We start from the raw sequence: 67,750 nt of genomic DNA on the forward strand, positions 1-67,750 counted from the left end.
TTTTTTTTAATGTTAGTCACTTAGATTTATTCAGCATACATTTATTAAGCACATTTTTGCATCATCTGTAATGACAAGCCCTGGGGAGAAAATGATGAATAATAACCCAGGGCCTTCAAGGTGCTCTCAGAGTGGAGGGGAGACTTCCTCTAAAAAGGGGACTGATTATGTGAGACAGGAGGACAAAGGAGAGAGAAAGGAGTTCCTTTTGTGATGTTGGGGAGGCTTTACAGAAGAGACGATGTATGAGCTGAAGCTTGAATAATGGGTATGACTTTGTCATGTGACAGAGTATAGTTGGGGGGAGTGGGGCATCATTCGAGGCAAAGGTCTGAGTTTATAAAAATAAACCCAATTGTTGAATTCCTATCCTCAGAGTAAGCAGCCACAACTCGAGACCTATTTATCATTTTTCTCCTTTCTCACTCAGTAGTCCAGTCTTGCCATTTCCCCTCTTGTCCTGTACCTGATTTTCTTTCAGAATCTTCTGAATCAAGCACTTCACTCAGTTTAAAAAATATGATACCCAGTCTAACAAAGAGGAACTCTATTCTGTGCTGTTTATTAGGCTGCCTTCCTTACCTATCTTGGTTCGGAATTGTTGTTGTTAGAGGGAAAAATAACACTTTTTTCTCCCGAGCTACTACAGCCTCTATACAATCACCCTGGAAAAGGAACAAACCCTATATTCCCATAGAATAGACAAATAGTTTGGGCAAACCATAGTTCTAGCCAGAGCTTATGTGAGGCTATGTATTACCTCAAGAAACTCACATGAAGTCAAGGCTAGTTTGAAATTGTTCTCCATCTGCTTTTTAATTTTATTTCATGTTTTTGAATTGTGAGGCATTGGGGCTTAAGTGCCCTTTAAATAGTTGAAGATGGACAGACTGATAAAACGAAACCAAACAAACAAGCAAAAAACACAAACCAAAAAGCAAAAAAGCACCTTGTCAGATACTGCAACAAACTCAGACCTATTGTGTATAGGAATGGATGCCAAAAGTGCTCTGTTTGTAAACAGAAAGTGAAGATTTATTGGAGTAAGGTAATGAAAGCGTCAACTAGGGGCTACGGCAAATATTCTTCTGAAAACATCAAAGACATTCTGCTCCATTTCATACTAGGTGGGACTGTAAATTTACCAGGGTCAGAAAATGGCTTCCCTTTGGGCTCATGTGAAATGTTTGAAGATGTCAGTTTGCACTAATCTTGTTACAATGTTTCAAAGCAAACAAGGCTAAATTGTGATTTAATTCATGGAAGTGTGTTCTTGATTTCTCTCTTGATTTATGTAGAGCAAAGCAATTGGTTTATGACTCCTGAAATTATCTGTTTTTTGTACTAACACCTGTTTGGTCCTTTGCTTTGCATAAATGAGAGTCTCCTTTTGTCTAGGCAGTGATTTTATATGGTATGAGAAGAGAATTCTCTCTATGCTTTTATTTATTTTTATTTTTATTTTTTTAACATCTTTATTGGGGTATAACTGTTTTACAATAGTGTGTTAGTTTCTCCTTTACAACAATGTGAATCAGTTATACATATACATATGTTCCCATATCTCTTCCCTCTTGTGTCTCCCTCCCTCCCACCCTCCCTCTCCCACCCCTCTCATGGTCACAAAGCACAGAGGTGGTCTCCCTGTGCTATGCGGCAGCTTCCCACTAGCTATCTAATTTACATTTGGTAGTGCATATATGTCCCTGCCACTCTCTCACTTCGTCAGAGCTTACCCTTCCCCCTCCCCATGTCTTCAAGTCCATGCTCTAGTAGGTCTGGGCTATACTGCACACAGTAGAAACAGATGATTAGTGTTAAAAGATTTTCACAACCTTTCTCAGAAGTGATTCATACTTCCCTATTTATTTATTCAACTATTCATTGAGTTGCTAAATTCCCTGGGGTTTTAAAACATGCTCAGAAACTCTTTGACGTTCTTCTGAGAAGATGGATTCCAGTTTGCCCTCTCCGTGTATATGGGCTGGTTCTAGTGACTCGATTCTAACAAGTGGAATGTGGTGGAAGTGATGCTGTGTGCTTTCAAGGCCAAGTTATAAAAGTGACACAGTGTCCCCCCAACCCGAGGCAGTACACAAGCTTTGGGAACCCTAAGTTGACATGTAAGAAGTCCAGCCCACCTGAAGCTACCATGCTGGAGACAACATGAGGGCAGAGCACATAGAAAAAAAGAGGTGCCTGGGAACACCCAATTGTTCAGTCTCACGTCTTAGTCTTCCAGCCCAGGCACCTGGCATGCAAACCAGATGGCCTTTAGATAATGCCACCCCAGCCTTTGAACAGCCCCGGCTGGCGCTAAGTGGAGCACAGACAAGCTGTCCCCATCAAGCTCTGCCCAAATTGCAGATTTGTGAGTAAAATAAATATTGATGTTTTTAAAGCTACTGAGTTTGGAGGTGGTTTGTTATGCAGACTTAGATAACTGGAACAAACCCTCACCTGCCAGGCAGGTTACAAATGTAGGAACAAATGTACAAAGGTATGATCAATCTTTCTCTCATGAACGACTTTAGAAGTACACAAAATGAAAACCTGTTGCCAGGATTATATTTGGGTGGTGGAATTATGCAGAATTTTTGGCTATTTCCTTGTACTTTTCTGTGATATACCGATTATCTGAAATTAGTAATATAGTTATTACTTCTATCATTAGAGACAGTCAACAAATGAATAGATGAATACATAAATAGGGAAAGATGAATCACTTCTGAAAAGGCAGTGATAACCTTTTAACACTAATCACCTGTTTATAGGGTGACACACTATAGCCCATCTTATCCTTGAAATGGGCTTATTAAAATGCACATCTTCAGTCACAGTCACAGTCTGAACTCTCTGGCTTCATAGAGCTGAATCTCAGCTTAGGAACCACGACCTGGGAGGAGAGAAACACAACACCAGGTGGCCTCCTAATAACTTGTACCCGCAGGAACTGCCATTAAACCTATTTTCATCAATATTTGTGTGCACTGAAAAAAAATAGCTGTTCTGACTCAGGGGGTTCTGGGTATTTATGATCATGTTATTTATCCTTCATATAATGACTCATGGAACAGAGAAGTCCACAACGCTCAGATGGGTGTCTTATTTACACCAGCTTAAGCTGGTCATTGGTCTAAAGTGCATTCCCTAATGTACCAATTCCAGGAGAAGATTGTGGGAAGAGAATAATTAGTCTTCTCTACACACAGTTCAGATGCTCCTCACACAGAGGAGAAAATATGAAAATAGTGTAGCTTCTTGGCTATTTGGGCTGTGATTGTGTAGAGTGTTTGGTTGGTGATGACATTTGCTTTCTATTTCCACAACAAATAAGGCAGTCAAACGTGTTGGGGAAGCTGCTTTTAGTAAAAAGTAATTAACATTTTCATCCCCAGGGAAAGATGTCATGGTCACAAGAGGTCTAGAAGAATGGGGCAGTGCTTGTAGTAACCTGTGAAAGTGTGTTGCATATTATTACTATGTGAGGATGAGGACAAAAAGTAGACAAGTGTATGAAATTTATCTTTGCTTTCAGAACTCTGGAACACATCCATTTTAATAATTCTTGAGGCAAGGGTGAGCTGGTTTCCCAGCACAGCTATAAATAGCTTGATCTTTAGTCCAAGTTTAAGCTGCAGAGATCTTCTTTGGGCATTCTCTGACCAGCTGTGCCCATCTTCTCAACATTACAGCAATTTCCTCCCCTTTCATTTCCTTATATTGTGAAAATATTGGCTGTAGTATGACACCAAGTGTTCTGGAGAATGACAGCATTCACTTTCACTTATTTAGTGACTACTATGTGCCAGATACTAAGTGTCTTGTGCATATTAAATATTTACTTAATCCTCCTGATAGCCTTGTGTGGTAGAAAACACCATTATCCCCATTTTATAGATGAAAAAACTAAAGCAAAGAGAAAACACGCCTAAGACCACCCAGCTAGTATGCAGCAGAGCTAGGATTATAAAGAATGAAATGATAAATATGCTATCATATTTTCAGCACTTATTATGTAGCAAGCTCTGTGCTAAATACTTAAGCTGTATTAAGAAAAATTATCCCAAACTTGGAAATAAGGCAAAATGATGACAGCATGTCTTTTCATGCTGGAATATTGTCTAGCAGGACTACCCAAAGATTATCTAATTCTCTAGACATACGTCTTTGTTTGACCTCCCATTTACTATTGATTCAGGCCCAGGAGAAATTAGATGCCAACTTGTGGCAGACTGATACATTTCAAATAACTTTTGGGTGGCAGAAATGCAAATAATTTCCATAGAAAAGATAACCCCAAATATTAAGTTTTATTACTCTATAGGATATACTAGTCTAAAAATAATTTAACAGTCTTATTCTAGCACTTTTTTTCATCTGTTATGTGTATCAGTCTCTCACATATGCCTTTGAATCAGCTTTGTGACCCTACTGGTTTCCTCATTAGTGAGTTAAATAGCTCTGTCTCCCATTCAGTATAGGTTTGAAAGATAGTCATGTTTTCAACATTTGGAGAATTATACAATTTAACTGCCACCAAACCCAGTGAAGTAGATGATGTGTTTTACCCTGTTTTACAAAGAACCTGAGGATTGAAGAGGTCAAATAGCAGGTCCAAGGTTTTACCTTAATAAGGAAAGGAGCTGGAGCACAGATCTAGGGCTGCCTGATTCCACAGACTGGGTTTGAATCTATGTGTTCAGTTCCCTGTTTCCGAGATGTTGGTGGCAGGGCCTTGCTCTATTCATTTATATAAAAGAGCCCGCCATCATAGACACTTGGTAAATGTTTGTACAGAAATAAATTCCAGAAATAATCTTAAGTCTTTTTGGAACAAAATAGGGTATACATTAAAAAAAAAGGAGGGGGGGAACCATCCATCTCCAAAGCTACTGCTTTGAAACTCTAATTTCAGCTAATGGCTTAAAATGTTATAATTGTCAGATTTTTCTTTAAGGTTATTTGGAGTTGGGAAAGTTAGTCATACTTAGGATAATGTTCTTACTAAGATAAGTTTCTTACTGAGTTCTTAGGGTGAGAACTATCTGGTCACTAAGTCCCAGCTTGCAGTCCTTTCTCCTGACTCCAGTGTAGTAACAATCTCTCCACTGGAAAATGAGGTATTTTCTCTTCTTTTTATTTTTCAATGTTTGGACTTGCCTGTTGTTCTCTCCTAAGTGCTTTTGAACCTGTAACTAGTTGCCTATCCTACTACTGTTCTCAGATTTAAATAAATCCCTGGGTGACTCTTATACACACTCAGTAACTGGCTTGATTAAAACTCTGAAGACCTCGGCTCCAGTCCTTCATTTTCTGAACAAATTACTGCTCAATTCTGTGTTTTAATTTTCGTATTTATTTAAAACAGGAATAATGGCATTTGCCTTGAATCCAGTGATGTTGACCAAATTTCCATGAAAGTTGGTAAGACAAGGTCCTGAAATCTCTCAGGAGGGATGTGCCTGGGGGTCAGGCTTAGGTCACCTCTGGAAGGCAGAATTGAATTGCTGGGTTTAGCAAAAGGAATTAGCAGGAAGTGATGAACTATTCTTATAGGAATCCACAAAAGGGGTTCAACAGTGTATTTGGCTGGTAGAAGAAAAAAATCAGCAGACTTGAATCTAAATCAATAGAGACTATGCATCTGAAAAACAGGGAAAAATATGAAAAATGAATAGATTCTCAGAGAAATGTATTGCATCAAAATATGTGTAATGGGAATACCAAAAGGAGAGGACAGAGAAGAGGCAGAAAAAATATTCAAAGAAATAATGACTGAAAAATTTCCAAATTTGATAAAAACAGAACATTAACTTACTCTTGAAAAAGTTCAATAAGCCCCAAAAATTTAAACACAAATATATCCACACTCAGAAGCATCATAGTTAAACAAAGAGAGAGAAAATCTTGAAAGCAGCAAGAAAAAAGTGACTCTACAAATAGAAGTGAATTCCATAAGGTTAACAGCTGACTTTTTGTCAGAAACAGTGGCGTCTGGAAGAAAGTGGGATAATATATTCAATGTGCTGGAAAAAAACTTGTCAAACAAAAACGCTATATCTAGCAAAATATCTTTCAAAAATGAAGGCAAAATAAAGATTTCCAGATAAGCAAAAACTGAGAGAATTCACTGCTAGCATACTTGGCTTATAAGAAATACTAAAGGAAGTTCTTGATGCTGAAAATATTTTAAGCGAGGGAGTAGTTCAATTTCACATAGAAAAACAACATATATGGTAAAGGTAATTATGTGGGTAGCTACAAAAGGAAGTATAATTATATATTTCTTTTTGAAACTGGTTTAAAAATTGCACAGAACAATATCTATGAAATTATACTGTTGGACCTATAACATATAGACGTATAATTTATTTGACAACAACAGTACAGAGGAGTTGGGAGAGAGGAAATGAAACTCTATCTGAGTAAGAAAGTGAAGTCAGCCGGTAACTCAAATTCACAGAAAGAAATGAAGAGAATGAGAACTGGTAAATAAGTCAGTTAATATAAAAACACTATGAATATATTTTTTCCCTTTTATCTTTAGACATAAGATTATATAAAATAATAAATATAGCACTGTATTCTTTGCATTTGTAACATACATAGGTTTAATGTATCCGACAATAATAACACAGCAAATTAGGGAATGGGAATGGAGCTATATTGGAACAAAGTTTCTGTATATTATAGGAATTAAGTTAGTATAAATCTGAAGTAGATTCTAATAAGTTAAAATATTACTGACCCTAGAGCAAGCACTAATAAAATAACTAAAAAAAAAAAAAAACTTAAAAATCATTAAAGGAATTTAAATCATGTGCCAGAAAATGTCCACTTAATGCAAAAAGAACACAGTGAAGGAAAAATGGAGGAACAAAAATGACATGAGACACATAGAAACTATAAAGCAAAATGAGACATAAATCCAGCTACAGGCAGACCTTGTTTTATTGTGCTTTGCTCTATTGCACTTTACAGATGTTGCTTTTTAATTTTTTTTACAAATCAAAGGTTTGAGGCAACGCTGCATTGAGCAAGCCTATTGGTGCCATTTTTCCAACAGCACTTGCTTATTTTGTGTCTGTGTCACATTTTGGTGATTATCACAATATTTCAAGCTTTTAAATTATTATTATATTTGTTATGGTGATCTGTGATCAGTGATTTTTGATGTTACTATTGTAATTGTTTTGGACGCCATGAACCACACTCTTGTAAGACCATGAACTTAATCAATGTTGTGTGTGTTCTAACTGCTCCACTGAGAGGCCATTTTCCTGTCTCTCTCCCTCTCCTTGGGCATCCCTATTGCCTGAGACACAAAAATATTGAAACCAGGCCAATTAATAGCCCTGCAATGGCTTCTAAGTGTTCAAATGGAAGGAAGAGTCATGCGTCTCTCACTTTAAATCAAAGGCTAGAAGTGATTAAGCTCAGTGAGGAAGCATGTCAAAAGCCGAGATAGGCAGAAAGCTAGTCCTCTTGTACCAATGAGTTAGCCAAGTTGTGAATGTAAGGGAAACGTTCTTGCAGGAAATTAAAGGTGCTACTCCAGTGAATACATGATTAATAAGAAAGTAAAACATACTTATTGCTTTTATGAAGAAAGTTTTGGTGTCTGGATAGAAGATAAACCAGCCACAACATTCCCTTAAGCCAAATCCTAATCCACAGCAAGGCCCTAACTCTCTTCAGTTCTAAGAAGATTGATAGAGGTGAGGAAGCTACAGAAGGAAAGACTGAAGCTAGCAGAAGTTGGTTCATGAGGTTTAAGGAAAAAGCCATACCCATAACATAAAAGTGCAAAGTGAAGCAGCAAGTGCTGATGTAGAAGCTGCAGCAAGTTATCCAGAAGATCTAGCTAAGATAATTAATGAAGGTGACTACGCTAAACAACAGGTTTTCTATGTAGATGAAACAGCCTTCTATTGGAAGAAGATGCCATCTAGGTCTTTCATAGCTGGAGAGGAGGAGTCAACCCCTGCCTTCAAAGCTTCAGAGGACAGGCTGACTCTCTTGTTAGGAGCTAATGCAAGTGGTGACTTTAAGTTGAAGCCAGTGCTCATTTATCATTCTGAAAATCCTAGGGCCCATAAGAATTATGATAAATCTACTCTGCCTGTGCTCTATAAATGGAACAACAAAGCCTAGATGACAGCACATCTGTTTACAACATGGTTTACTGAATATTTTAAACCCACCGTTGAGACCTACTGCTTAGAAAAAAAGATTCCTTTCAAAATATTACTGTTTATTGACAATACACCTGGTTACCTAAGAGCTCTGATGGAGCTGTACAATGAGATTCATGTTGTTTTCAGGTCTGCTAATGCAACATTCATTCTGCAGCCCATGAATCAAGGAGTAATTTCAACTTTCAAAGCCTTATTGCTTAAGAAATACATTGTGTAAGGCTATAGCTGCCATAGATAGTGATTCCTCTTACGGATCTGAAACAAGTAAATTGAAAACATTCTGGAAAGGATTCACCATTCTAGATGACATGAAGAACATTTCTGATTCATGGGAAGAGGCCAAAATATCAAAAAATCTTAACAGGAGTTTAGAAGATGCTGATTCCAGTCTTCATGGATGACTGTGAGGTGTTCAAGACTTCAGTGGAGGAAGTAACTTCAGATGTGGTGGAAACAGCAAGAGACCTAGAGTTAGAAGTGGAGCCTGAAGATGTGACTGAAATGCTGCAATCCCAGGATAGAACTTGAACAGATGAGTAGTTGCTTCTTATGGATGAGCAAAGAAAGGGGTTTTCAAAAAATGGACCTATTCCTAGTGAAGATGCTGTGAGAATTGTTGAAATGACAGCAAAGGATTTAGAATATTACATAAACTTGGTTGATAAAGCAGCAGCAAGTTTTGAGAGGATTGACTCCAATATTGAAAGCAGTTCTATTGTGGGTAAAACAGCATTGCATGATACAGAGAAATCATTCGTGAAAGGAAGTCAATTGATGTGGCAAACTTCATCATGGTCTTATTTTAAGAAATTGCCACAGTCACCCAACCTTCAGCAACCACCACCCTGACCAGTCAGCAGCCACCAACATCCAGGCAAGACCCTCCACCAGCACAAAGATTATGACTTGCTGAAGGCTCTTGGATGATGGTTAGCAATTTTTATCAATTAGGTGTCTTTAAATTAAGCTATGTACATTGCTGTTTTAGACACAATGCATTGCACACTTAATAGACTACAGTACTGTGTAAACATAACATTTTTATGCACTGGGAAACTAAAAAATTCCTGTGACTCTGTTTATTGTGATATTCACTTTACTGTGGTGGTCTAGAACTGAACTTGTGATATGTTTGAGGAATGCCTGTATGTCAATAATATGTGAAATATGAAGGAATAAAACAATCAAATCAAAAGGTAGTAATTATCAAACTGGTGAAAAAAAGAAGATCCAACTATCTGCTGTCTAAAAGAGACATGCTTCAGATTCAAAGAAACAACTAGGTTGAAATAAAAGGATGGTGCATGTTTTTTGGACGCCAAATACATGTTATTTCTCATACTAATTCTCCAATTCTCTCATACCAACTGGATGTCCAACAATTCAATCCTATTCTGACACTACCTGCCTGAAGTTAGCATCTTTTCCCACAAGTTAAAGGGTTTAGTCCCCAAAGCGGCTCCCACTTCAAACACCAGCCGGAAGTGGGGTTCCCAGGCAGCCCACACATCTGCCCAGCTGACAACAAATTTGGAGTTTCCACTGATCAGCACCCCCACCACCCCAGTTTCAATAATTTGCTAGAACAACTCATAAAACTCAAGAAAGTGCTCTGCTTACTATTATAGTTTATTATAAAGGACATCAATGAACTGCCAGAAGAAGAGGTTGGCAGAGTGGGGTCTGGAAGTGTCCCAGGCATAAGAGCCTCTTGGATGTACCACCCTCCTTGCATGTGGATGTAGTCCCCAACTTAGAAGTTCTCCAAACCCCGTCATTTAGGGGTTGTATGACCATTTCATTATGTATGCATGATTGATTAAATCATGGGCATGCGTGATTGGACTCAGTCTCCAGCTTCACTCCTCTTATCAGGGATTGGGGGTTAGGGCTGAAATTCCCAACCCTCTAATCATATGGCTTGTTTTCTGGCAACCAGCCCCCATCCTGAAGCTATTTAGGTACCACCCTCCCCTCCCCCCACCAACCTGAATCATTCCATTAGCATACAAAAGATGGTTAAGTTCCAAGTGTTTTAGGAGCTCTGTGCCAGGAACCAGGGACAAAGACCAAATATTTATTTTTTTATTACCACAGATGGAAAAAGATATTTCATGCAAGAAGCAACCATAAGAGAGCTGGCGTATCTATACTAAGATGAGGCAAAATAGACTTTAAGACAAAATGTGGCTAGAGACAAAGGACATTTTATCGGGCAAAGAGGAGTTGGTGGATGGGAAGAAAGGGAGAGTCAGAAGTTAGGATGCTTGCTTCCCCTATAGGATGGTTCAGGAACTTGGCCGGCCCCAGTATGAGCAGTGCCTGTTAAGGTAAAAATGTTCCAGATATATGATCTGGGGAAGACGAGATCAGGAAGAAGACATTGCCTCTAATTCCTTTCCTCAGCAACCTCACAGTTCAGCCTGTAACTTTAATACTGGCCTCCCTGTGAACCCTCAGTGGAGATGATTTCCTGATCATGCTGAGTCCTGAAAAAAATGCACATTTTATATCTTATTAGGAATAAGATTGAGAGAATATAAACTACTTGGTCAGATGGTAGTTCAATTTAATGGTTGAATGGAATTGTGTGCCTTGAAGATGACTAAGCTGAGGAAAAGAAATGAACAATCATGAATGAATGGGAGAAAAGCACTTGAGAAAATGAAAGCTGTTTTAATATAGCTTATGGAGGGCAAAATTCTTTTATTCTTTTGCTATCTTAATGACATAGTGATAATTAAACCAAAGGATGCATCGATCTTTCAAAAAATATGTTTTATTGTGAGTGAGTGGGTTTTAGTGCATAATGTTATATAAAATATTATATCATGTGTTCACCATAGCACTATCAAATGGTATTTATTTAGCATTAACACAGATGATAAATTTATCACTTCTGTTTTTTTAAAGTAGGTGCAGTTCTTGCTTGTTGAGATTACACCATAAAAATTTATTTTACGAATTAGATTCATTCCTACATTGTGAAGAGAAGATTGTATAATGAACAATTTCCTGGTGATTCATGCACAGCTTTTTTTTTTTTTTTTTTTTTTTTTTGTGGCATGCGGGCCTCCCTCTGTTGCGGCCTCTCCCGTTGTGGAGCACAGGCTCCGGACGCGCAGGCTCAGCGGCCATGGCTCACGGGCCCAGCCGCTCCGCGGCATGTGGGATCTTCCCAGACCGGGGCGCGAACCCGGTTCCCCTGCATCGGCAGGCGGACGCGCAACCACTGCGCCACCAGGGAAGCCCTCATGCACAGCTTTGAAGAAGCATTCATTTTAGCTCCAATCAAGTCAGGTCTAAGGTAAGTTTGGAAGAATGACAACTTTGGCATTTTTCTGTAAGAATGGAGAAAACCAGAACCCAAATAAAAGAAATTGCACATTATAAAATCTGTGACTCCCAATGTAACCTTGGCCTTTCTTATCAGGGTATTATGCTACTTTAAAATAAAACTTTTATGTCTTTAATTGGGAATTGGAGCATTGGCTTATTTCCATTGTGCAAACTTTAAAAAATAATTCCCATTAGAATCTGTATTCCTGTTTTGATAGGGCAGTCGGCTTAATCAGGGTGACAAATCTTTGGCACTTGACTGGTGTAATATTATGTAAAACACGATGACTGATATTTAAAGGCTACATTGGTTTAAATTAATTACTTCAGTTAATTAGCAATTAATTTTAAATAAATTGAATTGTTTCAATTTATATTGTGTCCTGTCTCAGCTGTCCCTGCACTGAGAAAGCCTTATTCTCAGAAGCAGTTAATATATGAGTGCAACGTCAATTTTATGGAGCTCTGAGTAAATTTCACCTCATAGGCCTCCTTGATATTTGCAAGGCAGAGTCCCTCTGAGAAGGAATGTCAGTGCCGGGTGCATCCAGGGCGCCTTGCCCTGCCCTCCCATTTTACAGATGAGTATGGTGGGGCCCTTTGAGTCTCCCTTTCCTTTAACCCCCATGTTAACTGGTCCCTAACATCTGACAATTTTGCTTTCTGAATTTTTCTCTGGTTGGTTTCCTCTTCTCTTTCCCCACTCCCATGGATTATCCATGGCTTCATCAGATTTAATCTGTAAATCTGGTTTTCCTATTTTCTTTTCACTTCCTTTAATATTTCCTTCACATCCTCCAAATTCAGTTATTTATAAAGCAAATCTTGAAAAGAGACTCAGCATCATCGTTAGTCATTAAGGAAACGCAAAATCAAAACCACAGTAAGACACCACCTGACACCCACCATATAACACACACACCAACAAAAACAGAGAAGAACAAGTGCTGATGAGGGTGTTGAGAGATTGCAGCCCTTATACATTGTTGGTAGGAATGTCAAACGGTGAAGCTGTTGTGGAAAACAAGTTGGTGGATTCTTCAAATTTAAATAGAGTTACGATATAACCCAGCAATTCCGGCCCTGAGAATATTCTCAAAAGAACTAAAAACAGGCACTCAAACAACACAAATATTCATAGCACCACTCTTTATATTAGCTAAAAGTGAAAACAATCCAAATGCTCAGCAAGGGATGAACAGTTAGACAAAATGCAGCATATCCATACAATGGGATATTTATGACTCAACCATGAAAAGCAGTGATGTACTGATACATGCAACAACATGCATGAACCTGAAAAACATGCTATGTGAAAGAAGCCACAAAAGGTAACCTATTGTATGATTTCATTTATATGCACTACTTAGAATAGGTAAATCTATAGACACAGAAATAAGATTAATGGTTGCCAGAAGCTGGGGCGGGGGGAATGACTGCTTCTTGGGTACAGAGTTTTCTTTTTAGGTGATTCAAATGTTTTGGAACTTGATATACATGGTGGTTGTACAACATTGTGAATGTACTAAATGCCAGTGAATTGTGCACTCTAAAATGGTAATTTTATGTTACAGGAATTTCACCTCAATAAAAAAATTTTTTACGTGGATGTGGGAGGCAGAAAAGGTCAGAGTGATGCCAGTGTGAGAAGGACTTGACTTGCCTTTGCTGGCTTTGAAGATGGAGGAAGGGGTCATGCGGTAAAGAAGCTGGAAAAGGCAAAGAAATGGATTCTCCTCTAGAAATTCCAGAAGGAACTCAGCCCTGCCACACCTTGACTTTAGCCCAGTAAGACCTTTGTCAGACTTGTGACCTGCAAGATGATACATCTGTGTTGTTTAAGCTGCTAAAAAAGGCCACGTTAAATTCCCTTCCTTGGCACCCTCATCGCATCCCGGATGTGTGGCTTTCCTTGCAGTTGGCTCTGGGCTGATTATGTGTAGCTTGAGGTCAAGGCATACCTTTAAACCCCAAGGCCTATACCACACTCTCCCCAAATTCCTGCAGAGATGGTGCTTATAAAAGTTTGTTGAATGTATCAATGGACAAAATTTAGTCCAGAGAGGTGAAGTGGCTTATAGGGAATTATTAAGAGCTGGGAGTGAGTCTTCTTTCCAGGCTGGTGCTGTTATGAGCTGCCTAACGCAATTCAGCAAGAAGAACTTTCCTGCAATTGTATCACATATTTCTATTCAGGATGTGTTTTTTGTGGACTAGGACACTCTAGGAAAGTATTACTTTTTCTCTCTATTCTCCCTTTCCCCATTGTTCCACAAGTGTGGATGTTTGTTTTGGCTTAGAGAAAGTTTTTGTAATTAGGCCGGAAGCAGAAGCTGCCAGTGAGATATCTCTCTTTCTGGCTTTTGTTTTTGCTAATGCCTCAGATTTGACAGGTTTATGCTGAGCTCTTTTAAGGACAATCTGAGGAAGAGAGATTTTTTTCCCTTAGATCACAGGAGAGAAATGGGGTGCGTGTGGTGGTTGCACCTTAGGCCCTGTACCTACTTCTGGTGCAGAAGTAAAGAGCAGAGATTCTGTTTAAGGAAGCAGGTGGCCTCACCCATGAGGACATCAGGGTGCCATGAGAAACTGACCACCATAATGTCCTGACATTTTGGATCCTGGTGTGACTGCATGCTAGAGGGGTTTTGGAAGGATGGATTCCACACAGATTGGCAGAAAAGGGGCTAGGAATTGTATTTCATTTAATCTAAGGAAAAACATTTTAAAATGAGTATTTCTTGCATCTTTGAATTTGTGGACTAAGATCCATACTCACATGTGGATAAATGGAATAAAAGTATCAAGCTACTCGGAGGTGGTCTAAAAGATCCTTCTACTCTCTAATAAAAAGTCCTGTTCTGGGACTTCCCTGGTGGTCGAGTGGTTAAGACTTGGCGTTTCCACTGCAGGGGGCACGGGTTTGATCCCTGGTCAGGAAACTAAGATGCCCGCATGCTGAGCAGCCAAAAAACAAAAAACAAAACCTGTTTCAACATCTGAAATGATCCCATTTTAGCTTTTTAAAAATTATGGTGATCCTAAAATTACTGAAGGAAGCAATAGTGCAACTGGAAGGATGATTAAATAGGAAGTCAAACACTTGGGCTGTTGCCAGGAACAGGGACCAGATGATGAAGACAGTAGTTGGCCTTCGAAGGTGACCCTTCGGGTGGGTGCTTCTTCGGCCCATTTCCTCTGCCAGGCTCTGAAATAAGGTCAGCATTGGCAGGCTTGTTGGGCCCTTCTCAAAATCTGTGCAAGGATCTTGGATGGGTATCAAGAGACCTATTCTGCCTCTGGATACCTGAGTTAGAAGGGTGGGGAATGAATGTGATAATGAAGCATGGAGTAGTTGATCAAACCATCCATCACCTATGAGAACAGGGCTCCAAGGAACAATAATGGGAGGAAGGGGAGCAGGAAGTTGCTGAAAAGGTTAGGACCATGGGTTCTATTTGAGGTGGGGCTGGGAGCCACGTCGGGAAATGTGTGGCCACACACAGGCTGTTCAGAACCAACATTGGAGCACCAGCCCCTTGAGTCAAGGAGGGGCTGTGCCCTAGTCAGCTTGGGCTGCCACAGCAAAACACTGCAGGCTAGGGACTTCAACAATAGACATTTATGTCCTCACAGTTCTGGAAGCCCGAAGTGAAGGTCAAGGTGCCAGCATTCCAGGTACTGGTGAGAGCTCTCCTCCCAGCTGCAGATGGCCCATCTTGATGCATAATCACATGACTTTTTCTCCCTGTGTGAGTGGAGAAAGCCAGAGAGTGAGAGCAAGCCAGCTTTTCCTCTTCTTATAAAGCCACCAATCCTGTTGGATTAGGACCCTACCCTTATGACCTTATTTAACTGTAATTACCCCCTAAAAGCCCTAGCTCCAAATACAGTCACATTGGGGTTTAGGCCTTCAATATACGAATTTTGGGAGGACACAATTCAGTCTATAGCAGGCAGAAAGAGAAGGAGGATGGTGAAGGGGGAGCAGAGAACCTATTCTCCAGCCCTTCCTCCTGTGACACCTGCTTCTTCAGAAGACTGTCTTCTTTAAGAACAAGAGCAAATCCACTTGGTTTGTCTATAGAACTATGGGAATGTGGAGACAATACAGTGCTTTTGTTTCATATGAAAGACAAATATTTTGGAAAAATCAATGGTGAATTAGAAGGGAGGATTTGAGCATTCCAGGGCACTGAAGTTCACAAATGTGGGATTAATCACCAACATACCGTGAATCCAGTGGTACCAAATCATACATGATAAAGCTCACAAGCCCTGAAGGTGTGGCCTGCTCATTGACCTACTGGTGGTAAACTTGACTGCTGGTCAAACCAGATGCTTTTGTCAGTCTCCTTTTTACAGTTCCATATCCAGGTCATCAGGAATAATTTGCAAGTAGGTCACAGATTCATATCTGTTGCTGAAGTCAAATTACTGGCCAAGAGGACTGTGGGCCAGGGGACGTTTTGCCTAGTCCATTGTGTAAGGGTGTTGCTATCAGAGTCTGAAAATAGGCCACCAGCTGAGATTTGACAAGCTGAGGTGCTGGAACTGTGATTCCAATTTGGAGTCATTTGTCACTTGCAACTTCATTAAAATACAACTTGTAGACTCTCTTAGCTGAAAATTGACAAAATACTCCTCACTTTGCCAGAAGGTAGGTCTTCATTCTTTTGGGGGAAGATGATTACCAAAAGCAACATTTGTAGCTTATGTTGGGTGAAGGTAAATGTGACACCACAAATATGATAATATTTCTACTGTAAATTATGTAGAAATGGAATTAAAAGCTTTTATTCATTTCATGCATGTAATTGAGGTCATAGACTCATGCTGTCCCCAAATAAATATTTCAAGGGCAAAAGTGAAATAGTACCCTGGGAATCTAATTGCTCCTCTTTGAAGTAACTGTCATATAATCTCTCTTTACCTCTCTATTAGGTGGGCTTTATTTGAGTAGATGGAGAGATGGTTTGTTTCTGTTTGGGCAGAGGTCTGCAGACCAGATGACAGGTAATACCTGGACTCAGGTGTTTATAACTCATTCATTTTTCCCCTTTTAACTAAATCACAATAACCAGAGGCCTATAGTAACTATAACTTCATAAATTAACCACATAAAAATAAAAACATCCTTGCCAAAAAATAAGCAAGATGAAAAGACGAATGACAAGTTAGACACAATTATTGCAACTTATGTCACAAAGAGCTAATTTCTTGAATGGCTGCATCATTCAAGGTAGTTAATGTTCTAAAAAGTCACTGTGAACACCGTCTTAGCAAATCCTGAGCCATTGCTCCTGGGGAAACACAGGGGTCGTTTCCTGAGAGCTTTTGGTCACATTTTTGTCAGTCAATCAATATATAAGCCAACCTGTTTTATGTGTGTTTCTGTTTAAAAACACCTTATTTAATATACTCACAGCCAACAGCACTATAACTCATGCCTGAATGAAGCTTGTCAAACACACATATTTTATCCATAGGGCACTTCACAGCCATCTTGCTCTAAGGAACACTAGACAGACCTTAGCACTGCACTTGGGGGGCCATTTTAAATATCCAAATCACCAACTAAAAAACACAAAAATGTGAAAGTGTGGCATTAAGTAGACCATGAAAAGGACATTTTTTATTGTATGGGAGCTGAAACAAGAAGGCAGGGCACAGCCTTGCTTGACCTCAGCTGCGCACATTGGGTGACAGATTTTTCCCCTCTCTGTGCGTATCTGTGAATGAACACAAAAGCACGTTGAGTATTGATTTGGGGATTACAAAAAACTTTTAACAAGGGGGTGAATTCACCAATCTGGAATTCGTAAATAGTGAAATCTATTGTATATATAAAGAGTTTATAAAAATCAATAAGAAAAAGACCAGCTGCCCAACAGAAAATGGGCAAAGGCCATGAAGAGACAGATCTCAGAGTAGGAAACACAAATGACTCCTAAATGTATGAAAAGGTGCTCAATATCTCTCATATTAAGAGAAATGCAAATTAAATTAAAATTACATTGAGATGCCATTTTAAAATCTGTCAGAGTAGTGAAGATGGAAATTTTTGTTAAAATACTGTGTTAGAGAGGCTGTGAGGGCATAAGTACTATCATATTCTTCCTGTGGGGGTGTAAAATGATATGATATTAAATACAAGATCACTTGTTCCTTCACCTACCAATTCCATTTCCAAGAATTCATTCCATAGTTGTATTTGTATCCGTGCAAAATGACACACATACAATGCTATTCACTGCAGCATTGTTTATAAAGGGAAAAGTCTTGATAATCTAAATCAATAACTCTCTGGTTAAAGGAATGGAACTTAGGTTGAAATGCTCCCTCTCTGCTGGTTTATGCCCTTCTGCATATAAAGATTCCCATGTTACTCTTATAAAGGAAAATTCTCTTCCCTTCCCCTTCTTCCTTTCTGGTTACTGTCAGATCTTATTATTCTATCTTCTTTTCTTACCCAAGATGCCTGAACACAGGTCTCTGCATCCTGCCTCCCCCCTCCTTTCCCTCCTTACTGGGGGATTCCCAGGCCCCTGGGGTCCACAGTCCTGCTCTTTGGAAACTGCTCTGACAGAGGTAATCAATGTCTCCTCAGATGTTGCGGTCAATGAATGAGTTTCAACCATTATCCTAAAAGATTTCTTCTTAGCGTCACACTCTTAACTAGTCCATTCTTTCCTTTTAAAGTCCCCACTTCTGCTACGTGGGCAGCATGACTCCATTGTTTCACTCCTACTTCTTGGCTACCCCTTGTCGGCCCCCATTTTTCCTTTTATCCATTAAACACTCGTGTTTACTCGTGAATACTCCAGCTCCCCACAGCTCTTCTCATCCTAGTATTTTCCTTTGAAAATCAATTCAAAGAGTTTTGACAAATGTCTACACTCATGAATCCACCACTACAATCCGGAAGCAGAACATCCAACAATGTTTTCATTGCTGCGTATTCCTCCATCTGATCCATGACTCCAGCAACCAGTGAAATTCACGTTTGGTCACTACTAATGTTTGCGATTTCTAGAATTTTATATCAGTAGAATCATACATTATGCACTCTTTTGTTTCTGTCTACTTTCACCCAGTATAATGTTTTGATTTATATTGTTTTTGAGTATCAGTAGTTGGTTTCTTTTTATGGTGGAGAACTACTTCATTGTATGGATGTGCCACATTTTGTTTCTCCATTCATCTCTTGATAGCCATTTACGTTTTCTAAAGCCTGTTAGGATATTTTTTTCAAATCTTGTTCTTAGTACCATCTGCTAATTGTTTCATTCATCTTTTGTCATTTACTATACTACTTGGATATGTAGTTACTTTATGTGCTACAAAAAAAACCAAAAATATGATTAAAAGTATATAAAGGACATGTATAATTAGTTAGGATTAAAATTTTTCTAGTTTTTAATGATTTCAGGAATACCTCATTTTATTGCACTTTGCTTTACTGGACTTCAGAGATAATTGTGGTTTTTTACAAATTGAAGGTTTATGGCAACTCTGTGTTAGGCAAGTCAGCCAGTGCCATATTTCCAACAGCATTTGCTTAGTTTGTGTCTCTGTGTCACATTTTGGTAATTCTCACAATATTTCAAACTTGTTAATTATTATTATATTTGTTATGGTGATCTGTGATCCGTGATCTTTGTTGTTACTACTTCAACTCACTGAAGGCTTAGATGATGGTTAGCGCTTTATAGCAATAAAGTATTTTTTAAGTAAGCCATGTACATTGTTTTTTAAACATAATGCTATTGCACACTTAATAAACTGTAGTGTAAACAGCTTTTATATGCACTAGGAAACCTAAAAATTTTTGTAACACGCTTTACTGTGATATTTGCTTTATTGAGGTGGTCTGGAATCTAAACCATGATATTTCCAAGGTATGCTTGTATTTCCCAAAGGAAATTGCTTCAATTAAGAATGTGTAGGGGCTTCCCTGGTGGCGCAGTGGTTGCGCGTCCGCCTGCCGATTCAGGGGAACCGGGTTCGCGCCCCGGTCTGGGAGGATCCCACATGCTGCGGAGCGGCTGGGCCCGTGAGCCATGGCCGCTGAGCCTGCGCGTCCGGAGCCTGTGCTCCACAACGGGAGAGGCCACAACAGAGGGAGGCCAGAGGTCACTTTTATCTCTGGGTCATTTTGTCACTTTGATGGCAGCAACAATGAAGATTTCTGTAGAAATACATGCTGACATATAAGTAAACCAGAAGCCTCTGACAAAGCTCTTCCTTGATTTGAAGAAATGGTACAAAACATTTACAGGAATTTCAGTTATAAAGGTTGATAAATGACGTGTAGGGTTGTCTGTTACCCAATTGAAATGTAAGCTCTTGGAGACTTTCATTAGTTTTTTTTTTAAGTGACAATCATCTCTTCTCACACTGTTGTTGTTTCCTAAACAACCTTGTCTACTTTCCTAGCTTTATTAACTACCGACATGTGAAGAGTTCCTAAACCTCATCTCCAGTGGTGTATCCTCTACCCCATGCATATATTAATATTTTATGTCTCCACTTGGGTGCAATATAGGAACATGTCTGAACTGAATACAACGCCTCTAATATCCTCAGTCCCATTCTTGTTCTCTTCCTGTGTTTGAATTTATCCATTTGCACACCCCCCCAACTCACCCTAAGCCACATGTGGTCAATCATTAAGTCTTTCCAAGAATGTTCTGACTTTGCATCAGTCATGGTCCCAGCAGGAAACTGATGGCTTGCTCACATGGTGTAATTAAAGGGTGTAAAAACCACTGTGTAAAGGAGCAGTTTACAAAGTGTGGCCGTGGTTTGGGGAAACCAACAAGGATGGAGCCGTGCACAGCAGAGAGCGCCTTCCACCCTGGTCCTGAAGGGTACGGAGAGAGGGCAGTGAACAGGAACCCCAGAAAGTGGGGGGACAGAGGAGACTGCCCGATGGGGGCTGTGACATCCTGGGGAGGGAAGCAGGGAAGCAAATTCTCGGACCTCACTTCATTTTCTCTCTTCTCCTGGTGCCTCGTACAGGCAGAAACCACTGGAAGCAAGCAGACAGGGGCCAGTGGATGCAGTCAGATAGCTCAGGCTTCTAGGTCGGTGAGCAAAGTGGAGCGGCCTGGAGAGCAGGCCTGGAGAGCAGATCTGGAGAGCCAGACGGAAAACATCCAGCACAGACTCCTTCTGCAGGGACGCAGCAGACAGCTGTTACTATTTATATTAGGGTCTTACTGACCTTGATGCAATTAGTGCATGTTGCCTTTCTCATTCTTTCTATCCTATTCCCTTTGGTTCTGGCTTTCTCCCACTTTTCTTCTAAACTGCCTTTCTGCCTCTGACTGGCGCATACTTTCCAAGAGTTTTAACATCCACTCAGCATGTGGCAGGGGGTCCTGCTCTCTGGGGCACAGTGGCACTATGTGTTGGTTGTGTGTTGGTTGAAGCTGTATATTTCCCTCAGCAAAGGTCGGTTTCCTGGCAAACTTCCACCGGGGGAGTTATCTTCCCATAAGACTCTTGGGAATATCCCTATATTGTAGGTGACCTGAAATGGATAGATAATCAGGAAAGGGGGAAGTGGAGGATTTTGTTTAGAAGCTGTGATTTCCTAATAATGCCTCGGTGTGACTAAACATCTTTTCTACAAACTTCCATCGATTTGGAGATAAGAAAACATAATATATCTTATTTTGAGAAATTCCACACAAAAGAGCACGTCTGCTTATCGTATTTCTTCGTTTCTTCACTTTAAGGTGTCCTAGTTTGTTCTTCTGAGGAGGTAGAACTAGCAAACAAGACCTCTTCTTTCAATTCTTTGCAGTCTGGTATTTGTGAGTTTTAAAAGACTGGTAAATAATTTGGGAATATTCTATAGAAAAGGAGAGCGTGGGGCTTCCCTGGTGGCGCAGGGGTTGAAAGCCCGCTTGCCGATGCAGGGGACATGGGTTCGTGCCCCGGTCAGATCCCACATGCCGCAGAGCGGCTGGGCCCGTGAGCCATGGCCGCTGAGCCTGCACGTCTGGAACCTGTGCTCCGCAATGGGAGAGGCCACAACAGTGAGAGGCCTGCGTACCGCAAAAAAACTAAAGAAAAGGAGAGCGTTTATCACGCACAGCTATTTCCTTGGGGAAATGTCACCTCCTTCATCCACAAGGTCCTTGTCAGGCCATCCTTCATGAGCTCCACGGTCAACTTCCCCAGGCTGGAACAGTCATAAAGTCTCATTCCTCTCGTGATATGATTGCGGGAGGGGTGGCATATGACCCCCTAAGGACCAATAAGATCCTTGCCTGGATTGATAGAAACTCTTAAAAGAAAGAAGTTCCTTTTCATCTGGGGTTGTTCAGCTGGGTTGGTGTGACCCTGGAGCAGCTGTTTGCAATCAGGTTCTTATTTGCAAGCAGTAGAAACCCACTCTGGATAATTTAAGCAGAAAAGACATTTAGGAAAATGTCACTGGGTATCAGAAAGAATCCCTAGGATGGCTGGAGAATCAGGTACTGTTGTCAACAACTGGGAATATGGCCCCCAATTATGCCCCAGGACAAGTCCGGTGAGGACACCATTGCCACAGCGGCTGAGCCCCAAGGTCTCCAGGCTGCAGAGCTGACACTGAGCACAGGACCCCGAGACCACCAGGAATGTGAGCTCCTCAGGGAGAAGCCCACTCCATGATCCTGCTCTTCTTTCTTCTCTCTTTCTTTGCTTTTTCTGTGTCTAGTTCCAAATGTAGGACGGCTATGTTTGGTCAGTGTCACCTGGGTTACATGCCTGAGCCCCAGCTGCAAAGGCGTTTGGGAAATGAAGCATCTGACATCGTCAGTTTCTGCAAAGGGAGGGCATGTGCCCCGCTGAGACTCAGGACGTGGGAAGGTCCCTAAAGTGAGAGGAGTTCCAGATGCTATGGAACAAAAGTCACGGGACAAGCAGTCTGCAGAACTCAGCCTAGGTAGAGAGGGAAGAAGAGCCAAGAAATGGAGAGACAGACAAAACCCAGATGACATGATTGAAGCCTCTGAATCTAGATGTGCTTCAGCCTTTAAAAAAAAAACAACAAACCCTGGCCTATTTATGTTAGCCGATTAATTCTTCTTTTGGCCTAAGTTACAAACTCCCTTTTGAGTTGAGCATCTGTCACTTGTCAACAAGAGCCTCCTGCCGTATATGGTGCTGCTTTCTTATTAGTGTCGAAATCATATTCTTGCCTCTTTATTGGGGCATTTTTCCCGAGTTTCCTCTGCCAGCACCTTCTGAATACACTTGATTTCTTGGCCCATGGACAGGCCTGGGAGGAGGAGGAGGGACATTACCCTGCCCACCAGCCAGCCCCCTTGTGTGGGGGGGTCTGCCTCATCTGGGGACATGCTCCCTCCCATTCAATCCCCAGCTTTTCTCTCACTTTTCTTCAGTCTCCTGGAGCTGCCGCTGGAGGCTGTCAGCCAACTGCATTGATGGGAGACTCCTCCTTGAAGGGAGACCCAGCAGCACCTGTCCCGGTGAGGGTGCATGGAACGGTGGGTGTCTTTCTTGCTGCCTCGTGAGGACACCTGACCCAACAGTGATGCTAACGCAGAGGACAGAACACCCTTGGTGAGTTGGAGGAAGAGCATTAAGGACAGTGTTTGAGATCCTGGATCCAGCCGTGCTTGAAATCCATTCTTGGGCTCTTCTGTTGCATTAACCAATAAAGTCTTTCCTTTTCCTTAAAAAAAAAAAAAAAAAGAATATTATTCTCAGCTGGCGAGCCTGTGAGAGCCATGCTCTGTGTCCAGTTGCAGGATCAAGATGTCCAGTTTGTCTCTAAAATGTGTGGCTTTGTTCAGGGGTCTGTCTGTAAGCACAGGACCAGGAGTCAGATCCTTCCCCTCCAGGAACTGGCATATCTGGGCCCTGTGGAACTAGTTTTTGAGTGTAGGATGCACCCCAAAGATTTATCTTCTGGAGGAGTGCATGTCTTGGAGCTGTGCCCTCAGACTCCAGGGCAGACCTCTTGTTGCAGTTCCCCCTTCATCCTCTGGTCCCCCTACTTCTTGGGCTTGCCCTGGTCACAAGGGGCCTTGTAACAGGGAAGAGCTAAATCAGACTCCGCGGTTGGATCTGTTTCTTTGACTTTAACCTTTGCTTTTCGTTGCTTTTGTTATTATAATCATACATAATGGCTTGCCTCAGGGAATCCTGCCCACCTGTTAGTGCCTGCAAGAAAAAAGAAACTAACACATCCTCTCACAGAGGCTGGTCATTCCAGGAGATGTTTTGTTTTGCAAAAGGTCATTCCTTTTACTTTACTTCCTCACCACCTCTCCCTCTCTGATTCTATAAAAGAAACTGGCATCCAGACCCAGATAAGATGGTTTTTCAGAGACACTAGTCTGCCATCTTCTCAGTCTGCTGGGTTTCTGAATAAAGTCGTATTCCTTGCCTCAACACCTCATCTCCGATTCATTGGCCTGTCATGCAGCGAGGGGAGAAAGCTTGGACTCGGTAACAGAGTCACCTCAGCTTCACAGAGCAGGGATGGGGGTGAGGGCTGGATACTCCTTCCTGTCTGTGTGATGCCTTCCCTTCTCTGATGGCACTGGGGGTGAGGCCTTGAGACCTTTGGTCCAGGAGAAGTGGGTGAGAGGTAAAGGAGTTTAGGGAACAAAACGGGGGAAGTCTAATATCTCCTTGGCCTTCCAGAATGTACACCTTCCTCCTGCATGCCTGAGACACTCTGTGGAGAGCTTGGCTCCCTCATCCCATCTACCCGGGAGGCTGGAGAGCAGCTTCTGTATATATCCAGCATGTCTGGGGTTTCTGAGAACTGGCCCCTCAACCCCAACTGTCCCTTCCTAGGGAACTGTGATAAATTTCGGACTGCCAAGAGCTGGCGAGCGGGCAGAAGAGGGAAGAACAGGGTAAACCTAAGCTGGGCTGGCCTCTGCTCACTTGCTGGACCCCGAGACACCTGAGCCCTGGCACACATGTGAACTGATGAGGCCTTTTGTCATCAGGAAGCAGCAGGTGGGCTATGATGCTCTGTGATGCAGCCGAGCCAAAGCCAAACGACTCTTAAGACATCCCTTAGCACAGGGAACTCTGTTCAATACTTTGTAATAACCTAAATGGGAAAAGAACTTGAAAAAGAATAGATAGATGTATATGTAAAACTGAATCACTTTGCTGTACATCTGAAACTAACACAACATTGTTAATCAACTATACTCCGATATAAAATAAAAATTAAAAAAATAAAATAAAATAAAAAGAAAAGACATCCCTTATCTTACCCCACCTTGGCGTCCGCATTTAGACTCTAAATCCTCTCTCTGCCTTTGGATTTGCAGTGAATCTACTGAGTAAATAGCAGATGCTAAGAACTGAGTGATATGTTTTTAACTTTTCAAACAGGGGATGGCATTTAACTTCTCTCGAAACCTCCAGACTCTGGGCTATCACACACTTGTTGGCCGCATTTCCCTTTGAACCTGGAAAGTTTTCAGCAGAGGTCGTGGTCAGCAGGTGGTGTGGAGCCCGGAGGAAGTGAAAGCAGGTTTTGACAATGACCTTTCCATTCTTTTTCATTAAAAAATTTTTTTTTAATTGGGGTATAGTTGTTTTACAATGTTGTGTTAGTTTCTACTGTACAGCGAAGTGGAGTTCCCTGTGCTACACAGCAGGTTCTTATTAGTTATCTATTTTATACATATTAGTGTATATATGTCAATCCCAATCTCCCAGTTCATCCTCCCACCCCTGCTTTCCCCCTGACCTTTCCATTCTCTAAGACTTTTCCTTTGCCCATAAAAAATTGTAGATTAACCTGATAGCAATATGTAAATCAGCTGTCTCCTTCCTCTCATTTTCATCCATTGCTCTGCAAAACCCATCCTTCCTCTGGAAATGGAAGGAACTGATGTAATTGTTCTCTGCCGAGGACAGTGTAGAGATTTGGGCTCCTTGCCAAGTATGTTTCCTGCCAGGCCCACTCCTTCACTCGGTTTAATTATGAGCGATTGTTTGGGCTGTGATGTGAAGAAATATTAGAGAATGGAAAAAAAAGAAGAGCAGAGTTCAGAATATCCTGCTGTAACTGATTCATGGTTTGGCAAGAACTCTTCACTAGATTTTATGCTTCAGCCTTGTGATGGGATCCTAGGGAGCAACCTTGCCATATAAGCACATAAAGCCCAATTCTCTGGTTTATTTTGAAAAGGGCTAAGGGGAAGCATTTAAGAAATGCAGGAATAACATCAGCCAGCCACAGGGTGAAGTACTGTGTTAGTCATGGGCAGTGCCCTCCTCCGAGGGACTGAGGTTATTTCAAACTGGACATTCGCACCACCTATATTTAGCTGGTGTGTCACATTTTACTGCTTAGTTTTCATATATTTGACAAATCTCCCATGTTGCGGGAAGGCTCTGATCAGTTCTCATGGTTTGTGATCAGGGAGGGACGTGGAGCTGAGCCCTGGGAGGAAGGTGTGGACGGAGACTTTTATTCCAGATCTGGGGCTGAATCAGGCAGCCCCGAAGCAGAAGCATCAAGTGACCACTGATGGGAGAGAGGGCATGTGGGTGAGACAGTCTGAGGTCAGACCACAGGGGCATTTATTGTTTCTGTTTGTTGATTAATAAAGTAAAAGACTGTGAATGAAACATGCCACCTGCCATATCAGTAAACAAAGGATGTCGCAGCCATCAAGCCATCACATTATAGCCACCCCCACAGTGAGCCCTGAGAGGGAAATCAGGATGGAAACAGGATGCCCGACATCAAACCATCAGACACTGCAGCTGCCCCCTCCCCAAGGGTGCACCTGAGGGGACTCAGAATGAGAAGGCACAGGATACTGGCCCCAGATAGCTGAGGTACATACCAAAGGAATGATTTCAGTGAGCCCAGACTCTTGCGTCTTCCCATACATAGAAAAGCGCTAAGTTCCTTAACTTGAGATGTCTGGTTTCCTTTAATTAACAGTCATCTTTTGATGTTCCGACTACCTGGTTTTTGTTGCAAAAACTCCTGTATGTTCTGGCTCCGCCTACCTCTTCGGAGCCGTCCCTCAGAGCTATTGGAGAGGCTGCCTCTTGGGCTGGAGGTCCTCAGAAAGTCCTCCGAATAAAATGTCATTCTCAACTTTTAAGTTCTGTGTTCTTTTTGGTTAATGAGGCAAATACAGAAAAGCATAAAAAGAAATTTCAAATTGCCTTGTCCCCCACCGCCTGGAGATAACACCTGCAAACTTCAAGGCTTTCTCTGTGCATAGATTTGTGAATAATTACAAACATTTAACTAAACTGTTTTGTAAAATACTTTTTCAATTAAAATATATCATGAGCATCTCCTTTGCTATTAATTCAAAGGAGGCAAGCTTTAGTGAGTGGATATGACTGCATTTAACAGCTGTACAAGCACTCTGAGAGTTAGGTTTTGTGTAAATGTATATTGTGTTTTTATTTATTTATTTTTAACTTTTTATTTTGTATTGGAGTATAGTTGATTAACAGTGTTGTGATAGTTTCAGGTTGTGGTTGTTTTAATTGTGTGTTTGAAGATCACTGAGGTTGAGCAAATTTTTTTCTTATTTATGGCCATTTATGTAATTCTTCTTTGGTGAACTACCTAGTCATATCTTTGTCCATATTTCTATTGGGGGAGCTTGGATTCATCTTAATTGATTGGAAAGATCTCTCTCTGTTTAACATATTAACATATTTTGCAGTTTTTTGCCTTCTTATTTTGTTCAGTGTTTTTATTTATTTATTTATTTATTATATATATTTTTATGCGGTATGCGGGCCTCTCACTGCTGTGGCCTCTCCTGTTGCGGAGCACAGGCTCCGGACGCACAGGCCCAGCGGCCATGGTTCACGGACCCAGCCTCTCCGCGGCATGTGGGATCCTCCCGGACCAGGGCACAAACCCGTGTCCCCTGCATCAGCAGGCAGACCCCCAACCACCATGCCACCAGGGAAGCCCGTTTTTATTTTTAATTAGGAAGATTTACAACTGTATGCAGTCACATACATCAGGTTTTTTTCCCTTTACCTTTTCTTCTGCTTTTATGCCCCAAAAAGCTCTGGGCCCTGAGTGCATGTACTTTTCACCCACTTTCTTCCAGTTTTTCCACAGACACAATTTTACATTCAACTCCCTCTTACATCTGGAATTCCTTTTGCTGTGTGATGTCAGGATGGCTTTGAATTGTACTTGCATATGTGGAATATTCTTTTCTGTCTTGAATTGATTTATATCTGTTCTCCTACCATGACCACAGTGGTTGAACTCATAAATTTATAACATGCTTTCATATCTGAGGGGAAGTATTCCCTCTGTTTTACTATTGTTTTGGAATTTGCTTGGCTGTTTATGCCAGTTGAACTTCTTTTGATAAATTTTGTCAAATTTCCTTTGGAAAATTTTCCTCTTCAGGAACATAATGTTTCTCTCCATTCCTTATATTCTTCCTTGATATTTTTGTAGTTTTTCTCATCCACGTCTTAACACAGGTAGTCTGTGGGGGAAAAACAAACAAAAAATTAATTTAGTGTTAAAAAAACCAGGTTTGGGTGCAATAGAATGCAATAGCTGATAATTTCTTATTCTACAGGCCACTTACGCACTCTTGAGGTATTCTGAGCCCTCATAGAGAAGAATGATTTCTAATATCTGAATATGGCAGAGCAGGAGTTTTAAAAGATTTTTCTTTTTACCAAATGTGTCAAACAAGATCAGATATTTAAAGCCCTCTATACTTCATTGTGTTTACTGGAAAATTTTAATAAGTTTTCACGTTATGATCTTACATATCCAATGAGAAAATGAAGATAATCCTTCTATTAACGGATTATCCCTTCCTTACAAAGCCATCAATGATTAAAATTATTTTTTAACTTAAATGAATGTTTCAATTGAATCAAGGGTCTAGTTAATAAATATGACTGAAGCAACTGGTTCTTGATGTTCAGCTCAATAGATATTCTGGATTTATAATTAGCGCTTGCTTGCATTGACTTCTAAGCGATTTGTACTCAACCTGGTTTGTTTCCAAAGATGGAAGAAAATACTGTGTTGCCCATTCTACAGCAAGGAATGTACAAGATTTATACTAGAGGATGTTGACATGCTTCTACCCAAACAGTCACAGGTAAGTGAAATGAATGGTAAACCAGCACATATTTGAAGACTGTTGTGGAGGATGAGAATCAGGCACCATTGAGAGTTTGTCTTCCTCAGCACTGTTGAGAATAGGAACAGGAAATGCCCCAGGTGACACTTGCTGTTAGGGAATTAATGTTAGGAAGAGACCTTGAAGCTTTGTTCCCAAGAAATATAAACAAACTTTCCCTGGCAGGTGAAGGCAGATCATTCTGAAACAAAGGGAGGTGCGAATAAATTTTGATGGGAGTGAGAAGAGAGTATGGAGTGAGGACCTCGTTCCAAGTATGACCACGTGGACTCTTAATCATGTGACAAAGTGGTTGCTGCCCTGCATGTCCACTTCCACATCTTAACCTAGAGTCCTTTCAGCCACAGAAAAATCAAACCATTTAGTCTTTAGCTTTTTCTACTGGCATGAGTAAAGTTGTACCAACGTGCATCTCATCATCCACCTAAAATCACTGTAAAAATGACATTTTATCTCTTTGTGATGAATTGACATCCCTTTAAAGTCTATAGATGTAGAGATTTCAAATTTGATTTTTATCTAGTCCATGAATCATAAATTATAGTTAAATAAATAAGGGAATAATTGTAAAGAGTGAGTTTCTTCTAAAATAATTGATCTTAATGTTTAGAGTCATTTATAAAGTATGAAAATACAAATACTCTGCACATACCAGCCCACCCTCACCTTGTTGAGTCGTAGGAGAGATTGTTAGCAGTTCCTGATCAGAGTACTGAGATTAGCACAAATTCGAAATGCTTGATTTCACTGAATAGTGTTTTAGCTAAAGCAATTGTACTCAAATGCTCATGGGTATTATGATACACAGTTAAGAATTATTTTACTCCCAAGTAGTAGAGAACTGGATGAATGGGCTTACGTAGTGAGGACATTTATTATCTCATATAATAAGAGGTCCAGAGGCAGATGCCTCAGAGCAGGCTGGTTTCCTGGCTTCATGCCCTGGAGTCTTCCTCTCTGCTCTGGCCTCAGTGTGTTGGGAGGGGCTGGGCATCTCCCCTCACTGTCTCAAAGCATCATTTCCAGACACAAAATTATCCTGTGGAAGAATATGACTGTTTTCTCTCATTTCTGTTTTTTGAGAGGGTGGAAAATTTTTCCAGAAGTCCCTGGAAGACTTGCCCTCACATCTCATTGGCCAGATCCAGGCCATGTACCCACCCCTAAATGAATCACTGACCAGGGAAGTAATATGACCATTGTGGGTTTAGGCTAATCAGGGTTTACACTCTGAATTACATGGGGGATGAACAAGCAGACGAAATTGGGGTTATACCAGCAAGAAGGAAGGAAGAGGCTGTTGACTGGACAACCAGCATTAGAAAGTGATTTCCCATATACCACACATGCAGGATAATCAAGGAATAATGGCATTTTCAATCAGTTTTAAATATTTTAATATTGACTGAAGTAAAATGGGAAAGCTCCTAAAATTACATGTTTCTGATGTGCCGTTAAAATTTGTATTTATTTGGGAGCTCACTGAGACCTTACATCTTGAAATTTTAAGTTCCTATTCTAGGTGTATCTTTGAGAAATTATATATTTTTTGCTAAGTAAATTAAGGTAGAGTGTATACAAGTGCATTTTTAACAGTACAAGGAACACCCCCAGACCTTAGAAGTGCCATTAGTCCGTCGTGGTTGACCAGTTCTCCTTCTAAACACAAATTGGCCCAGTGGGAATGAAACCTCTTACAAACTATTGCTTCCTCAATTGCTAAACTCATTGTGCTGTTTTTCTGCCATGAAACAATTTTCCACTCATGGTACTGTGGAAACACTCATCTGGAAGAAACCTGCTTTTGTCCCTTTGAGAGGTGCTGGTCTTGAGTTCAAACCAATTCCCATCAACCTAATTGCTCCTGCCCCATGGTCTCAGGAGTAAAGAATTTTCCCTTTGTTTGCAACCTGTTGGAGGGGCAGGGATCCCAAGATTTATTGCTTGCAAGAGAAGAGAGAAATATGACTATACATGACATCCTCCTCTTGGTTTAGTTGCTTTTCTGGCACTGCTTGGTTCTACATTTGGATGTTGCTGCATTTTACAAAACATACTTCTTTTCAAATGGGAGCAGCCCATGCTCACTCCCAAGCCTCAGCTTCTGAGCCATTGACATGATCTCAACCAGACACACGTCAGATTTTCCTGTTGTAAGACTTGGCCTTCAAAGCTAAAAGCCTGCCCCTGCACAGGCCCAGAAGTCTCCTCGATTTGCAGAGGGAGATGTCATGGGAGAAATGAGCCTGCACAGGCTCAGCTGTGGAAGGCTAGGCTGTATTCAGGGTTTCATCTGTGAGTCAGACTGTCCCACCTTTTAGTCCTTTTGCATTTCCACATTTCCTCCCATTGCAGTTTTCCTATCTTTCATCCTTTTAAAAAAATCCCTTTCATTCTATCCAAATGTAATCTCAGAAAAGGAATCCAATAAACTCAATAACATACAAAGGTAAATGCTACAAGGTTAGAGACACATTTGCATTCATCCTTCCCTTGAATTTTCAATTGAGACAAACCTTTAAGTCAAAGGATACATTTCCAATTGTGACATTTTTGTCTTCAAAAAAAGGCAGTAAGAAAGCTTTTCTTTCTTTTCTGTTTTCTTGTTTTTCTTATTTGAGGGGTTGGAATTTTTCCTGGGCACCCTGAAATCCTCCCATATACTGAGGTGTCTTCCTAGTATGAGAGGGGGTGCTGTGAGGAAGTGAAAACAGACTGGGAGAGAAATGATTGTTAAGATGATGTAAAGGTTCAGAGTCCAATCCTCAGATCAATGAAACTGCTCTATGGCAACCCAGCTCACCACCCTCCCCACCTGTGAGGCTTTGACAAATGAGGACCATGAGAGCATTTTACTGCCACGTTGGGACTCATGGGCTTATAACTTTGGGTGATCCTTTGACTTTATTAGCAAACTAGACTACTGGGGATAAAGTTTAGATTAGAAATATCTTAGAAAATCCTAAACACTGTATTTATGTCCTACCTACAGCCAAAGTAGAGTGGTGGCAGCTTACATTAAAGAAGATGTGGTACATATATACAATGGAATATTACTCAGCCATAAAGAAGTATGAAATAATGCCATTTGCAGCAATGTGGATGGACTTAGAGATTATCATACTAAGTGAAGTAAGCCAGACAGAGAAAGGAAAATACCATATGATATCACTTATATGTGGAATCTAAAGTATGACACAAATGAACTTATTTATAAAACAGAAATAAACTCACAGACATAGAAAACAAACTTATGGTTACCAAAGGGGAAGGAGAGGCGAGAGATAAATTGGGAGTTTGGGATTAAAATATACACACTACTATATATAAAATAGATAACCAACAAGGACCTACTGTATAGCACAGGGAACTATACTCAATATCTTGTAATAACCTATAATGGAAGAGAATGTAAAAAAAGAATATATATATTTGTATATATATGTATAACTGAATCACTTTGCTGTACACCTGAAACTAACACAACATTGTAAATCAACCATATTTCAACAAAAATTTTAAAAAAAATCTCAAGCAATAAAATAGCAAAACCATTAAAACAAGAGAAAAAAAAAGATTCAAGAAAAAGAAGTTAAAGGGTAAGAGTTGTTTTATACCAGAAAATTATTTATATTAAACTTTTCTTTGGAGCATAAAACTTAGTGCTGACCTTAGAATCAAGAAGCAGGTAAGGGGTATACAGTTCTCATGATCTTCCTTGATAATCCATCAAGAGAAAAAGAAAACCCAGCTCTCAACTCAGGAAGGAATCTGTCATGTAGGATTTTATACGGGGAACTGAACATACAGAAGAAAAGATGATTTATTCCTGGAGAGTCATTTTTGTCAAATGTGGATAGCTATTTAAAATATTAAGAGATTTGAGAAGTTTGGGGACAGAGTTTTATGGTGAGCTGTAATTGGTTTTTCCTGATAGATTTGACTCCTGATTGTTTAGGATTCCTGAGATTAAAGGAGGTAACGGAATCTATTTTAAGAACCTCAAAAAATGTTTTCTGGAATGTTGCCCAGGAACAAGGTTCTGGAGAGATGCCCCGAGCACCCCGGCATCCTCTCTTGGGGAAAGGATTTTACACAACCCCATGGGGCCGTTCGAGTATTCAATTTGCCAGCGACTCAGAAACAAAAATGGAATGAAATACTTTCTTGAAACTTAAATAGTCCCTCTTGTATAAGCCTGAAAAGGTGCCCAATAATAGCTATGGTAAACAATTGTGCCCGGGGCATGAGAGAGCAGACCGCTTGAATTTCTGAATCTTTTTTTTCTGGGCTCTTTAAAGAGAGAGATAACGTCTAGCAAATTGGGTAGAATAAGTTCAGAGCTGCTTTGGCTGTGTAATCTTTACTCAGGGAAAAGCAAATTGTAGCCCCAAAGCTATCCAAGAGAAACTGAGAGGAACCCAGCTCAACTGTCTGAGAACCGGGCAAGGCTTGTGATGGGAAAGCAGTGCAGCACAAAGCCCTTTCACCTGCCACCCTGTGATGCAGATGGTTTGCTATGGATGGAGATAAGTTGGATTTATGGGAGGGGTCTCCCCAAAGGGTCTAGCACACAATCCCCTTTCCTGGTCAAACAGGAAAGTCATTCATCTGTAAACAACATCCAGGAGAAAATGGCCCTTGAAGATGGTATCTGGCAAAAGCATTGTGTGCTGGTGAAAGAAACTCCTTGTTTCCATAGAGGTGGAGGAATCATTGAGGCTTCTAATTCTCGTCTGCCTCTTTTCTGAAAGGTCACTGCCTAGATTTTCTCATTTACAGCACCTGACACGGCTACTTCTGCCAGGATTCATTAGTACCATCTCAACGGTTCCCTTTGCCAATTAGAAAGAATTTCACCTTAATGAGGGTCTGGGACACTAAAAGACTCAACATCGCCAACTCAAGTGACAACTGGGAGAGACACGCACATTGTCAAAGACGCAAATGTTTGTTTTTTCCAATCTAATGAAATCATACAGCCTCATTATGCTCATAATGCATTTATCTTGGCAGCCAGCCAAGGGAATGCTTGTTGATTACATCAGCCATCAACTCAGATGTTCAATACAAGCTCAGAGTTAGGCCAGGTCAGTACAGTTCAAAAGATCTGCACTGGCCAGTAATTACCTTTATTTTGATCTAATTACTGTTCTGACTTGTCAACTACTAGGATATGGGCATTGCTTTTAAATCAGAGATTCTCAGATTCCTGCTATAGTTCTCATCCTGGGAGGGCATAGCCTCCCAACCCTGCCACCCTCAGGGTGTCTGGAAATGTCGGGGGGGGGCATTCTGGATTGTCCCAATCAGATTTTAGTAGACAGGGATCAAGGATGCTAACAACCCTGAAACATGTAGGACAGACCCATCCAAGGAAGGACTGCATCACCCAAAATGTCTCAGGTGAGAAATATTGCCTGACATCTACCTCTCAGACTTGGGTTGGGTCCTCTTAGGGTCCACTTATGTCCATGTGAAGCAAATCTCCTGAAATATACAACCAACTGGTAATGGCACAGGTGACCAAACTCAAAACATCTCTCACAGTGAACTATGGTACAACAGAAGTCACCTTGTATAAAGCCACAAAGACACATATTTAAGTCTCTAACATTTGCCAGTGGTGTGACTTCTGCCAAATGTCTTAACGGCTGCAAGCCTTGGTTTCTAGGTCAGTAAAATGAAGGTATAAAAACCTACCTCACATGGCTGTGAGCATTAAAATAGATGATGAGTGTGTGATCACATGATATCTATCATGTCTATATGGCCTGAGGCTTCTGGTCTCTGGGACACTGACTTCGAAAAAAGAGGCCTCAGCCTCATCCCCAGAAGGTCAAGGGTCTCACAAAGCACACATTCATTTAGTAGTTTGGGAAGACAATCTGTCCCTCCACTCAGGGCTGCACATAACAGGGGTCGCCATTCATATCTCATGAAAGAATTCAACAAGGAGTTACCACCAGGGCTAGTCTCCTCTGGCCTTTGGTCATGCCTGGCCCTGGTAGAGATTCAGGGCAGAGAAGTTTCAAAGGAACAGGGAGAGAGGCAGAGCTGTAACAAGCCCTAAGGACTCAAGGGCAATGCAGGGCAGGTGCGTTCTGATAGGCACTGATCTGGCATCTTTGTCCAAACATACAGACATCCAGGGCCTTGCACGACCACAAGGGAAGGCCTGGGGCTGAGGGGTGGATCCACGCAGATCAAGTCTAAAAGTGGCAATGGAGGGCCGGCCCTCAACGGAAAGGAGAGAAAAGTGTCTCGTGGGGGGTGAATAGGAGGAGGAACAGTTCCTTCAAGGAAAGGCCCCCATGGGCTGCAGTAGAGTGGACTCCAAACCTGGCCACCACTAAACACAGGGCCGTTGCTACTTTGAATAGATTTAGTAACAATCCCAATGTTTTAAACCATTCAGTCCTGTACAGATCTGTTACTTATGTGGGTCTATTTATACCAAAGGGGAAAGCTGGGGAGGAGGGATAAATTAGGAATTTGGGAGTAACATTACTTATTTATTGTAGAAAATTTAGAAAACAGTTAAGCAAAACTAAGAACATTTAAAGCACTTAAAGCCCCACGGAGAGAGAACCATGATGAACACTTCAGTGAATTTCCTTCAGGTGTTATTACTGACGTAGAAATAATCAAAGAGAAAGACTAATGTCACACTTTAGATGCTTTCTTCTTTTTTCACTTGCAAGACCGAATCTTTCTAGTTGGGCTGGTCATCTGGTGAGTTCAGAGGGTGCTTCTGTGTGGTGTGAGATGGTGGACAGGTCGTGGGTGGGGGGGTGGGAGAGGGTTTCCAGGGGAAAGTGCTCATTGTGTGCCGTTGACCTGGAGACCTGATTCACATCCGCCCGGTGACCAGGAGGCGGCTGTTCTTGATGGGAGGCCAAATGGCCAGGGAGCCAAATGAAAAGGTTACGTCTGCTTGAAAACAACACTCAGGGCCCTCCTGGATGAACCCTGGCCTCCAGCTTTGCTTCCTGGTTCAGGCTTCAGTAGAGCTGGGACTTTCAGAGGCTTCAAAAAGATATCAGTGGTCTTTGTGTTGTTTATGTTGGGGCAAAGCACATCCCCCCCCCACCCCCCCACCCCTGCCCCGAGCAGTTTCTTTTTATCCCTGTAACAACCTTGTATGAACATTTTCCCCAACCATTGGGAGATCTACATCATTTCAAATGGATGCCTGGTCGTCCACTGAATGTATTAGAATAAGGGAAAAGAATTTCCTGTTGTCGAGCATTTAGCTTGTTTCCAACTTTAGACTTGTTTTCAAATAGTGTTTGTCATGTTAAAACACAGTTTAACATGTTTGTCATGTTAAAAATAAAGTTAAGCAAATAATTGTGTAACCTGAAAACAAAATTATGATTAATAAACGCCCTGGTTATTCATGTATGAGACAGAGCACAAACTAGAAGAACCAGAGATGGACACGTCCCTGGCTGTGCTTTTGAAGGACATAGTTTAACCTCTTTTTGTTTACACTGTAGGAAATTGAGAGGTAGCAAAGCTAAACTACTTGTTCCAATCACATGACAAGCGAATGAAAACTACAGGTTTCTGACATTCTGTCTTGTATCCTTTATCTGGTTAATGTTTAAATTCAATCGTGTGTTAGATGTAAAATTTAAATAAATAAGAAAAGAAGAAGATGGGCGTTGCTGCTAATAATTCCAGCATTAGGGACTTCCCTGGTGGTGCAGTGGTTAAGAATCCACCTGTCCATGCAGGGCACACGGGTTCGAGTCCTAGTCCGGGAAGATCCCACATGCCACGGAGCAACTAAGTCTGTGCACCACAACTACTGAGCCTGCACTCAACAAAATTATGATTAATAAACGCCCTGGTTATTCATGTATGAGACAGAGCACAAACTAGAAGAACCAGAGATGGACACGTCCCTGGCTGTGCTTTTGAAGGACATAGTTTAACCTCTTTTTGTTTACACTGTAGGAAATTGAGAGGTAGCAAAGCTAAACTACTTGTTCCAATCACATGACAAGCGAATGAAAACTACAGGTTTCTGACATTCTGTCTTGTATCCTTTATCTGGTTAATGTTTAAATTCAATCGTGTGTTAGATGTAAAATTTAAATAAATAAGAAAAGAAGAAGATGGGCGTTGCTGCTAATAATTCCAGCATTAGGGACTTCCCTGGTGGTGCAGTGGTTAAGAATCCACCTGTCCATGCAGGGCACACGGGTTCGAGTCCTAGTCCGGGAAGATCCCACATGCCACGGAGCAACTAAGTCTGTGCACCACAACTACTGAGCCTGCACTCTAGAGCCCGCGAGCCACAACTACTGAGCCCCCATGCCACAACTACTGAAGCCCTTGCACCTAGAGCCTATGCTCTGCAACAAGAGAAGCCACTGCAAGGAGAAGCCGGCACACCGCAATGAAGAGTAGCCCCCGCTCGCCACGACTAGAGAAAACCCACTTGCAGCAACGAAGACCCAGCACAGCCAAAAATAAAAAATAAAAAATAAATTTAAAAAAAGGTTTAAAAAAAATTCCAGCATTCTATCTACCCGAGGCCTATAAAAATATGTTTTTTGTTATTCAAATATATTTCCATTTATTTCCAAGGAATGGTGCCCTGAAAATGTACCATGGGTATTTGTTCTCTTCAACCCACACCATTTTTTAAAATAAATAAATAAATAAATAAATAAATAAATAAATAATTCTAACAACTTTATTGGAATATAATTGCTTTACAATGTTGTGTTAGTTCCTGCTGTATAACAAAGTGAATCAGCCATATGTATACGTATATCCCCATATCCCCTCCCTCTTGCATCTCCCTCCCACCCTCCCTATCCCAACCCTCTAGGTGGTCACACAGCACCGAGCTGATCTCCCTGTGGACCCACACCATTTTAATTTTAAACCTTTTCAATGCCTTTTATATTCGTGCAGCCAACTTCTTGCCAAGACAGTTTCACCTGTCCTGTTTCCTGGTCCTGCCTCCTGTGATTTAATTTTGTTTCTGTGAACTCTGGCTGCCTGGTCACTTAGGTTAGTGTTCACGTTCAGAGCACCTACTGTGTCAGGGATTTCTTTTTTAATTTAATAAAAGGGGCTTTTTCACGTCTTTCATCAGGTTTGCAATAATCTCAGGCACATCCCTAAAGGTACAGCCTCTGTTCTCCCTTACACTGTGGTTTGAATCCCACTGTTGTGACACCAAAGTAGTCCAGGCACCTCCCTGTGTGACCCGGAAGGATGCTGGGCCCAATGCACGAGACATTCTCCCCCCTACCTGCCCTCTGCGCCCATCACTGGTGTCTGTGAGGACCTCCAATTCCAGGAGGATGACCTAGAATCCTATCAAAAAATCAGAGCTGCAATACCCCTTCCTGTCATTCTTTTAAGGATAATTGATAGACATTCTTTTATTTGTGATGATTTATTTGCAGCAAAAATAAAATTATTATTCAGTGGTGTTCTGGGCACATCACATCTCGCTAGTTTTTTGTTGGTCAGTTTGCAGTGATATACTCAGAGAGGACCACGGATTAGATTAAGGAAGAGTTGCGTTTCCCTTGATGTGGGACTCAGATGGGACTTCAGAGGAGCCGGCAGTTCTTTGTCTTGCTTCTCAGACTCACATAATGGAACGTAGATCTTAGAAAGTTCCCCTCTGCCCAAATCACCCGGTTTAATTTAATAGGCTGCTTGATTAGGACTGGGAGACTTTATCTTCCATCCTACATTAACATGTCCATTCCAAGCAGTATGGAAAAATGGGACATGACTCAGGAAGAAAAATTTGAGGATGTGCTCAGACAGAGCTTTTAGAAAAATCAATGACACATGCTCTAATACATCATATTTTCAGGGTTTAAAAACATTACTTTATTAATTAATATAATAAAAGGCTTACAAGACATAAACAGAAAAAACAAACACCCTGATTCCATGAGCTCAGTTGGTGAACCAAGAGTAGAAGTATTATGAGGCTCTTTGCTGCCCTCTGGCGGTTGATCATCTCCATAACACAGACCTGGCTCTGGCTATTTGAACTAGCTTTCAGAAACTATTATCAGGGAAATTCTTCTACAGAGTAATTTTGATGTGGAATGAGCTGGTACATTCTATAATAACTTTTGGCAGAAAATTATAAGTTGGAATTGATAATCAATTAAACTTCTTATTAAATTCTATGAAAGTTGTAATAAAAATTATTTAGTATATTATAGGTAGAAACTTAATATTGAAAGACTATAAAATGTGGTTTGCTTTAGGTAAACATCTGTTAAATAGAATTCTTCTGACATTCATAAGGGAAAATACTCCATATTGCACTGTTTGTATAAAATAGAGGTTCCACACATATTTCCATTTGGCCATAACAGGTATTTTCCATTGGCCATAACAGGTACGCAATTTAAAATATTATTAATAAATGTCACTTCTTTTCCCAGAATATTTGGAGATGTTAGATATTTTCTTTTCTTCTTTAATTTATATTCTTTGAGTATCTTTCCTGACATGGGGCCCTGTTTGGGAGAATTTCATACTCTGATGGTGTTCCTTTCTTCCAAATTCCTTTAAATTCCAGTGAGACGACATCAAAAGTGCTAGAATCTTAATGACATACCAGGCTGAGTTATGGGCCTGTAAGCCAGTGGGTTAGAGCTGTTTTGCTTTCTAGTTCTCTTGTCTTGCCTCCTAATGCTGTTGGGCTCCCTACCACATAGACCTGATAACCTGGGAGAGAGGGTAAGGAAGGATGTGGTTCAAATCACACTTTTGGGTCATCATTATTCTAGGGTTCAAATTCACAAATGAAATCAATAACTTTAAAAGGACATTGATGTGTAAGTTATAATCTAGCATCATCTCTCCCACACTTGATTTGGGGGATTTTTTTACATAATAAATTTACAGATGATCTTCGAATGTTGCCTCTTGATTCAACCAGATTTGACAACCATAAAGTCCTAAGAACAACTTCTACAGTTTGTTGAGAACCAACTAAGTTCTGAGGTACTCTCGTGGGCTCCTCTCCCTCAAATCAAAAACAAAGATGACATACACCATCATTTTGTACATCACCAAGGAAGGAAAAAATGTGCAATTAAAGTATTATTAAACACATTATTATCACATAGAGTTTTTGTTGTGTAAATGTTGAAAGAGTTGTTTTGGACTTAACTAAACGTTGGTTTACTTCATCACATGTCACTCTTGTGCTTATCTAAGAAGGAAAGTACAAGCAAATTCAATGGGCTAAAGAATCCTAAAAGTTTTGTTTTCTTTGATTCTTGCGTTCAGAGTTTATTGAATCACTTCTCACTAAGAGCTGTTGAGGTTCTTGCTTCTCTAACCATTATAGTCTTCTGTACCTTTGAGAATGTAGGTGACACAGCATTTCTTCCAAGTTGCTTCCTTATGACCCCTGGGATTTCCTTCCCCGATGCTGACACTTTTTCTGCTAGGTTTGGTTTGGTGTTTTCTTAAGTGTCAGCAGAAGGTTTTCAGGCAACAACCAGGACCCACACTCCTTCCTTGAACAATTCTGCAATGGTCTTTTGACTGGAAGTTAAGTTGCCAGTCATGCGAGGAGGGTTAACAGCAAGTCTGTGAGTGGACAGACCATGACATCAGGATTGTGACTGCTCCCTTCCTGATAGTGACCTAAGATGTTGTAGATTGAGATGCATTCCCATTCTGGAGGTGCTCAGATGTGGGGGAAACATGCTTTTCCAAATCAGTGAAGTGTGGTGTGGTACCCTTTAATCCTGATTATAACCCTGTAAGATAGGCGTTGTTTTCTCTGATTTACAGATGATTCTGTGAAGCTATAGCCCTGAAGGAAGATTCCAGAATACAGAGAACAGACTCTATAAGAGGGATGGTTGCCTTGAAGTAACTAGAAGAAACAAAAAGCGGTTGGACCAGTTAATGTCACCTGACATCAGGTACCCTGTTTTCAAAGAAACATGTTTATTATGAATGATGTGTTCAGAGGACCCAGAAAAAAATTTCACATGATACTGCAGAATTTTCAAAAGCTCTGATAAAATGTAAATGGCCTTTGATTGTGATTTCCGAAAAGCAAATAAAGAGATGTTCTATAACATTTTTGCATTGTATCCTGAAACAAAATCATTGAAGCTGCAGTGACTGCTTCAGGAAAATGAGACTGGGCTGTTGATGTTATATTTGTAAATGGGCAGCAAGGCTGCTCCCTGGAGAAATTTTAATCATCTTCAGCAAAGATACAAAAGCCTCTTCAGAAGTGTACAATAAATGCTGGAGAGGGTGTGGAGAAAAGGGAACCCTCTTACACTGTTGGTAGGAATGTAAATTGGTACAGCCACTGTGGAAAACAGTATGGAGGTTCCTCATAAAAGTAAAACTAGAATTGCCATATGATCCAGCAATCCCACTCCTGGGCATATATCCAGACAATAATTTGAAAAGATACACGCACCCCTGTGTTCATAGCAGCACTATTCACAATAGCCAAGACAAGGAAAAAACCTAAATGTCCATGGCAGATGAATGGATAAAGAAGATGTGGTACATATATACAATGGAATAAATACTACTCAGCCATAAAAAAGAATGAAGTAATGCCATTTGCAGCAACATGGATGAACCTAGAGATTATCATACTAAGTGAAGTAAGTCAAAAAGAGAAAGACAAGTACCATATGATATCACTCATGTGTGGAATCTAAAATACGACACAAATGAACATATCTGTGAAACAGAAACAGACTCACAGACACAGAGAGCAGACGTGTGGTTGCCAAGGGGGAAGGGGGCTGGGGGAGGGATGGAGTGGGAGTTTGGGATTAGCAGATGCAAATTATTATATATAGAATGGATAAACAACAAGGTCCTACTGTAGAGCACAGGGAACTATATTCAATATCCTGTGATAAATCATAATGGAAACGAATATGAAAAAGAAAAAATATATATATATACACATATAAAGAATCACTTAGCTGTACAGCAGAAATGAACACAACATTAAAAATCAACTATACTTCAATAAAATTTTTTAAAAAGGAAAAAAAAAGTGGTTCATAGCAGGACTTGGTGGCTAAGGAAACCATCCTATTGAAACAAGAATGTGTCAACAAATTTCCTGAGGTGGCTCCAAGGCACTGCTTGAGGAATGTAAGCTGCTAGCAAGCTGTCAAAATTTGGCCTCAGAAGATACCTTTTATGAAGAAATCACGTCATTACTCCACAGGGCAGTCGTTGTTTTGAGTGGGCCACACTCCACGCAGCTCAGCCCTTTCTCGTTATTGTGAAGACATTGTGTAGAAGTGATATCTTTTTATACCCTGGGGGACATTCGGTAGTGTCTATGGATAATTTTGACTTTCACATCTGGTGGTGGTGCCGGTGGTGCTATTGGCATCTAGTGGGTGGAGACGCGGCCCTGTGACCTCACCATCAACCAATTAGAGAATTGTGCATGAGCTGATCACACACCCTGTGACTCCCCTCCCTCACCTGGCCTTTAAAAATGTTTATGTAAAACCCATCGGGGCGGGGGCGGGGCTTCCCTGGTAGCGCAGTGGTTAAGAATCCGCCTGCCAATGCAGGGGACATGGGTTTGAGCTCTGGTTTAGGAAGATACCACATGCCGTGTAGCAACTAAGCCCATGTGCCACAACTGCTGGGTCCGCGTGCAGCAACTACTGAAGCCCGAACGCCTAGAGCCCGCGCTCTGCAACAAGGGAAGCCACCGCGATGAGAAGCCGTCGCACTGCAGTGAAGAGTAGCCCCTGCTCGCCGCAACTAGAGAAAGCCTGCGTGCAGCAATGAAGACCCAACACAGTCAAAAATAAAAATAAATAAAATAAATAAATTTATATTAAAAAAAAAACAACCATGGGGGAGTTCGGGTCCTTAGAGCATGAGTTGCCCCATTATCCCTGATGGGCCCTGCAACAAACCTTCTCTGCTCACTGTGTGTTGGGCACATGAACTTTTGTTGGACAACACTACAAGTCACAAGACAGCCTCACAACACAGAATTATCAGGCCCCAAACGTCAGTGGTGCCAAGGCTGAGATTCTCTGGTCTGGCCCCTAATTGTCCGTCAGCTCCCACAATTAGCATCCCTTCTGGAAAGCCCATCTGGGTGTCTCCCCTGTGGGCTGTTAGCACACTGTGCTCACGATCTTCACAGAGCTAACACAGTTCTAAAATCAACTACATTTCTTTACCTCTCTTCACCTTATTCTTTAAGTTCCTTGAGGACAGGACTGTAATTTGGTCATGATTGTGTCCTCAGACACTGGTACTGTGCCTGAGTGTATTAAATTATTACTAATCCATGACAGAAATCCAATTAGAGCTCTCTTAGGCAAAATAAAGAATCTCAGGAAATGAAAAACCCATCCTCAGCCAGGTCAGGGATATAGCTGGAGTTCAGGAGGTGGACTGAAAAAAAATGCACAACCTCAAAGTTGAGAATTATGTTTTATTTGGGGAACTTACTGAGGACGATAGCCGGGGATACAGCCTCTTGGATATCTGCGAGGGGTTGGTCCAAAGAGGTAAGGGAGGACCCAAGATATATAGGGTTTTTTGCTGGAAAAAAAACCTCATATAGTCAAACATCAAAGATTACTGCTGGGGCTTCCCCAACAGAGGGAGGCCCGCATACCACAAAAAAAAAAAAAAAAAAAAAAAGATTACTGTTAATCACAAAAAACCCCCAAGATATCTCAAGTTAATGATTTTAGTGCCTTTCTATGTATGGGAAGATGCAAGAGTCTGGGCTCATTGAAATTATTCCTTAGATATGTATCTTAACCATCTAGGGCAAGTATCTTGTTTTTCTCCATCCCAAATCAAATGAGTTGTGTCGGCTCATGTACAGAATGAGAGGGTCCCTCCCTCAGATTTCAGCCACATCCTCGAGTCCCCAGCTCCCCACTGACTGGTTATTCTGTCCAGAAAGATGAGATTTTCTCTTTTATCCTCCTGTGGGTTATGCAGTTACAAGTGACCGGGCCAGCCCTTAGGAGAGGCTGCAAGAGACAAGAGGAAGGGAAAAAATAATGTGAATTTCTCCCACCCTCTTTTCACAATATTTTTTCCTGTATCTCTCTTAGCATCAGTCACTCTGCTACAGAAATATTTTTGAAAGTGAATATATTCACTTTCTTTTGCAGTGGCCTCCAGGAGTACAATAAAAGCCCCAGGGGAATTTAGCAGAGCTGCCAAAGTTGCACAGCGCATTGGCTCTTTACATAGAACTGGGTGGCTGGTTATTTGTGTAGAATCTATGGTTCCTGCTAGGATGTCAGCTTCACTCCTGTGCTGTCACAGCTGTGTCTCTAACAGGTGGCACAAAGCTGGGCGCAGGGTGGGTATTAGATAAATATTTGTTGTCATCTGTTCCAGTGACAGACTTCAGCACCATAACCATTTAAAGTTGAACTACAGAAAATTATTATTATTTTTTTAATGTATTCTGTTTTGATGCAGTCTATTTATTATCAAAGATTGGGTAACATGTTTCATGGCCAATCTCTGTTTCATTCTTTTTAAAAAATTTTTTGTTTTATACTGGAGTATCATTGATTTACAATGTTGTGTTAGTTTCATGTGTATAGCACAGTGATTCAGTTATGTATATATATATATATATATTCTTTTTCAGAATTTTTCCCATATAGTTTATTACAGAGTATTGAGTAGAGTTCCCTGTGCTATACAATAGGTCCTTATTAGTTATCTATTTTATATAGAGTAGTGTGTATATGTTAAACCCAATCTCCTAATTTATCCCTCTCTCCCTTCGCCTTTGGTAACCATAAGTTTGTTTTTTATGTCTGTGAGTCTGTTTCTGACTATAGAAAATTACATTTCCAAAGTTTAAAAATTTATTAATGAGCTAATACAGCATTAGGCAAGTGCCCCTGTTATCCAAGACAGAAACGGGGACCTGGGCTGGCTGGCTGGCTGGGCACCCCAGATGTGAGGACTCAACAGGAACGTCCCCTCCTTCCCCACACCTGGCCCCATGCTGGCCTCTCTGGTCCAAAGCCCCAGGTTTGGGGCTTGTAGAAAGTAAAGCCAGCTGGCGGGGACTGTTGGAATACAATTCTGGTCTATATACAGCCATGTTTACAAGCTCTTCTAGATTGCTAATTGAGTCATCTGGAGGAGAGCAATGAAATCTTAAAGCCCTTTGAGAAAGGTCCAGAAAACCAACTACAGTGAAACATTAGCAGTGTTCTTGTTGGGTAATATTTCCCTGAAATGTATTTAGCTTGCCTTCTGTTTTTTCATTCAGTACACATTGCTTGTGCCTATTTTGTGAGAGGCAACACGTAGGGAGGGATAAAAAGAAGTACTTCTTTGGGCTTCCCTGGTGGCGCAGTGGTTGAGAGTCTGCCTGCCGATGCAGGGGACACGGGTTCGTGCCCCGGTCCGGGAAGATCCCACATGTCGCGGAGCGGCTGGGCCCGTGAGCCATGGCCGCTGAGCCTGCGTGTCCGGAGCCTGTGCTCCGCAACGGGAGAGGCCACAGCAGTGAGAGGCCCGCGTACCGCAAAAAAAAAAAAAAAAAAAAAAAAATAGTACTTATTTAAAAAGCTATGGCCACTGCTCCACAGCCAGCTAGTGTTCTGCCAGCTAAGAGCTCTGAGAGGCTGACCACCCTTTCTCCACCACCGTTTCTGCCCCTTCTCAGGGCCCTTCCACCCACCCATGTCTCCTTCTCAGGCAGTCTTATCCCTGCTAAGTTGGTGGTGGTCTATGGAACACTGGGCACGCTGTCCCTTGCCCCCAAGTTTGCAGTGGATCAGAAGTGTGTCCTGGACCTAGCTGGACAGTTTGATTCCTTCTCCTGATGATTTTGAATTGGGACCAAGTTCTGAATTTGGCAAAGCTTACATGCCGATGTGCGCTCAGATGGGAAACTGCCATTTTGAGCAGACTTTTGGGGCCCGTGGCTAATTAGTAAAGAAAGTGTATTATCTACACAGCAGAAAAAAAGGGAGAAGAGAAGGGCGAGAGGATCTGAGGAAAGAGTCCAAGTCGGCCTCTGAGAGATGGAGAGAGAATTCTGCTTGGGCCATCCTTGGATTCCAGAAGATGCCTGATTCCTTATGATTAAAACTCCTGTTAGTGCCAACTTGAGTGGTTTTCTGGGTTGTTTGTTTTCTTTTAACAATGAAATTCTTCTTGATTAAAAAAAAAAGGTAAATAGAAGTATAAACAGTAATGTAAAAGAAGAACCAGCCAATCATTGTGACTGGTTAAATCAGAAGATGGGCATATTAATTTTACGTCTTCTCTAAATTATCGCTCCTCACTCCCTCCCCACATTTCTAAGAATGAAAGTTAAAAAGCAGTGTCCTGAAATGTCCAATTATTTTATCTCTGATGGATGACTCAAAAAAATTTAATCATGTAGGAATATCTTTCGCCACTTTGGTGATAGCCCTTAGCAACTCCAATGTACTTGGTCAAAAACCACTTGCTGGCAAGAATGCAACTTGAGATAATTATGGCTTTGTGCACTGAGGTTATTTTCTGAAGGTTATTTTGATTTATGATGACTCAGCTCCTCAGTCTATGTGGTTAACTTTTGGCAGGGGCGGGCGGTTGGTCTTCATGTATTACCAAGCTCTGTCTTCAAAAAGCATGAAATTAAAGGAACCATAGTTCCTTTTCTTACCTCAATTCGTTTAACTTTCTCTGTGTGTTTAACATGAAGGTTCTCAACAAAAAAGCTCCTGTCTTAGTAAACTGATAATTATCAAGGTAGTGGGTTATTGTCTAGGCTTATTTATTTATTTTTTTTAGTGCCCTAGCCAAGGATTAGAAATAGTCCTTTTAATTTGTCTTCTTCAGAATCTATTCTTTGATTCTTTCTCTGCTTTAGGGCATTTTTTCTCCTGAAGGAACCCTGCAAATGAAAAGTCTATTTGCCCTTCCTCTCTTAGTGATAGAGGCATGTGTAGCATCTTTATCTTCTCACCTAACCAGTCTACACTTTTTTTTTTTTTTTTTTTTTTTTTTTTTTGCAGTACGCGGGCCTCTCACTGCTGTGGCCTCTCCCGTTGCGGAGCACAGGCTCCGGACACGCAGGCTCAGCGGCCATGGCTCACGGGCCCAGCCGCTCTGCGGCATGTGGGATCTTCCCAGACCGGGACACGAACCCGTGTGCCCCGCATCGGCAGGCGGACTCTCAACCACTGCGCCACCAGGGAAGCTCCACAGTCTAAACTTTTATGTTGAATATTTATCTCTTACCTTGCTCCATTTTCTGCAAATTCAATGAAAACACTGGTCCCTTTTGCCTTTCTGAAGTTATAGATACATTATGTCATAATACTTGTAGAAAATTCTGGTTCAAACAAGAAAGTCCCCAAAAGAAGAAATTACAGAGTTGTAAAAGACCACCCCCTGTCATCCCACAGCAGGGAAATTTTCCTGTTATCTAATCCCAGGGTGTTCAGAGGGCGGCTGGCCCAGCCTGTTTTGTCAAGGAGCCCACACTTTTTTTCCTCTGCCTTCCTCACTTTTCCTTTTTCTTTCCTTTTGTTTTTGGTTTTCCTATTAAAAAAATTTTTTTTTTATATTGGAGTATAGTTCATTTACAAAGTTGTGTTAGTTTCAGGTACACAGCAAAGTGAATCAGTTATACATATACATATATCTATTCTTTTCCAGAATCTTTTCCCATGTAGGTTATTACACAGTATTGAGTATATGTTATACCCAACCTTCCTCACCTTTCTGACTGCCCGTCTTGGTCCTCTTCAATAATCAACACTTTCTGTCTCCCAGCGAGTTGTTCTTTCTCACTGGCCTCTCTCACTGCCCTGGAATTCAACCCAGCTCAAACTTCCCATGCTAAAAAATGATCTCTCCATTCTCATTTTACCAGAAATCTTACATTGGTTGGAAAAATTTCAGATGACTACAATGTTTCTCAGGTGATTCTGATACTGATCAGGGTTCTTGGCCTCCTTAATAAAAAGAAATTGATTAGAGGCCAGACAAGAAATTCAGGCAAGGCTTTATTGGGGCCCCTGCTGCCACAGGGGGGGAGCGAAGACAAGTAACAGGTTTCCTTGCTCATTCCCCAAGAGGGGGTGAGCTTGTTCCTTATATGGGGTGAGGGTAGGGGTGTGTCCAGGGGTTGGGCCGGAGGCATGACTTGGGTGGTTTGCCCACCCCCTGGAGGTGTTGTGTGCAGGGGGCATTCACAGTGCCCTGCTTTTGCTCCCAGCTCTTCAGAAGTGGCAGTTTGGTTTTTTGGGTCTTTTTGTATCTTGTTGTCTATAATTTGCCCCAACTGCACGTGCACGCAGTTATTTTTAGTCCCTTACAGCTTCTTTGTATTTTGTTGCTCGAAGAGACGTTTGTGAGGTACAAGCATTACAGCAAAGGGTGCCAGGTCCCAGGCTGTCTCACCTATGAGCAGCCTAAGTTGGGAGCACTTCTGTAAACTGTAGTGTTTGAAGGCTGGACCCTAGGATTTAGGGAGAGACTCCATCACACAGGAGAGGGAGCTGTGGGGGATCAGGGCAAAGAAGTCAGACAGGGGTGACTTGACTCCCTCCCTAGGGTGCAGCCCTGGCACAGGGGTGGGCAGGGGGCAGTGGAAACACCCAGAAAGGCTGGAGGATCCCTGGTGTGGGACTTAGTCATATCTTCTCAGATGGTTCACAGGAGAATGCCAAGCCTCATAGGGGAGACTTGTACTCAAGGTGATGCTGAGCCTGGGGCCGCCCGGGTGCTATTTTAGAAATGTCCAGGAATGGGACTAAGTGGGTGGGCCAGAAGGAAGCCCCGCAGAGCGCCTCAACCTTCAGTTTGGTGCAGCAAAGGCAGCTGAGAGTTCCAGGGACACAGGGGGTTACAGAGGGGGCAATAAAACAAATTGAGTGGAGAGGCCTGAAGTTGAGAAGGGGAGGGACTCCCTCAGCTGAGGTTGAGTGCAAGGACCCCCTGCTGGGAGCTCTGCAGGATCACTGAGCATGATAGTAGGTAGTAACATAGTCCCCAAGAGACCAAGAGGGACAGGGCTCTCTCTGGGCAGCAGAACAGCAAAACCTGGAGGGTGGATCTTGTCTGAAACCTCCTGCTACCCCAAGGATAGGAACGCCTCCCTTCCATCCAGCCGCAACTCTGAGAAGCCCTCCCTGGGAGTTGGAATTGGAGTTGAATTAATATTCACCCCAAACCCATTTAGACCAGCACACTCTATTTTAAGCCTGAAGATACTGAATTATTTTTCATTGTCATATGTATGTTTTTCTTCTGCCATCAGTGAAAGCAGGAACAAGAGGGCCAGATGAGAACAGTTATAGATAATAAAGAAAATTATGTTTCTTATATGTTTGGGCTGAGTTATGTAAATGTGTAAGATGATATTGGGTTGGCCAAAAAGTTCAATCTTACGGAAAAACCCCAACGAACTTGTTGGCCAACCCAATACAAATAATATAATGAACTCAGATATTGACCAAGTCGAGCTAGATCATTTCCCAGTACTATTTCACATAAAGTAGCTTTTAGCACAATGGAATAGTACTCAGTCATAAAAAAGAAACTGCTGATGCATGTAACAACATGAATGAAATTCAAAAACAAGAAACGAAAGAGTTCATGACCCCAAAGTTCATGCTGTATCAATCCCTGAATATGAATTTGAGCCACAGTCAAGACAGTAAGTGGGGACAGAATCAGAACAGTGGTGACCACTGGGGTAGGGGTGGTGATATTGACTGGAAACGCATGAGGGGGCTTTCTGTGGTGGTGGGTATGTTCCATGTGTTGGTCATGGTGGTGGACATATAGATGGATCATATGTAAATGCCATTGAGTTGTCCATGTAAGAGCTGTGTATTTTATTGTATATAAACTATAATTCAAATAGTACTAAATGAAGGAGGGGTTAGATCTACTACCCCCTACTTCAGGGGACCCTACCCCTACTTCAGGGGGTAGTAGATCTACTCATTTTTTTCTGAGGTCTACTCAGAAAACAGATCTACTCATTTTTCTCCCAAAGACTTGGGCTAAATTGTTGAAATCTAAAGCCAAGTGTTGAAAAGTAAATGGTGCCAGATAAAAATATATGTGGTGCTTGAATCTGCCCAGGATTGACTCAGTCAGACAAAGAGAAGATGGGGGTTAGGCATGAGCCATCAGGAAAATGTGTTTTCACCAAAAGCCCCTGTACCTCCTCTGACATCTCCTCTCTCCCTTGGAAAATTTTAGATGCCATTATGTTACCACAGCATTTTTCCAAAACTCTCCTCCTGGAATTGATTTGTCTAAAGACACACTGGCTCCTTTAAAATCAAAACCAAGCTGTCAGCACATCTAATGGCATTTTTTGGAGGGAAGACTGGGGATATAAGTGGTCCTGGAAGATGCAGGGATCATGCCTGTGTATGTTCTGAATCCTTTGGAAATTTGCTCCTTTTCATTGTGGTGCCATGGGGACAGTATTGGATTCAACATCACAGAGATGTAAGTTCTGAACCTGAATCCACTGTTTCCTTTCAGGGTGATCTTGGGAAAGTTGCTTGGTCTTTTAGAAACTTTGTTTCTTCATCTGTCAAAAGGAGGACAGATTGTGCTATGAAGATTAAATTGGGTCATATATAAGTGTTTGGCATATGGCAAACTCTCCACAAATGAGTACTCATTATTATTGTTATTATAGACCACCTACCCAATAGCACCATCAGTCATGGACCTTAGTGCACACAGTTGGGTTCTTTTGCAATTTTCTTCCTTTCTCTACTCCCAACTCAAATGCTAGTTGCCTGACGTGAGGACTGCATATAGCATTTTATCTCCCTTGTTACTTTATAAGGTGCTTAAAGGAAAAGTCCCTTTTCTGTTCACCTGTGCACCCCACAGAAGGTCCAGCCCAGTGATTTATATAGGTAAACAACTAATGTTTGTTAACTTGAAAGATTCTTTAAAAATACTCATGTTTTAGCAGAAAAAAATATTCTATTAATATATTTGCAATGTTTTACACAGTAACCTCTATTAGTTTATCATATCAACTTCTTATTAACACAAGAGAGCATCTCCCGAAGTTAGGAAGAAGATAACTCCAACAGAGACTTCATGGGAGGGGATGGTAGTGTCTGGGACTGATACTAACCCTGTGTCTTAGTCATCTATTGCTCTGTAAAAACCTCCCCTAAACTCAGTGGCTTAACACAGCAATAAATCATTTATTATCCTTCACAGACAGTGAGAGCCGAGAATTTGGGAGCAGCTTGGCTGCATGGTTCTGACTTGGGTTCCTCATGAAGTTACAGTTAGGTGTCAGAGGTGGGCTGCAGTCATCTGAAAGTTGGACCAGGGCTGAGGTTCCACTTTCAAGGTGCTCATGGCCATCAAGTTAGTCCTGGCTGTTAGTGGGAGGTCTTAGTTCCTCTCCATGTGGGTCTCTCCACAGGGCTGCTTGGGCGTTCTCACATCATGGCTACTGGTTTCCCAGAGGGAGCATTTCAAGAAACCCAGCAGAAGCTGCAATGCTTTTATGCTCTAGCCTTGGAATCCATGCAACATCATTTCTGCCAGATTCTATTGGTCACAGTGTGAAAACCAGCTACCCAAGGGCTTGGATACCAGGAAGTGAGGATCACTGGAGCCAGCTTGGTGGTAGGTGCCAGATTCTAGCACAGGAGTTAGGTAGCTCCTATTCCATACACTTCCTGCAGGATGGTGGGACCCTCTACGTTTGATACCACTTGTAGGACTGCTGTGTTGTACAACTACAGGGCCTTGGTTGGCATCCGAGCATGGGTGCCCTCTTGAGCTGTGTAACAAAGCAGCCCACTGGAGAGCCCTTGAAAGGCCAGCTTTGGAGGGGCTTCTGAACTGGAATAAAGGGGCTAGATACGAAAAAAGAAAAGGGCAATATTAGAATACCCTCTAGTGGAGTAAGCTTCCTGAGGGAGGATATTTTTTCTTGTTCTCAGATGTATCCCCAGAGTCAGAACCAGTACCTGGCATATGGCTGATATTCAAAAAATATATGTAGGATAAATGAATGAATGAGTTTGGAATTTGCTTAATAATTGATCTCTACTACAACTTATTATAAAAAAACTATAGGGCTATTAGTCTGTTATATAAATATACATACAATAACACATTCTTAATCATTAATGTTCAGGAAAGCTTGTTTTGTAGTTAGATGAATATTTCTTAATTTTTTACTTAAGTATCTGAAGAATTTAGTTTTATGAATTTTTTTACATAACATTTTCTTGTGAAACATTTCTTTTCTTTTCCTTACTTGTATAGCACCATCATGAAAGAAAATAGAAAAAATTGTAATTTTGTTGGAAACATTAATTCTGGAAACAGAATTTTTGTTTTCATTGTAACAGTAAGTTTTAAGAAATTATTACTATTATATGATGGAGGGCATACTGTGGGAAAAGGTGCTTGGTGACATACACAAGAAAGATAATCAACTCAGTTGCTTCATGCCAAAGACTATAGGAAAAATAATTTTTTTATCTATAATATTGAGTAATGTATTTTGTTTGAATAACTTGAGCCACAAAATTAAAACGTAGGAGAACTTTGACGGCAAATTTGAACTCTGAAATTGGAGTTACTCCTCACAATGAAAACTGGTTGAAATCAACAGTCCAATGTGATTGTCTCTCAACTTCTCTTTGGTTTACGATTAGTTATTATTGTGAAGGTGACTTTGCTCCTGATGTGGACAGAAGCATCTGAGATGGGCCAAAGAAACCCCCACCTCCATCCCAGCAAAGCTGTAAAGAGCCGCGGGCAAAAGCAGGTAAACAACACTCCCCCAATGAGAAAGAACAGAATGTGGTTAAAGGTAGAGTTAAGTTTCAGCATTTAAATTGTGATGGAAGTTCACAGGTATTGCTTCCATATGCAAGAAAAATGCATTTTTTAAAAGCTTGGTATTAATTATTATCGGGGGGTTCTGGAGGTTATTATAACAGACTAGGAAGGCAGGGGTAAGTCTCAGGTCTTCCCTGGCACTGGTGACCCGCCACTCCTCAAGGCAGAAGGCACAATAGAATTCCCAGAATTGTGGATCTTCTCAAAGACCAGATACAGACATTTAGCGACTTACTTGCCTTGTCTCTCTGGGTGGCCCCAATGGTGATTACTTTCAAAGGAAATCCTTCTTCTCAGCCTTGGGGATGCTTCACAGGTGGGTCCACAGGAGTGCAAACGTCACTTTCCTGGGGCTGTCTTGAGAAGACATCGCAGGCTCTGTCCCTGGACAGGCAAGGGAGTCCCTCCTGCGGCAATTTCTGCCTTAAAACTTCATTTGAATTGCCAGCTCTGGGTTGTCAGCAGTGGGTCCCACAGTCCCCAGCTTCAAGAGAACCTCTTTCCTGCTGAGGAACTGATTAGGGTCCCAGGAAGGTTCTAACTGGAAACGTTCTCCAGGATTCCTGGTCCACACGGGTTGAGAGCTAAGAAAAGTAACCCCAGGGGTGCAGACCTCTCAGTATGATGTGTTGGCAAAATTATGCCCATGGAAGAATGGAGATTCAGATGATGGTGCCACTGGTCTCATTAAATTGCAGGAGACTTGGCTTTACAAAATTTCTTTTTTTTAATTTAAATTTTTAAATTTACTTATTATTATTCTTTTTAAAAAATTTTTATTTTATATTGAAGTATGTTGATTTCCAGTTTGTTGTCTCAGTTTCAGTTGTATAGCCAAGTGATACAATTATACATATTCATATATCCATTCTTTTTCAAATTCTTTTCCCATTTAGGTTATTACAGAATACTGAGTAGAATTCCCTATGCTATACAGTAGGTCCTTGCTGATTATCTATTTTATGTATAGTAGTGTGTATGTGCTAATCCAAACTCTTAATTTATCACCCTCCCCCTACTTTGGCATGTGGGATCTTCCCATACCAGGGCGCGAACCCGGTTCCCCTGCATCGGCAGGCGGACGCGCAACCACTGCGCCACCAGGGAAGCCCCTGTATCATTTTTTAAGATTCCACATTTAAGTGATATCATATGATATTTGTCTTTCTCTGTCTGACTTACATCTACAAAGTTTCTGTGTCTCCATTTCCTTTTCTGCTAAAAGGAGACAATAATGTTAATTCTAAATTTCTGTTTTCTACCCATAGTATTTAGTGACCAAGCCACATTAGAGTGTTTTCCCATCTGTAAAATGGAAGTAGATGATACATATGCCGGATGGTAAAATTCTAATACATGTGAAATATTTTATAGAGGGTAATGCAAGGTACATGTACTGATTTTGTCTCATCAGGGCAAGTCAGCTTAATCCTCTTCCCCCAGGATTCCTCTGCTTGCTCCCATGGAGCAGTTGACTAGAGGGTGCATGGCTGAGTTTCATCCTCAGGTCAATGGAGTTAATAATACAGATGTTAGGATGAGCTAGGATGAAGTAAAATAACCAACACTGAAGTGGTCTAGATGGAGCTCAATTCTGCAGTAAAAATAATCCAGGATGTTTAAAGCAGTTTTTCTAACACAAACCAGGTACATACATGTTTGGAATCAAACTTTTATTTTTCCTGAAGTTTGCTTGCTTCTGACTTACACTCTCTTTCCCAAAGGTAAGGCAGAAAACAAGTTATTCTTTTTTTAAAGTATTTATTTGCAAAAACTAGAACTTCAAATTAGAACACATGTACAGAACTTCCAAACCAGAGTCCAACATAACTTTGTTTAACATTAAAAACAGTGGAACTCAGTCATATGTTATTTGGAACAGGGGAGGAAGAATGACCATTTTAAAAGTCAGGCACTGTTAATGACACTTCTAATGCTAAGAAATTAGCATTAGAGTGAATGTGAGACTGTGATTGTAAGTTGGTGAGAAGTAGATGGGACTTCTTAATTTTAATACCTACAAATGATCCCAAACCAATGGGGTCTCTCCAAAATAAAGTTAGAAGTTGATAAAAGCAGCACATGGAGAAAAAGAAAACTATTTTATGTTTGTATTTCACTGAATTTAGACACATCAGTAAGCTGGTTACACATGCAGCATCTCATTTTATCCTCAAAGACATTATCCTCGTGTCCATTTCACAGACATAAAATCTGAGGCATGGAGAGAGGCATGGCAGGGAATGGGATGGTGGTTGAGAACAGGAATTAGGAGTCACAAAGTTGAAGCATTTTGACACTTGTAATTCTCAGTATGGTGTAATTTTCACAGAAGCCTAAGTGATGTTTATGGACAGGACTCCTTGAAGAAATCATTTATTTTCAGAGGAATATATTGTTAAGACCAAAATTCAACTGAGCCCATTTTAAAGATCTTATTGGCTTTGTTCAAAGCTTCATGAATCTGTCAGCCTCCAGTCCAGCAGATGGAAAAGAGCTCTGAGGAGCTCTGTACAAAATAAAAGACTTTTATAGGCCGAAGGGAGGGGGAACAAGAAACTTACACTGGACAAAAGAGCAGAGAGGTTTTGGCAAGGTCACTTCCCTTTAGGGGATGGCAGGGTCTGTCAGGAGGATTACGTCACTGGAGCTGATCAAGTGATGTCTGATTGGTTGGTTTAAGATTCCATTTCTGGGAGAGCCAAAACTGTAATGAAGTCTCAGTTTGTTAGCATGGGGCTTAGCATACACGACTCTATTTTGGGTCTGTTGTCTTATTTTTAACAATATCGTTCCATCCTCCAGCCTTGCAGGGTAGAAACGAGGGCTGGAAGATCTTGGAACATCTCAGACCTTCAATCAGTGGTTGTAGCTGTAACTGCAATTGTTATTATTATTTTTTTAATTTTAATAAGTTTTACTCAAAAGTATGTGAACTATAACACATTAACTATTATAATATACATACTCATTTAGGATAAACTTGAATGAAATACATGCTTAAAGTACATGACATGTGAGACAGTGTTACGTGTACTATCAAATTTTCACATAAATGTTAATGCTATGTTATTTTTATTATTAATGTAGTAGAACCCTTGAGAAACTCATTCTAAATAACAAAGAGGTTCACTGCCCAGGACAGTTTGAAAACTGTGGACATCCAGTATTGCCATGCCCACTCTTAGTAGGTCAAAAAAAAAATTCAGGAAAAGTGAGTTTGTCCAGCACATTTGAAAGAGAAGGTGAAATAAGACAAATCTCTTGGAAAAGCTAAGATCGAGCTCAGAACAGTCCCACCAAACAATTAAGGAAGCAGAGGAGGACGCATGTAGATTTAAATGTGGAAAAAGGCATAGAAAGTATTGATATTTACTTGGTCCAAACAAAGCAACTGAGGCCATCTTGGTTTTGCCAAAATAACTGGATGAATAATGATCCATCCATTGTTTTGGACTAGACAGAACCAAATAACTGGGTTGACAGGCTTCTTTCTCCCATGTTGACCAAAATACTGGCAATGAGCAGACACAACCTCAATCGCAGGTGGGCTACCAAGGAAGATCGCTTTACAGATACTTTTATTGGTTCTAGCTAACGATAATGGTGGTAACTTGAATCTGTAGAACTCCTTACAAATTATCTTCACGTGCATGATCTCATTTGGTTGAGACTGATCTCAATTTTTGTTTTTCAGTAATTCACTGTTACGTAGCCTTGAGGGAAAAATGGTCACTGGGAAAAGTCATTAATCTTGGAAATGTAAACAATCCCTGAGGCTTCTTCAGGGCTCTGAGGAAAAAAAAATCTTTAATAGAACATTTTCCTCTCGTGTTTATCCTCCTGCCATTTTAATTTCTTTTTTTTAAATTTTTTAAATGACTTTTGCATATTATTTATTTATTATTTTTTGGCTGTGTGGCAGGTGGGATCTTAGTTCTCCTACCAGAGATCAAACCCGCGCCCCTTGCAGTGGAAGTGGGGAGTCTTAACCACTGGATCACCAGGGAATTCCCTGACATTTTATTTTTTTAAATCTCACAAAGTGAATAGAATCCACATAGATTAATTCAAGAAAACTGGAAACTTTTTGTATCTTTCTGCATAACTAGAGAATCTGACTTGCCCGGGTTGGAACCCAGCCTTTATCCTTTTCTAGATGTGGGAGTTTGAGCGAGTTACTTAGCTGCCTTGAGCCTCAGTGTTCTTATCTTAAAATGATATGAATTAAAATGAATTCATGGTGGGGAATTCCCTGGAGGTCCAGTGGTTAGGACACGGCACTTTCACTGCCGAGGGCCTGGGTTCAATCCCTGGTTGGGGAAATAAGATCCTACAAACCTTGAGGCACAGGCAAAAACAGAAAAAAAAAAAAATTCATGGTGTATCCCAGTGGTTCTCAAACTTTGGCAGCATCAGAATCAGCTGGAGGGTGAGTCAGTCAGTAGAGGGGAGAACAGAGAATTTGCATTTCTAACATGTCCTCAGGTGAGACTGATGCACTCTGAGAACTAATTATGTAACTATAGCGCTTATCAGAGGACTTGGCACACTGCAAGCATCTGATAGATGTTAGCTGTCATCCTGTTGTCCTCCTCCTCCTTAACATCATCGTCATCACTATCACTATCATCAAATAGATAATGAAAGGAATCAATAGCAAGGCTGTCCCCAAACTCATGGTTAAGATAATACAATTATTATTTTATTATTAGGCCTCAAGAATGGAGGCGTCTTCCAGCATTCCTGAGCGATTACCATGGAACAGACTAGACCAGGTATCCTGTCAGGCCTCCCTGTGGGCAGCTCGCTTGGCTTATCCGTACAGCCTTAGAAATAAACCAAGACCAACCAAATGAGAAAAGCAAAGCCTATTTATTCTGATCCCGTGAAAGCAAAGGAGTCAGCCACCATCACCTGCATTTTGGCAGAGACTCAAAGGCAGACACAGGAGTGGGCAAGCTTCAGGGTGGAAAAAAAGAAAGGTTTCAGGTGTGCCCTGATTGGAGGCTGGGGCATGGGGAAGCTGTAGGGGGACTCCTAGAAGCAGGGCATCCTGTGATTCTTTAGGGTGTGTATTTGTTTTTCTCTGGTTGGTCTGAGGTTGGAAGCTGTCAGTTCTTAAACAAGTCCTGGCCATTTGGGGCTGATTGTTACAGAAGTTATTGTTTAGCTTCCTGCATTGTCCCTAGCGATAGCAGTCTGGCTTTTCCTGCAGGTCTGACTTAAAGCAGGCTGGCTTCCTGGGCTGTTGATTGTAGATAAGGGCTTGGCTTCCTGGGCAGACTGCTGCTGGTTGTGGGTCAAGTTCAATTTTATCTATGGACTGGTTATTATCCCTTTTATCTTCAGTAGAAGATTCAGAGACGCTACAAGGAGAGGAAGTCTTGACTGCGCTGACTAGATCCAACCCATGTGGGGCTTGTAATCTTTATCACAACTCACAGAATAGCTCACTTCTGAATCAGTTACTGGCGAGCCTAATTGGCATTACTCTATCCAAGGAAATGACCCATTCCTTGCACACTAGGCTGAACCTACCAAAACCAGGGAACAGATTCTATCATTTACTAAATTATAAGCTGATGCTACACAACAAGCTTCTCATTGGCCATGCAGCCATTCTTTCATGGGCAACAACCCAACCCCATTGTAATTTACATTTAACTTATGATTGTCTTGTTCTGTACAGCTCCTTGAAGCCACCACACCAGGGTCTAGAAGTAATAATGCCATTGTAACTCAAAATTATTGTGTTTTCCTTGTGTGCCAGGCTAATGGGTACAAAAGTGCTTTACATATGGCATTTCACTTTATCTCCATAGCAATGACATAAGGTGGTCAATGGTTCTATCACTCATTTCCAATGAGTGTGAGGGTGGGTTTCTCCACACTAACAAATCTAGGAACGACAGCTGGGTGTCCTACAATTTAACTCAATTCTGACGCGTCTGCCAAGTTATATCCACAGATTAAGGGCTCAGTCCTATAAGACTGCTTTTCCACGCCCACTTCTATCGCCAGTTGAAAGCCCAGGTTGTTACCTGTGCTTCTGACAGACTGACTATAAATCAGAGGTTCCCTGACCCCCTCTCTTGGGGGCAACTATTTTGCTTGAGCAACTCCCAGGACTCAGAGAAACATTTTACTCACTAGATTACTGGTTTATTATAATAGGTTATAACTCAGGGACAGACAGGTGGAAGAGATGCAGAGGGAAAGGCGTGGAGAAAGGGTGCAGATATTCCATGCCATCTCCAGGCATCAGTCACTTCCCAAATCTTCATGTGTTCACCAACCAGAAGCTCTCCATATCCTGTCCTTTGGGGTTTTTATGGAGGCGTCATTGCATAGGCATGATTGATTAAATCATTGGCCGTTGTTGATTGATTCAAACTTCTGCCCTTCTCTCCCCCCTGGAGGTCAGGGGATGGGCTGAAAGTTCCAGCCTTCTAATCGCATCGTTGGTTCTTCTGGCAACCAGCCCCCATCCTTAGGTGCCTCCCCAAAGTCACCTCATTCATATAGCAAAAGACATTTATATCACTCTCATCACAAGGGTTTAGGAGCTCTGTGCAAGAAACAGGGATGAAGATCAAAGATGTATTTCTTATTATTAATCACAATGTCACAGGTGGGTAGTATCTTTGTCATGCTAATGGGTTTCTGATTTAGCCAGGCTGAGATTATTTAAATTCTTAAAGTTCACGGGTGATGGCAATGCTGCTAGGGGGGAGTGGGGGTGGAATGCAACTTTGAGACCCAAAGCAAATGGACAAGTATGTACATAATCTGAAATTGTGATTAATGCTGCAAACAACAGAGAAGATCCAAATTTGACTGGGCAGTCAGAGAAAGGCCTCTCTGAATAAGCGTCTTTCTGTCTACTCCCTCTTTCTGCAGCCCTTTAAGATATGATGACTCTGCTGAAACTTTGCTCTCAGAATATAGTGATGACTCTGTGGCACTTTTAAAAAATATTTATGAAAGGCTAACTCACAGCAGGGAATCATGACACCAGGGAATTTAAAACTGGAGGCTACATCTGAATGTTCTCAGGACTCACAGCCCCAAGTAGTTTCTCTTCTCCAGAGTTGTCTTTACACCCATCGTCCTAAATCTCTCTGTAGTGTTTGGCCCTGGGGACTAACCATCTGGAAGCTCTCCACCATTGGATTTCATGCACTTGGCTGGTTGTCTTTTATTTATTTTACCTTTTTCTCTCTCTTCTTTATGCCATATTCCCTAACAGTGGATGCCCACTAAGATATGCTCTAAGTTCTCGGTTCTGGGTTACATGAACTAAACTCCTTTTCCATTTGTATGATTTTAAATAAAGTCTTTCAGATCTCCATTCCCAAATCTACATTTTACATCCCATCTGCCCCACACTCCAAGCACAGGGTGTCTTCATCACCTACACCTACCATGTGGAATCTGGAAGAGGGGAAGAGGCTGGAGACCCAGGAAGCAAATCACACGATTGATAGAGGAAGATCCCTGATGAAATGAGAAAAGTTGGGATTTAAAACGTTGAGTGGAGAGATTATCATTGGACAAGAGGAAGTTCAACTTTTTACCTAGATGAGGATGGAAGAAGAGAAGGCCAGGGAGAATTGAGGATACGTTTGTAAGTGTGGGGAGGGGGTTGAAGCTGTGAGATCTCATACCTGAAAGCCTCCTTTTTCAGTGAATTATGACTCAAAGTCTTCTGACACTGAAGGTGAAGATGGCAGGGAATAAAGCTTGAAAAGAGAAGGAGAATTAGACCTTAACTGGCAAAGTCTACAAGAATTGCTGAGCACAAATAGTTATCTAGTAAATACCTACTGATTTATTTATACCATGACTATATTTTTATGATGATGTTTTGAGTTAGAGTTAATGTTTAGCTTATCACCTAAAGTTGTTCTGGGAAATAGCATTTGATTTAATGTCAGTAATTTTTTTTTAAAAAAAGATTCCCCTTTGATTACAGGTTACCATTCAAGGTCCTTTATATTTTTGTTCCAACTTATCTCTCTAACATTAATTTTGACTACTCCTCAACGTGAGTCTTTTCTTCTCCATAGGGTTTACTCTTTTTTTTTTCTCCCCAGTGCCTTTCTGTCTACATAATTTATTTACATATTTTCCTGGGTGGAATTCATTAATTTATGAGCTAATTAAGTTATATCAATTTCACTCATTCAAAAATGGCAATTTAGGGGCTTCCCTGGTGGCGCAGTGGTTGCGCGTCCGCCTGCCGATGCAGGGGAACCGGGTTCGCAGGTTCGTGCCCCGGTCTGGGAAGATCCCACATGCCGCGGAGCGGCTGGGCCCGTGAGCCATGGCCGCTGAGGCGGCGCGCCCGGAGCCTGTGCTCCGCAACGGAAGAGGCCATAACAGAGGAAGGCCCGCATACCACAAAAAAAAAAAAAAAAAAAAAAAATGGCAATTTAGTACCTGCGATGTGCCAAACATTTGATAGGTAGGAAGGTTAGAAATAATAATAGATAATTCCTGACCCCAGGGAGTTCACATTGTATCCGGGAGATAGAAGTAAAACAAATAAATAGCATGCAATAAGTACCCTGAAGCACAGTGGTTGAGAGAGTGAGATTTTAATTGTGCCTTAAAGAATGAGCAGGAACTTTCCTACTAGAGAGAGAGGGCGGTTGGGGAGGGTTGTTGAGGAAAAGACATGTTGGTCAAAGGTCAGTAACATGAAAACATCAGCTACGTGGAGAGCACTGTGGGGCTGTGGACGGTGTGGGGAGGGGAGCAAAAGAGGAGTCACCTGATACTGGGCTGGAGAGAGAGGAAGAGGCACTGTTGTGGAGGCCCTTGTGGGAAAAGGAGCTAAATAGACACTTTAAGGAAGACAAGAGCATGACGTCTGGGCTATGTAAGTCTGGCAGGAGTGTATAGGGTGATTTAGAAGAGGAGAGCCTGGAGGCCTTGCAGTTGAGTGGCTATCGTAATAGTTTATGTTAGGGGTTGGCAAAGCTGCTCTGTGAAGGACCAGGCAGCAAATGTTCTTGACCCAGTGGCCCTCATGTGGGCTCTTTTACTACTCCACTCTGTTGTTGTGGGGTCAATGTAGCTGTAGACAGTTCATAAATGAATGGGCAGGGCTGTGTTCAATTACAAATGGTGGGGTAGGGGGGGAGATGAGGTGTAGGATAGAATGTCTTAAGTTAATTCTGAGTTCTAACTTAAGAGACTAGCTGATTATGACACCATTTACTGAAATAGAAAACACCAAGATGCAAACTAGTTTACATAGGATGGATAAACAACAAGGTCCTACTGTATAGCTCAGGGAACTGTATACAATATCCTGTGATAAACCATAATGGAAAAGAATATGAATAAGAATATATATGTGTATAACTGAGTCACTTTGCTGTACAGCAGAAATTAACAGAACACTATAAATCAACTATACTTCAATTAAAAAAGAAAGAAAACACCGAGGAGAAGGAATAGGTTTTTGTGAGAAACCTATCACTTGTTTTTATCAAGCGGGAAAAGGGTGGGGTGGGAGGAGTTGGGAGATTGGGTTTGACACATATACACTATTGATACTATGTATAAAATAGACAACTGAGGGGAACATACTGTATAGCACAGTGAACGCTACTTAATGCACTGTGGTGTCCTAAATGGGAGGGAAATACATTTAGGATTGAGAAGGTTGAAATAGGAGTATACTATTTTAAGATTCTTACATGATTTAAGTGGTATATCATTTGAAAGTAGATGATAATAAGTTAAAGGGGTACACTACAAACACTAGAGCAATGACTTAAGTAATTTTAAAATCATTTAGCTAATAAACAACAAAAAAGAAAATGGAACCACAAGAAAATATTCACTCAACTTTTTTTTAAAGGCAGAAAAAGAGTAAGATAGGAACAAAGAATAGATGGGACAAAGAGGACATAATAATTCTAAAAGTTTATGTACCTAATAAGAGAACTTCAAAATACAACTGATAGAACTACAAGGAGAAACAGACAAATACACAATTATAATTGGAGAATTTAATACCTACCTATTAATAATTGATAGTACAAATAAACAGAAAGGATAGGAAAGATTTTAATAAGACTATCAACTAACTTGACCAAAATGACATGTAAAGAACACTTTATCCAACAATAGCAGGATATACATTATTTTCAAGTGCATACAGAACATTTGCCAATATAGATTGTACTCAGGGTACTCAGGTCCATAAAAGAAGTCTCAACAACTTTAAAAGCATTCAAAGTATGTTATCTAACTACAATGGAATTAAATTATAAATCAATAACATAATATCTCTCAAAAATCCCTAAATATTTAGAAATGAAACAGCACACTTTTAAATAACCCTTGGATCAAAATAAAAATCAAAACTGTAATTAAGTAGCATTTTGAACTAAATGAAAATAAAAACATAGCATATCAAAATTCATGGGTTGCTACCAAAGCAGTACTCAGTGGTGAAATTCATAGCACTAAATGCATATACTAGAAAAGAAGGAAAGTCTGAAATCTGTGACCTCAGCTTCTACCTTAAGAAACTAAAAAAAGAAGAGCAAAGCAAACCCACATTAAGTAAAGATAAGGAAATAATAAATGTCAGAGCAGAAATCAGTGAAATAGAAAACTATAAAGCAATGAAGAAAAATGAATGAAAACCAAAACTAGTTCTTTGAGAAGTTTAATAAAATTGATAAAGTTTTAGCCAGACTGATAAAGAAAAAAAAGAAAGGAGACACATATGGCCAATGTTAAGAATAAGAGATGTGACATCACTATAGATGCTACAGAGTACATATATCAAAATGATAATAAAGAGATATTATGACCAATTTTATGCCAATAAATTCAATACCTTGTATGAAATGGACAGCTTCTCTGAAACATATTACCAAAGGTCACTCAAGAAGAAACAGATATCCTGAATAGCTTTATATCTTCTAAAGTATTGAATTTATAGTTAAAAACCTACTTACATTGAAAACTTCAGGTCTAGGTGGTTTCAGAAATAAATTATAGAAAACTTTTAAGAAAGAAATAATACCTAATTTTACCCATTTTTTTCAAGAATGCAGAAGAGGGTTAATACATCCCAATTCATCCATTCACCCAACTCACCCAGAATTACCCTGATACCAAAACCAGATGAAGATATTACAAGAAAAGAAAATTACAAACTAGTATTCCTTATAGACATAGAAGTAAACATTGTATAGAAAATTTTAGCAAATTAAATGCAACAATTTATAAAAAGGATAATGCATCATGGCTCTGTGGTTCAACATTAGAAAACCAATGTAATTCACCAAATTAACAAACTAAAAAAGGAAAACCGTATTATCATCTCAGATGCAGAAAAAAGTATTTGAAAATATATAACTTTCATTCCTGATAAAAAAATTTTGAAAAAATAGGACTGGAATGAAATTCTCTGAATCTGATAAGGTGTGTCTATAAAAAACAGTTAACATTTCTCTACTATTTCTCTACTATTAAGCAGAGAAAGGTTGAATGATTTACCCTTAAGATCAGTCATAAGCCAAGGGTGTTCACTTTCACTACTTTATTCAAAATTGGACTGTTCTTGCATTGTAAGTCATCTAGATTGGAACCACAAGTCTGTTCTCTATGTCTGCAAGTCTGTTTCTGTTTTGTGGATTAGTTTACTTGGCATACACAAAAAATTTATTAAATATTTTATTAAATATTTTTAAGGTAGTCCTTAAAGAAACTTGAAACTTGAAATGGCAGTAGATACACATCATTTAGTCATGATAGTGATGGGTAATAGCTCTCATTGTTGAGCCTGTACTGTGTGCCTGATGCTATTATGAGCAATTGGTAGATGGATGTTGCTTTTCTCATTTTAAAGCTGAGACTAGAGAGGTTCCATCACTTGCTCTAGCTCACGTGGCTGGGATCTGAACCCAGGCTTATTCTGGCCCTAAACCTAGGCTCTGAACTATATGACCCTTCTTTTTTGAAATTGTCTCCATGAAGCCAGACTCTTGCTGCTGCTGGGGATTTGGATTAGGCCAGCCCAGTAATCAAGGTGGAGCAGCTGTCCCCCCAACAAACACATGCTGTGGGCTCAGTGAGCAGAGTTTGTTGGTTAGTAGTTTTCTCCCTACTTTACCACTTGATAGCATGCTTTTCAGCTGTATATTTGAAAATAGTAGGTGGGAAAACGTACTTGACTAGTAGAGATCAATATTTACAAAGTAACTCCTTTCTCTCAAGAATTTGAAAACTTCTTAAGGAAATAATTCTAAACATTTTAGAGTTGTCATCAATACTGCAAGATGATTTTGTTAGATAGGATCGAAAGTGTTTCTGCCTTTGGTATGTTTGCAAACTTACAGCTTTCATCACACTGAAGGAAGTTTGGTTGTTCTGCGACTCATATTAATGCATCAGTATGACTTGCCATTCATTCAACAATATTTCCTGGGCTGAAAAATTTGTAAAACATGACAAGCAGAGTCCCTATGTGATTTTTTTTCAGTGCAAAAGACAGATCTATAATCAGCAAATTATTGATGAATTGTAGCACCTGTGAGTTGTCTAGAGTAGGTGAAGTACTTTATTATGCTGTACTACTCTTGTGATTGGGAATGTCTTAAAACTAATGCCAAATGAAAAGACAATTACACACTGACTTTGGTTATACAAAATCTATTCTGTGTTGTACTTAGTGTTCAGTATGCATATTGTCATATCAAATTTGAATTGGATTAGATCAAAAAATACTTGAGTTTTTCATTGAAAAGAACTCAAATTTTAAAAAATAGTTGACCTTAAAAGTATCTGCAGCTCTTACTGTGAAGACGAGTTTATATACTTGGTTTATATAGCTATCAATTTTTTGGACTCATTTAATGAAAGGTCTAGAAATAATTCATGAATTGCTTTGGGGGGAGGTAAATTGTGAACGCTTTAAAGTATGAACATTAACATGTTTGTTCCTAAAGGCAGAACATGAGCTACACTTTGAATCAGAATTCCAAGTGTCTGCAGGTACTCAATTAATTATTTTCCATATTTGATGTTGAAATTGGGGGGTAGGAGAGAAAAAAGAGTTTTCACACGTAGAAGATAAAGAGGAGCATTTTGAGAAGTTTGATCCCGAGCAGAGCCTAGTCTGTGCTGAGAAAGGCATGAGGCTGTCTTTCTAGATAAGAAATCATTAAAGCTCATGGCTTAGGCTGAGCAGTTTGTAGAGGATGGAGGATCTAATGAGAAAATGTTCTGGATTTTGGTGGAGGAAGGGGTTCTGCTGTCTGGAAAGCAAAGAGGCTGCTTAATTTAGACAAAGCGGGACTTAAAGACATTACCTGAAGTTAGAGCTGCTAGCAAAGATGACTCATACTACTTCTTCAGTCTCTTTCTAAAAATCATGTGATGATTATGAGTCATAGAAAATAAATTATCAGTGTAATGATGTGACTAGAACCAGAAAGTAGGTTGGACAAATTTCTGTATTTTTAACAACCACTGTGTAGAGTTTCCAGGTACCCAGTGGAAGTAACTTTGGGGATAGATTTAAGTGTGCTTGTCTAGTCTCTATTAGCCCTAAAACAGACCTCTGTTGCATACCATCACTTCTGATCTGGTCATGTAGAAATGAATATGTGCTTTTAACCGAACAGATGAATTGAATCAGTAGTTATTTTATTAAGGGTTTTTCAGAATTTCTTCTCTAATTTAATCAAAGTAGTTACTTTGTTGTTAATAAATGTTTTGAAGGATTCTAAGAATTGTTTCAACTGATCATGTAAGATTATCAACCAGCATGAAAAACAGGGCTGTCATTTTGATTTGTGATGCTATACTGTGATAATTGTGACGCAGTATCACTAAATTACAATTAGATTAGCTTTTAGAATCTTTCCTCTGGCAAGATTTGAGAGCCTAATTAAATTAGGAAGAAGGCAATTTTATGCAAGGGAGAAACAATGGGTGTGCTAGAACTATTGATACACGGCAGCTGTTGCTGCTATGTTCTGACTTGGAGAATTGCGATTATTCTGTTGCTTCTAACTCAATGCATTTTTATAATTTCCCAGGCTGTTTGAATTAGTATATGTGAATTACAAATTATATTTTTAATATAATAAATGTAAACTAACTGAAGAATCCATTTATTCAAAGTTACTGTCATTGGTTACTTCCAGAAAGATGAAAAGGGTTTCAAGACTTAATTATTTTTTCATGTCTTATATATGCACTTAATTAAAACGTGTGAAGAACTTCGATCATGAAAGACAACAAATCTAATTAAATATGATATTAAAATAGAACCATGCATTTCCACAGATTGCTCTTGCTTTTTGTTACAGCTTTTCATCAGTAATCAAAACTAATGTTCATTCGATGTCTGTTGGGAGAATGACACAGTCACATAGGGGGTCTAAATTATTTTAGTAATGTGTTAGAGGTGGGTGGGGCACCGTTCCATGGCTGTCCAGATGTGGTGAGGTGTTGGTTCTGTCTTGTTTTCCCTTTCCAGGTGTGGGGGTGGCCTCTGTTCCATGCCACTTTTCTGGCCAGGTGTCTTAGGACCCACTTGCACCTCCAGTTCAGGGCTAGTGGATGGAGAGATTGCCCTCTTAGAGGGTTGCTAAGTGATGCATTGTCCTCACTCTGCCCCAGTCTATGGACCAGATGCTGACTGTTTGGGTTAAAGGAGAAAACCCTTAATTCATGATCATTTAATCTCTGAGGGTTTCCTCCTTTAACCAAACAGTCAGTGTTCAGTCCCTGCTGCTTTGAGGAAAGTGCCAGGCCCTTGGACTAGGGCAGGAAAAAAAGGGATCATGGGCTGAGATGGGGAGTAGAATGAGGACAGGAGGTTTCCAGCCACCATGGCACAAGCCCAAATCATTGTCCAGTTGCCCTTCTTCTGCAGTCGAGCGAGCAGCCCAAGGATCAGCTTGGATTGTCCGTCAGGAATGACACTCACCTGTGCCTCAATGCATTGCTGAAGGTTCACCTGGCACTTTGGCTTAAATATACACAAAGGGCCAAACCTTTCATCTATAGCCGACTACATGATTTTTTTTTTTTTTTTTTTTTTTTTTGTGGTATGGGGGCCTCCCTCTGTTGTGGCTTCTCCCGTTGCCGAGCACAGGCTCCGGACGGCCAGGCTCC

The 67,750-nt window shown here is 40.7% G+C and overlaps 1 long non-coding RNA gene across 1 annotated transcript; it reads left to right on the forward strand.

The window, feature by feature from the left end:
* The first annotated feature begins 22,965 nt into the window (after nucleotides 1-22,965).
* On the forward strand, nucleotides 22,966-36,533 carry LOC114484195 (uncharacterized). The gene is made up of 3 exons (XR_003676799.2): nucleotides 22,966-23,123; nucleotides 28,570-28,663; nucleotides 36,448-36,533. It is a non-coding gene; the product is annotated as an uncharacterized lncRNA (long non-coding RNA).
* The last annotated feature ends 31,217 nt before the right edge of the window (nucleotides 36,534-67,750 follow it).

The sequence above is a fragment of the Physeter macrocephalus genome, chromosome 18, assembly GCF_002837175.3.
Source record: "Physeter macrocephalus isolate SW-GA chromosome 18, ASM283717v5, whole genome shotgun sequence".
NCBI lineage: Eukaryota > Metazoa > Chordata > Mammalia > Artiodactyla > Physeteridae > Physeter > Physeter macrocephalus.